Source organism: Hyla sarda, chromosome 7 (genome assembly GCF_029499605.1).
Source record: "Hyla sarda isolate aHylSar1 chromosome 7, aHylSar1.hap1, whole genome shotgun sequence".
Classification (NCBI taxonomy): domain Eukaryota; kingdom Metazoa; phylum Chordata; class Amphibia; order Anura; family Hylidae; genus Hyla; species Hyla sarda.
The window spans coordinates 83,608,073-83,680,161 of NC_079195.1; positions in this window are offsets into that span (position 1 = coordinate 83,608,073).

Sequence of the window (72,089 nt, forward strand, 5' to 3'; positions counted from 1 at the left end):
TATAGATAAATCATGTGCGGAACAAATTTATATGGCATCTCCTGCTCCCTTTCCAACGCGTTTCTCCCTTAGCAAATAACCAGGGTTCATCAGGGAATGAAGGAGAAAAAGTTACATATGTTACCAATGGGTAAATAGAATGAGGTTTAGAAGGGACATAGTATGTCCTGTGGAGGACCTTCAAGGCAGTTTCCACCTTGGCAACCTGTCAGCTCCCCATAGCTACTTATTGGCAACACAGAAGCAATTTAGGCTTCGACATCATGAAGCCCAGGTCCTCCTCCCGTTGAGTCATGAAGGGCAATCTGACATCCGTTGCCGGATGGTCAAAGGTAGAGTACAAGAGGAAGAGGGAGTCCGGGAGGAGAGGGGTATATAAGGCCAAGGCCTCAAAAGGAGGTTTGGAAGATATTCCCAGGGGGAGAGGGCAAAGAGTATAGAAAGGAGTAGATCTGAGCCAGCCTCAGGGACTCAGAGGGTGGCGGAGAAAATTTGATGTGAAATTGCAGGGTGGACATAAGTTCCTTTCCTATAAAAAAGTCATGGGCTATACTCAGCTTAGTGGTATGCAATCAGGTAAAGTCCTCAGGATTCAGGCCAGGAGTAAAATAAGAGTTATGAATGATGAGAAGAGCAGGAGAGAGAGAGGCGACTAAAGTGGATACTTGAATCTAACCAATCACCAGAGCAACAGAGAATAGCGGGTAAGAAGAGCAGCTGGGGGAAGTTTAAACATAACAGGAAAATAAGACCACATCAGGGCTCTAACAGAATAGGGGGCTATAAGATCATCTTCTAGTGCCACCCACCAGAGGGAGCCCTTCTAGGCATTACATTAAAGAAGCTGGGCGATCCTGGCTGCATGAGTAGTTGATCAAATTGGGAACAGAGAGACATCCAAAAGATTTATGGTAATACATTCTGGCATTGAGGATTCTGGATTTGCGATGCCTCCATATAAACTTAAAAATATCGGATTGGAGGGAGCAGAGATCCGATAGAGAGAGTATATGGTATAGGGAGAATATGAAAAAGATATAACAATCGAGGTAGGAGAACCATTTTAACTGCATGGATTCAGCCAAGCCACGAAATGTGGGGAAGGTCCCAGATGGACAAATCTACATGAAGAGATTTGAAAAGAGGGGGATAGTTAAGAGCATACTGAGAGGAAATAGAAGAGGCAACAGAGATTCCTAGATAGGGAATGTGTGAAGAGAATGGGGAGAAATCAAAGTTGAGAGAGATACGTTTTTGGGTGTGCAAAAGAGTATTACAGTAAAAGGATTTGGACCGGTTCACCCGCAAACCTAAAATCACAGAGAAGCGGTCCAGAAGGGCAAAAAGATTAGGCAGAAAAGTTAGGGGGGGAAGTGAGAGTAAGAAGAAGGTCATCAGCAAAGAGACTAGCTTTATAAAAGGAAGAAACAATATGACCTCCCTTATGCTCCGGTGGGCATGGAGGAAAATTGCTAGGGGCTACATGGCTAAGGTAAATAAAGCTGGAGACAGAGGACACCCCTGGCGAGTCCCACTCTCAATGTGGATGGGCAGAGGGAAGTTTAAGATACGCCTGTCGAGTGGAATATAGAGAAGAGAGAGCATGGAGAAATGGACAGGAGCACCCAATGTGGCGTAAAACACCAAAAAGGTAGCACCAGGAAACCAAATAAAATGCCTTCTCTATATCCAACCCCAACGGGGTTAAAGGTGTAGTGGAGATCTCTGCCCATCGCACCACGTTAAGGAGTTTACGAATGTTATCAGGGGCTTGTCTGCCAGGAATAAAACCCACCTCATCATTGTGGCTCAACAGCGGAAAGAGGGAGTTCAAATGCCTAGCAAGAATAGAGGTGAAGATTTTAGCATCAAGATTGATGAGAGAAATAGGCCGATAGTTAACTATAGTTAGATAAATAAGAAGAACTTCTTGCGCCTCCAAGAAGGTGCAAACGGAGTAATGACGGGATTTAATCTGAAATCGTAGGCTAAATGGAAAACCCCATTGGTAAGGAATCTGCTTCTTTTGAAGGGCCAGGGTGGCAGATCCAAGGTAGAGGGTGATAAGTCGGCATACAGGTGCACAGAGGCCGGCATGTGAGGCAGTGGGGAGAGAATAACGTCTCGGGGCGTACAAGTACCATATGAATCCGGTGCATTTGGATCTGGGCAGAATAAGTCTGTGGCAGAAGGGCCCCGAATAACTTGGTGACCACTAAAGTGAGGTCCATAACACTCTCTGGGAGGCCCCGAATCCTAATACCACCTACAGTGGGGATCAAAAGTTTTGGCACCCCAGGTAAAAGTTTGTATTAATGTGCATAAAGAAGCCAAGGAAAGATGGAAAAATCTCCAAAAGGCATCAAATTACAGATTAGACATTCTTATAATATGTCAACAAAAGTTAGATTTTATTTCCATCATTTACACTTTCAAAATAACAGAAAACAAAAAATCGCGTCTGCAAAAGTTTGGGCACCCTGAAGAATTTATAGCATGCGCTGCCCCCTTTGCAAAGCTGAGACCTGCCAGTGTCATGGATTGTTCTCAATCATCATCTGGGAAGACCAGGTGATGTCAATCTCAAAGGTTTTAAATGCCCAGACTCATCTGACCTTGCCCCAACAATCAGCACCATGAGTTCTTCTAAGCAGTTGTCTAGAAATCTGAAACTGAAAATAGTTGACGCGCACAAAGCAGGAGACGGCTATAAGAAGATAGCAATACTTTTTCAGATGTCAATATCCTCTGCTCGGAATGTAATTAAGAAATGGCAGTCATCAGGAAGAGTGGAAGTTAAAGCAAGATCTGGAAGACCAAGAAAAATATCAGACAGAACAGCTCGCAGGATTGTGAGAAAAACAATTCAAAACCCACGTTTGACAGCACAATCCCTCCAGAAAGATCTGGCAGACACTGGAGTTGTGGTACACTATTCCACTATAAGGAGATACTTGTACAAACATGGTCTTCATGGAAGAGTCATCAGAAGAAAACCTCTTCTATGTCCTCACCACAAAAATCAGCATTTGAACTTTACAAATGACCATATAGACAAGCCTGATGCATTTTGGAAATAAGTTCTGTGGACTGATGAGGTTAAAATTGAACTTTTTGGCCGGAATGAGCAAAGGTACGTTTGGAGAAGAAGGGGAACAGAATTTAATGAAAATAACCTCTGTCCAACTATTAACCCCTTCCCGACCTATGACATACCTGTACGCCATGAGTGGGAAGGTGTTCCCGGCCCATGACATAGAGGTACGTCATGAACATTTTTGCCGCTACTCGCGGCATCCCGCAGCGCCCGGTAAGATGGTGGCTATCACTGATAGCCAGCCATCTTACCATGCGACCACGGGGGGTTTCATCCCCCACCCCCACCCCCAGCGATCGCTGCTATCAGCTAGTCAAATCTGACTAGCTGATAGCAGCGTTTCTCTATCAGAACACTTAGCAGCGCGGTGTGTGAGTGTGGATCACGGGGATCGGGACACACACCGCTCTGCTAAGTGTACCTTACCCGTCCCCCGGCGTCACTTACCCGGCCATGCGGTGTCCCGAGCGGTCCCGGCGCGAGCGGCATCCTCCAGGCGGTCCCGGCGGTGGTGCGTCCCGGCGGTGAGTTTCCGGCAGCAGTGCGGCATCTTCATTGGCAGCAGTGAGATCGCCGTAAAGCGATCTCACTGCTGCCTCTGGGAGTTTCAAAATTGCAACTCCCAGCATGCCCAGACAGCCTTTGGCTTTCTGGGCATGCTGGGAGTTGTAGTTTTGCAACATCTGGAGGTCCACAATTTGGAGACCACTGTATAATGGTCTCCAATCTGTGCTCTTCCAGATGTTGCAAAACTACAAATCTCAGCATGCGCAGTCTGTCCAGGCATGCTGGGAGTTGTAGTTCTCTAACATCTGGAAGAGCACAGATTGGAGACCATTATACAGTGGTCTCCAAACTGTGGACCTCCAGATGTTGCAAAATTACATCTCCCAGCATGCCTAGACTGCCCAAGCATGCTGGAAGTTGTAGTTCGGCAACATCTGATCCTTCAGATATTGCCGAACTACAACTTCCAGCATGCCTGGGCAGTCTCGGCATGCTGGGAGTTGTAGCTTTGCAACAACTAGAGGCACACTAGTTGGGAAACATTGTCCGTTTCCTACCTCAGTGCCTCCAGCTGTTGCAATTGTTGCAAAACTATAACTCCCAGCATGCACTGACAGACCATGCATGCTGGGAGTTGTAGTTTTGCAACAGCTGGAGGCACACTGGTTTGGAAACACTTTTGTTTGGTTGTAAATTTGGTTGTAAAACACTTGAAAGTTTATTACTTAACTTAGTGTTTCCAAACCAGTGTGCCTCCAGCTGTTGCAAAACTACAACTCCCAGCATGCACGGACAGCCAAAGGGCATGCTCGGAGTTTGCAACAGCTGGATGTTTGCCCCCTCCTCCCAATTTGAATGTACAGGGTACACTCACATGGGCGGAGGTTTACAGTGAGTGCTGCAAGTTTGAGATGGCGCAAATTTTGCGCTGCAGCTCAAACTTCCAGCGGCAAACTTGCTGTGAACCTCTGCCCATCTGACTGTACCCTAAAACCACTACACTACACTAACACTAACTAAAAAATAAAAAGTTAAAAACACTACATATACACATACCCCTACACAGCTTCCCTCCCCCCAAAAAATGAAAAACGTCTGGTACGCTACTGTTTCCAAAACGGAGCCTCCAGCTGTTGCAAAATAACAACTCACAGTATTGCCGGACAGCCATTGACTGTCCAGGCATGCTGGGAGTTTTGCAACAGCTGGAGGCACCCTGTTTGGGAATCATTGGCATAGAATACCCCTATGTCCATCCCTATACAAATGCCTAATTCAGGCCTCAAATGCGCATGGCGCTCTCTCACTTTGGAGCCCTGTCGTATTTCAGGGCAACAGTTTTGGGACACATATGAGGTATCGCCGTACTCGGGAGAAATTGCCTTACAAATTTTGGGGGGCTTTTTCTTCTTTAACCCCTTATGAAAAGGTGAAGTTGGGGTCTACACCAGCATGTTAGTGTAAAAAAATAAATTTTTTACACTGACATGCTGGTGTTGCCCTATACTTTTCATTTTCACAAGAGGTAAAAGGGAAAAAAGACCCTCTAAATTTGTAATGCAATTTCTCCCGAGTACGGAGATACCCCATATGTGGGCGCAAAGTGCTCTGGGGGCACACAACAAGTCCCAGAAGGGAGAGTGCACCATGTACATTTGAGGTGATTTGCACAGGGGTGGCTGATTGTTACAGCAGTTCTGACAAACGCAAAAAAGTAAATATCCATATGTGACCCCATTTTGGAAACTACACCCCTCACGGAATGTAATAAGGGGTGCAGTGAGAATTTACACCCCACTGGCGTATGACAGATTTTTGGAACAGTGGTCTGTGAAAATGAAAAATAAAATTTTTCATTTCCACAGTCCACTGTTTCAAATATCTGTCAAACGCCAGTGGGGTGTAAATGCTCACTGCACCCCTTATTAAATTCCATGAGGGGTGTAGTTTCCAAAATGGGGTCACATGTGGGGGGTCCACTGTTCTGGCACCATAGGGGCTTCCTAAATGGGACATGCCCCCCAAAAACCCTTTCAGAAAAACTCACTCTCCAAAATCCCATTGTCGCTCCTTCCCTTCTGAGCCCTCTACTGCACTCGCGCAACAATTTACATAGACATATGAGGTATTTCCTTACTCGAGAGAAATTGGGTTACAAATTTTAGGGTGATTTCTCTCCTTTTACCCCTTGTAAAAATTCAAAAATTGGGTCTACAAGAACATGCGAGATTAAAAAATGAAGATTTAGAATTTTCTCCTTCACTTTGCTGCTATTCCTGTGAAACACCTAAAGGGTTAAAACACTTACTGAATGTCATTTTGAATACTTTGGGGGGTGCAGTTCTTATAATGGGGTCATTTATGGGGTATTTCTAATATGAAGACCCTTAGAATCCACTTCCAACCTGAACTGGTCCCTGAAAAAGTACGATTTTGAAAATCTTGAGAAAAATTGGAAAATTGCTGCGGAACTTTGAAGCCCTCTGGTGTCTTCCAAAAGTAAAAACACATCAATTTTATGATGCCAACATAAAGTAGACATATTGTATATGTGAATCAATATGTATTTTATTTGGAATATCCATTTTCCTTTCAAGCAGAGACTTTCAAAGTTAGAAAAATGCTAAATTTTTAAAATTTTCATGAAATTTTTAGATTTTTTTTTTACCAAGAAAGGATGCAAATATCAGTGAAATTTTACAAATAACATAAAGTAGAATATGACACGAAAAAACTATCTCGGAATCAGAATGATAAGTAAAAGCATTCCAGAGTTATTAATGTTTAAAGTGACAGTGGTCAGATTTTCAAAAAATGCCCAGGTCCTGAAGGTGAAAATGGGCTGGGTCATGAAGGGGTTAAGCATGGGGGTGGATCAATCATGCTTTGGGGTTGTATTGCAGCCTGTGGCACAGGGAATATCTCACGAGTAGAAGGAAAAATGGATTCAATAAAATTTCAGCAAATTTTGGATGCTAACTTGATGCCCTCTGTGAAAAAGCTGAAGTTAAAGAGAGGATGGCTTCTACAAATTGATAATGATTCTAAACACACCTTGAAATCCACAGGGGATTACATCAGGAGGTGTAAACTGAAGGTTTTGCCATGGCCTTCACAATCTCCTGACCTCAACATAATCGAAAATCTATGGATAGACCTTAAAAGAGCAGTGCGTGACAGACAGCCCAGAAATCTCAAAGAACTGGAAGACATTTGTAAGGAAGGAATTGGCAAAGATACCTCAAACAAGAAATTAAAGACTCTTGGCTGGCTACAAAAAGCGTTTACAGCGTGATACTTGCCAAAGGGGGCAGTACAAGATATTAGCTCTGCAGGGTGCCCAAACTTTTGCAGATGCCCTTTTTGTTTTCAAATGTGGGTTTTGAATTGTTTTTCTGATATTTTTCTTGGTCTTGCAGATCTTTCTTTAACTTCCACTGTTCCTGATGACTGCCATTTCTTAATTACAATCCGAACAGAGGATATTGACATCTGAAAATGTTTTGCTATCTTCTTATAGCCTTCTCCAGCTTTGTGAGTGAACTATTTTCAGTTTCAGATTTCAAGACAACTGCTTAGAAGAACCCATGGAGCTGATTGTTGGGGCAAGGTCAGATTAGTCTGGGCATTTATAACCTTTGAGATTGACATCACCTGGTCTTCCCAGATGATGATTGAGAACAATCCATGACACTGACTTGTCTCAGCTTTGGAAAGGGGGCAGTGCATGCTATAAATTCTCCAGGGTGCCCAAACTTTTGCAGACGCGATTTTTTGTTTTCTGTTATTTTGAAAGTGTAAATGATGGAAATAAAATCTAACTTTTGTTGACATATTATAAGAATGTGTAATCTGTAATTTGATGCCTTTTGGAGATTTTTCCATCTTTCCTTGGCTTCTTTATGCACATTAATACTAATTTTTACCTGGTATGCCCAAACTTTTGATCCCCATTGTATTCTCCAAGTCCTCTATTTTGAGTTCAAGGGCCTCCAGCTTTTCTGCATGATCAGACAGGGTCTGCTTATCTTGTTCAATATAATCTGCAAGCTCGTCATGCTTCATTTCCAGGTCAGAGACCTGTTGTCCCAGCTCACCCAGAGGCCTTAGCAAGTTCGTCCCGGAACAATTTCTGAATATGTGCCAGGAGAGCGGGTGAGTCCATAGAAGACGCCTCATCAAGGAAAAAACAGTCAGAGCACAATGGATAAACACACACAATATACAATATTACAGGGAGACAAACAAACAGAAAGGATGGTCAGATAAGCCGGGTCAGTAAACCAAGAGGATAGCAAAAGTACAGAAGCAAGTATTAAAGGGTTAACCAAATACAGAGCCAAAAATCCGATACAGATGTAGGAAAATGCTAGGTCCGGAGACAAGCTCTTTTCAAAAGCAAAGACTGATAGACAACTGAGCTCTTAAATTGGCAAGCTGAAAGATGTGGACTCAAAGAGGACACATCATTCGCCAGAGAAAAAACAGACAGGATGGGCCACGGCATTGCCACAGCAACCACAAGCTATGTCAGAACTAGAATGGTTTAACCCTTACAATAGAGTGACATGTTTTTATGGATCATAGATTTAACAAACAAGCAGCCATTAATAGAAGAACGTAGCTCCACTTGAGCTGAACAAGTTAAATCCTTAAAGTGATTCCAAGTATGTTCGGTCGGCACTTGGATCGGTGCGGGTGCCAGGGATAAGAGATCCAGTAAGAGTACAAAAGAATCCCGGCACACCAGTCTTTGATGCAAATAATTTTCCTTTTATTAAGGCATAAGTTTAACGCAGCACGCGTTTCGGCCTATACAGCCTTTTTCAACTGCATGATAATACAAAGAACAGTGGCGGTATTTAAGGGCGCCAAATACTGCAAAAATACGTCATAGCATTAATCAACGAATCACCAGACAAAACGTGGACACCTCCCCCTGTGGCGTCATATTCCCACGTGGAGCAACAAGGCAAAGTAAACAATGCGTTTTTCATGAATAAGAGCATAGTAAAGAGGAGGTGCTTCAAGTTGGGCGTTGTAGCTATAGAGAGAGAGAGCGAGAGAAACAAATCAGTTAATCTGTATAAACAATGTAATCAGTACAAAAGGCTTCACAGTTCATACTCGCGATTAAGGCCGCGAGGTTCCAAAGTATCGAGCTTATGTATCCAATAAGCTTCTTTACGGGCAAGTAGTTTTTTGATATCACCACCTCGTCGTGGTGGAATCACCTCGTCAATAACCTGAAACTGCAGTTGAGAGATATTATGGCTCTGTTTGTGAAAATGGTTAGGGATTGGAAAGAGAAGATTTTTACAACGGATTGTAGATTTATGACGATTGATGCGGTCCCCCACACGCTGGGTAGTTTTCCCAATGTATAGGAGACCGCACGGGCATTTTATGAGATATATGACATTTTTTGATTGGCAAGTAAAAAATGTATTGATCGGGAACGTTTTACCGGAATGTGGGTGAGTAATCTTATTGGACCGCATCACATTGGAACACTGTGCACAGTTCAAGCAAGGGTATGTACCTGTCCTCTGGGTACATAGAAAAGATTGTCTGCTTTTTTTGGTTTTGCTACCCATGTCCGCCCGTACCACCTTATCTTTAATATTTGGGGCTCTCTTGTTACAAATGAGGGGGGGGGGGTCATTAAATTCTTCCACCCCGGGGTAGGATTTCCTCAAAATGTCCCAGTGCTGTCTGACAATCTTGTCAACCTTAAAACTCAGCGGGTGGTAGGTGCGGACAAAGGGAATCTTTTTGGATTGTGTCCTACATGTGGATGCGCTTTTTATCTCTGATGCAGTCCCAAGAGTACTTTCAGGGTAACCCCTTTCCCTGAATTTGTCATCAAGTTCTTGAAGTCTCTTGATCCGCAACGTAGGATCTTGCACGATCCTAGTGATGCGCTGTCTCTGTGATTGGGGGATCGACTTTTTCACGGAGGGTGGGTGGGCACTAGAAAAGTGTAGCAAGCTATTCCTATCGGTCGATTTCCTGAAGAGGTCTGTAGTAAGTCCTCCTTCCTCATTTTTTAATAGCTGTGTGTCCAAGAAGCTTACACTTCTTGTGTCATGGGTCAGTGTAAATGTAAGTTCCGGGCGGATGGTGTTAAGGTGGTCAAAAAATTCCAGTAGTGACGACTGTGGCCCCTCCCATATGCATACAATGTCGTCAATATAACGACGCCATAGTCTGGAATGTCTCAAAAAAAGGGGGTTCTGATATACAAATTGATGTTCAAAAAACGCCATGTATGCATTAGCATACGGGGGGGGCCACATTCGCCCCCATCGCCGAACCTCTCCGTTGCTGGTAAAAAGAATCTTCGTATAAAAAATATAGAAATATAGAGAACTGGAAGTGATTGATGAGAAGTTAGCTATCTACTTACAAAAACAGCACCCCATCACCCCGGTATTTTACATCTTGCCAAAAGTACATAAAGGGTTAACAGACCCCCTGGGCCGTCCAATTGTTGCCTCAACGGAGTCGGTCCTTTCCCCCCTATCTATAACGCTGGAGAAGTCACTTACCCCATTGGTTAAGGAAACCCATGCATTTCTTCTGGACACCTCTGATTTTCTTTGGATTATAGGATCAATCCGGGAGATCACGAGTGAGACTATGCTGGTGACAATAGACGTGGTGAGTCTCTACATGTCTATTGATCACGACAAAGGGATTGAGGCCACTAAATGGCTACTTGATAAAAGTCACTTTACCACTCACCAAAAACAGTTTCTGGAAGATATATTGAACATTGTATTAAGGGAGAACTATTTTTTATACGAAGATTCTTTTTACCAGCAACGGAGAGGTTCGGCGATGGGGGCGAATGTGGCCCCCCCGTATGCTAATGCATACATGGCGTTTTTTGAACATCAATTTGTATATCAGAACTCCCTTTTTTTGAGACACTCCAGACTATGGCGTCGTTATATTGACGACATTGTATGCATATGGGAGGGGCCACAGTCGTCACTACTGGAATTTTTTTACCACCTTAACACCATCCGCCCGGAACTTAAATTTACACTGACCCATGACACAAGAAGTGTAAGCTTCTTGGACACACAGCTATTAAAAAATGAGGAAGGAGGACTTACTACAGACCTCTTCAGGAAATCGACCGATAGGAATAGCTTGCTACACTTTTCTAGTGCCCACCCACCCTCCGTGAAAAAGTCGATCCCCCAATCACAGAGACAGCGCATCACTAGGATCGTGCAAGATCCTACGTTGCGGATCAAGAGACTTCAAGAACTTGATGACAAATTCAGGGAAAGGGGTTACCCTGAAAGTACTCTTGGGACTGCATCAGAGATAAAAAGCGCATCCACATGTAGGACACAATCCAAAAAGATTCCCTTTGTCCGCACCTACCACCCGCTGAGTTTTAAGGTTGACAAGATTGTCAGACAGCACTGGGACATTTTGAGGAAATCCTACCCCGGGGTGGAAGAATTTAATGACCCCCCCCCTCATTTGTAACAAGAGAGCCCCAAATATTAAAGATAAGGTGGTACGGGTGGACGTGGGTAGCAAAACCAAAAAAAGCAGACAATCTTTTCTATGTACCCAGAGGACAGGTACATACCCTTGCTTGAACTGTGCACAGTGTTCCAATGTGATGCGGTCCAATAAGATTACTCACCCACATTCCGGTAAAACGTTCCCGATCAATACATTTTTTACTTGCCAATCAAAAAATGTCATATATCTCATAAAATGCCCGTGCGGTCTCCTATACATTGGGGAAACTACCCAGCGTGTGGGGGACCGCATCAACCGTCATAAATCTACAATCCGTTGTAAAAATCTTCTCTTTCCAATCCCTAACCATTTTCACAAACAGAGCCATAATATCTCTCAACTGCAGTTTCAGGTTATTGACGAGGTGATTCCACCACGACGAGGTGGTGATATCAAAAAACTACTTGCCCGTAAAGAAGCTTATTGGATACATAAGCTCGATACTTTGGAACCTCGCGGCCTTAATTGTGAGTATGAACTGTGAAGCCTTTTGTACTGATTACATTGTTTATACAGATTAACTGATTTGTTTCTCTCGCTCTCTCTCTCTATAGCTACAACGCCCAACTTGAAGCACCTCCTCTTTACTATGCTCTTATTCATGAAAAACGCATTGTTTACTTTGCCTTGTTGCTCCACGTGGGAATATGACGCCACAGGGGGAGGTGTCCACGTTTTGTCTGGTGATTCGTTGATTAATGCTATGACGTATTTTTGCAGTATTTGGCGCCCTTAAATAGCGCCACTGTTCTTTGTATTATCATGCAGTTGAAAAAGGCTGTATAGGCCGGAACGCGTGCTGCGTTAAACTTATGCCTTAAATCCTTAAAGTGTACCTGTCACCAAACTAAACTTTTCATATATTGTTCCTTAGGTAATTATAAGACACTTTGCTTACTTGCTGTTAAAATTCTAAACCTTTATATGTTTTTAATGTGGCTGACTTGGAGCCACATAGTGGCCGTTTTTCAAACAGTTAGTTTGGTCTTCTCCCAGCCTGGCAGGAGACCAAACACAGGAAATGCGTGTGGGGCATGGAGAGGCACAGCTCTTGTAGGCTTCAGTGAAATCACGTCTACAGGGGAATGTCCACTTTCTCCTACCGGGAGAATCACACATTGTGAGCAAGGGGAAAGGTATGATATGATGTTTATAGGAATTGTCCAAAGTACAAGCAAATCCCCATAGCAAATCTATCCTGCTCCAGACAGTTACTAAAATGACAGAGGTGTCAACAGAGAGCACTGTGGTCAGACAAAAAGAAAATTCAAAAAGGAAAGAACTTCCTGTGCAGCATACAGCAGCTGTTAAGTACTGGAAGGATTACGATTTTTAAATAGAAATAATTTACAAATCTGTTTAACTTTCTGGCACCAGTTGATTTAAAAAAAACTTTTTCCAGGGGAGTACCCCTTTAACCCCTTCATGACCCAGCCCATTTTCACCTTCATGACCTGGGCATTTTTTGAAAATCTGACCACTGTCACTTTAAACATTAATAACTTTGGAATGCTTTTACTTATCATTCTGATTCCGAGATAGTTTTTTCGTGACATATTCTACTTTATGTTATTGGTAAAATTTCACTGATATTTGCATCCTTTCTTGGTAAAAAATCTAAAAATGTCATGAAAATTTCGAAAATGTAGCATTTTTCTAACTTTGAAAGTCTCTGCTTGAAAGGAAAATGGATATTCCAAATAAATTACATATTGATTCACATATACAAAATGTCTACTTTGTGTTTGCATAAAAAAATTGACAAGTTTTTACTTTTGGAAGACACCAGAGGGCTTCAAAGTTCCGCAGCAATTTTCCAATTTTTCTCAAGATTTTCAAAATCGTAATTTTTCAGGGCCCAGTTCAGGTTGGAAGTGGATTTTAAGGGTCTTCATATTAGAAATACCCCATAAATGACCCCATTATAAAAACTGAACCCCCCAAAGTATTTAAAATGACATTCAGTAAGTGTTTTAACCCTTTAGGTGTTTCACAGGAATAGCAGCAAAGTGAAGGAGAAAATTCTAAATCTTCATTTTTTACACTCGCATTTTCTTGTAGACCCAATTTTTGAATTTTTACAAGGGGTAAAAGGAGAGAAATCACCCTAAAATTTGTAACCCAATTTCTCTCGAGTAAGAAAATACCTCATATGCGTATGTAAAGTGTTTGGCGGGCGCAGTAGAGGGCTCAGAAGGGAAGGAGCGACAATGGGATTTTGGAGAGTGAGTTTTTCTGAAAGGGTTTTTGGGGGGCATGTCCCATTTAGGAAGCCCCTATGGTGCCAGAACAGTGCAACCCCCCACATGTGACCCCATTTTGAAAACTATACCCCTCATGGAATTTAATAAGGGGTGCAGTGAGCATTTACACCCCACTGGCGTTTGACAGATATTTGAAACAGTGGACTGTGCAAATCAAAAATTTTATTTTTCATTTTCACAGACCACTGTTCCAAAAATCTGTCATACACCAGTGGGGTGTAAATGCTCACTGCACCCCTTATTAAATTCCGTGAGGGGTGTAGTTTCCAAAATGGGGTCACATATGGATATTTATTGTTTTGCGTTTGTCAGAACTGCTGTAACAATCAGCCACCCCTGTGCAAATCGCCTCAAATGTACATGGCGCACTCTCCCTTCTGGGCCTTGTTGTGCGCCCCCAGAGCACTTTGCGCCCACATATGGGGTATCTCCGTAGTCGGGAGAAATTGCGTTACAAATTTAGAGTTTTTTTTTCCCTTTTACCTCTTGTGAAAATGAAAAGTATAGGGCAACACCAGCATGTCAGTGTAAAAAAAATTATTTTTTTACACTAACATGCTGGTGTAGACCCCAACTTCACCTTTTCATAAGGAGTTAAAGAAGAAAAAGCCCCCCAAAATTTGTAAGGCAATTTCTCCCGAGTACGGCGATACCCCATATGTGTCCCAAAACTGTTGCCCTGAAATACGACAGGGCTCCAAAGTGAGAGAGCGCCATGCGCATTTGAGGCCTGAATTAGGGATTTGCATAGGGGTGGACATAGGGGTATTCTATGCCAATGATTCCCAAACAGGGTGCCTCCAGCTGTTGCAAAACTCCCAGCATGCCTGGACAGTCAATGGCTGTCCGGCAATACTGGGAGTTATTATTTTGCAACAGCTGGAGGCTCCGTTTTGGAAACAGTAGCGTACCAGACGTTTTTCATTTTTTGGGGGGAGGGGGGCTGTGTAGGGGTATGTGTATATGTAGTGTTTTTTACTTTTTATTTTAGGTTAGTGTCAGTGTAGTGTAGTGTTTTTAGGGTACAGTCACATGGGCAGAGGTTCACAGCAAGTTTGCCGCTGGAAGTTTGAGCTGCAGCGCAAAATTTGCGCCATCTCAAACTTGCAGCACTCACTGTAAACCTCCGCCCATGTGAGTGTACCCTGTACATTCACATTGGGGGGGGGGGGGGGCAAACATCCAGCTGTTGCAAACTCCGAGCATGCCCTTTGGCTGTCCGTGCATGCTGGGAGTTGTAGTTTTGCAACAGCTGGAGGAACGCTGGTGTTACGCCTAGCGCTCCGGGTCCCCGCTCCTCCCCGGAGCGCTCACGGCGTCTTTCTCCCTGCAGCGCCCCGGTCAGTCCCGCTGACCGGGAGCGCTGCACTGTCATGGCCGTTGGGGATGCGATTCGCACAGCGGGACGCGCCCGCTCGCGAATCGCATCCCAGGTCACTTACCCGTCCCGGTCCCCTGCTGTCATGTGCTGGCGCGCGCGGCTCCGCTCTCTAGGGCGCGCGCGCGCCAGCTCTCTGAGACTTAAAGGGCCAGTGCACCAATGATTGGTGCCTGGCCCAATTAGCTTAATTGGCTTCCATCTGCTCCCTGCCTTTATCTGACCTCCTCCCATGCACTCCCTTGCCGGATCTTGTTGCCTTGTGCCAGTGAAAGCGTTTAGTGTGTCCAAAGCCTGTGTACCTGAACTTCTGCTACCCATCCTGACTACGAACCTTGCCGCCTGCCCCCGACCTTCTGCTACGTCTGACCTTGCCTCTGCCTAGTCCTTCTGTCCCACGCCTTCTCAGCAGTCAGCGAGGTAGAGCCGTTGCTAGTGGATACGACCTGGTTGCTACTGCCGCAGCAAGACCATCCCGCTTTGCGGCGGGCTCTGGTGAAAACCAGTAGCCTCTTAGAACCGGTCCACTAGCACGGTCCACGCCAATCCCTCGCTGACACAGAGGATCCACTACCTGGAAGCCGAATCGTGACAGTAGATCCGGCCATGGATCCCGCTGAGGTGCCGCTGCCAAGTCTCGCTGATCTTCCCACGGTGGTCGCTCAGCAATCGCAGCAGATTGCCCAACAAGGACAGCAGCTGTCGCAGTTGACCGCCATGTTAAAGCAACTTCTGCCTCTGCTACAGCAGCAACCATCTCCTCCGCCAGCTCCTGCACCTCCTCGGCAGCGAGTGGCCGCTCCTAACCTCCGCTTGTCCCTGCCGGACAAATTTGATGGGGACTCTAAACTCTGCCGTGGATTTTTGTCTCAGTGTTCCCTGCATATGGAGATGTTGTCGGACTTGTTTCCTTCAGAACGGTCTAAGGTGGCGTTCGTAGTAAGCCTTCTTTCAGGAAAGGCCTTGTCTTGGGCCACACCGCTCTGGGACCGCAATGATCCTGCCACAGCCACAGTCCAGGACTTCTTCGCTGAACTCCGGAGTGTCTTCGAGGAGCCAGCCCGAGCTTCTTCTGCCGAGACTGCCCTGTTGAACCTGGTCCAGGGTAATTCTTCCGTTGGCGAGTACGCCATACAATTCCGTACTTTTGCTTCTGAACTATCCTGGAATAATGAGGCTCTCTGCGCGACCTTTAAAAAAGGCCTATCCAGTCGCATCAAGGATGTGCTGGCCGCACGAGAGATTCCTGCCAACCTCCAAGAACTCATCCATTTGGCTACCCGCATTGACATGCGTTTTTCTGAGCGACACCAAGAGCTCCGCCAGGAAAAAGACTTAGATCTCTGGGCACCTCTCCCACAGCATCCTTTGCAGTCTTCGCCTGGGCCTCCCGCCGAGGAGGCCATGCAAGTGGATCGGTCTCGCCTGACCCAGGAAGAGAGGAATCGCCGTAGAGAAGAAAATCTCTGTCTTTACTGTGCCAGTACCGAGCATTTCTTGGTGGATTGCCCTATCCGTCCTCCACGCCTGGGAAACGCACGCACGCACCCAGCTCACGTGGGTGTGGCGTCTCTTGGTTCCAAGTCTGCTCCTCCACGTCTCACGGTACCCGTGCGGATTTCTTCTTCAGCCAACTCCTCCCTCTCAGCCGTGGCCTGCTTGGACTCCGGTGCCTCTGGAAATTTTATTTTGGAGTCGTTTGTTAATAAATTCAGCATCCCGGTGACCCGTCTCGTCAAGCCGCTCTACATTTCCGCGGTCAACGGAGCCAGATTGGACTGCACCGTGCGTTACCGCACAGAGCCCCTCCTCATGTCTATTGGACCCCACCTTGAGAGGATTGAGTTCTTCATTCTCCCCAACTGTACCTCTGAGGTCCTCCTCGGTCTGCCTTGGCTCCGGCTTCATTCCCCCACCATTGATTGGACCACCGGGGAGATCAGGAACTGGGACTCTGCCTGCCACAGGAAGTGCCTCTCCCCCCCTCCCAGTCCCGTCAGGCAAGCCTCTGTGCCTCCCCATGGCCCCCGTCCTGGTGTCACACTGCCCCGTGCCAGGCCTCGCCCTCTGCCCTCCCTCCCCATCCCCACTCCTGCTGTACTGCCTGCCGTTGAGGAAACCCTCCATTCTTTCCCGGTGTCCTCATCCCAGGGGAGGCAGTTACCGGACAAAGAGAAGGGGAGACCTAAGGGGGGGGGTACTGTTACGCCTAGCGCTCCGGGTCCCCGCTCCTCCCCGGAGCGCTCACGGTGTCTTTCTCCCTGCAGCGCCCCGGTCAGTCCCGCTGACCGGGAGCGCTGCACTGTCATGGCCGTTGGGGATGCGATTCGCACAGCGGGACGCGCCCGCTCGCGAATCGCATCCCAGGTCACTTACCCGTCCCGGTCCCCTGCTGTCATGTGCTGGCGCGCGCGGCTCCGCTCTCTAGGGCGCGCGCGCGCCAGCTCTCTGAGACTTAAAGGGCCAGTGCACCAATGATTGGTGCCTGGCCCAATTAGCTTAATTGGCTTCCATCTGCTCCCTGCCTTTATCTGACCTCCTCCCATGCACTCCCTTGCCGGATCTTGTTGCCTTGTGCCAGTGAAAGCGTTTAGTGTGTCCAAAGCCTGTGTACCTGAACTTCTGCTACCCATCCTGACTACGAACCTTGCCGCCTGCCCCCGACCTTCTGCTACGTCTGACCTTGCCTCTGCCTAGTCCTTCTGTCCCACGCCTTCTCAGCAGTCAGCGAGGTAGAGCCGTTGCTAGTGGATACGACCTGGTTGCTACTGCCGCAGCAAGACCATCCCGCTTTGCGGCGGGCTCTGGTGAAAACCAGTAGCCTCTTAGAACCGGTCCACTAGCACGGTCCACGCCAATCCCTCGCTGACACAGAGGATCCACTACCTGGAAGCCGAATCGTGACAGCTGGTTTGGAAACACTAAGTTAAGTAATAAACTTTCAAGTGTTTTGCAACCAAACTTAGTGTTTCCAAACCAGTGTGCCTCCAGCTGTTGCAAAACTACAACTCCCAGCATGCATGGTCTGTCAGTGCATGCTGGGAGTTATAGTTTTGCAACAATTGCAACAGCTGGAGGCACTGAGGTACGAAACGGACAATGTTTCCCAACTAGTGTGCCTCCAGTTGTTGCAAAACTACAACTCCCAGCATGCCCAGACTGCCCAGGCATGCTGGAAGTTGTAGTTCGGCAATACCTGAAGGATCATATGTTGCCGAACTACAACTTCAAGCATGCTTGGGCAGTTTGGGCATGCTGGGAGTTGTAGTTTTGCAACATCTGGAGGTCCACAGTTTGGAGACCACTGTATAATGGTCTCCAATCTGTGCTCTTCCAGATGTTAGATAACTACAACTCCCAGCATGCCTGGACAGACTGAGCATGCTGAGATTTGTAATTTTGCAACATCTGGAAGAGCACAGATTGGAGACCATTATACAATGGTCTCCAAACTGAAGACCTCCAGATGTTGCAAAACTACAACTCCCAGCATGCCCAGAAAGCCAAAGGCTGTCTGGGCATGCTGGGAGTTGCAGTTTTGAAACTCTCAGAGGCAGCAGTGAGATCGCTTTACGGCGATCTCACTGCTGCCAATGAAGATGCCGCACTGCTGCTGCAAACTCACCTCCGGGACGCAGCGCAGCCAGGACCGCATGGAGGACGCCGGGACCGCTCGGGACACCGCTCGGACGGGTAAGTGACGCCGGGGGACGGGTCAGGGACACTTAGCAGAGCGGTGTGTGTCCCGATCCCTGTGATCGGGACTCACACACCGCGCTGCTAAGTATTTTCATAGCGAAACGCTGCTATCAGCTGGTCAGATTTGACCAGCTGATAGCAGCGATCGCTGGGGGTGGGGTGGGGGATGAAACCCCCCGTGGTCGCACGGTAAGATGGCTGGCTATCAGTGATAGCCACCATCTTTCCGGGCGCTGCGGGGTGCCGCGAGTAGCGGCAGTAATGTTCATGACGTACCTGTATGTCATGGGTCGGGAACACCTTGCCACCCATGATGTACAGGTATGTCATAGGTCGGGAAGGGGTTAATACCAGAGCCACGGACATATTGAGGTTGTTTCTGGGGCTGTTTTCTGACAGCCACTGTAAACATTTCAAAAAATAATTTTACCTCTATTTTCAATTCTTTTCTACCTCTATTCCGAGGTATAATTGTTGTCTATAATTGCCTGCTTCGAAAACAGTTGCTTGCAGTGAACAAATGTTAACTAAGTCCTTAGATGCTCCATTTTATTCCACAGTAAATATGTTTCACAATGTTCAGCTAAGTTTAAGTTCATCTTTGACTGAACAATTGCTCAAGTTATCCTATATAACAGCATTATTAACACATCATTTTTAATTACACATTTCTTGGCAGGGTGCTCTGTCCTTAACACCATTCATTATATTACTGCTTAGGTAACAAAATCTTTTGTAAAGTCCATAGAGACGAGAGTCTGTAAGAGTCTGAGAAATAATTAAATGTGTGCAGTCAATATACATTGAAGATAATTATATGTAATGCTTTGTTCTTAGTGTATAAGCATTTTGCTTAATGAAAACTGCAATATATGTAAAGTTTGGACCTAGAATATAATATTATAGTAATGTTCAATGGCTGTGTACTCTAATTTATGGCTGATGAGATTTGGTTTGTTTTTTTGTTTTTCTATCAAATTACACATTAGATACAGCTGTTCCTAAAATGGGACAAGGAATTGGCCCAATGGTCATTTATCCACAAGCTCTAAGCATTCCCTGCCGCCTTGTTTTCTAAATATGGCCATAAACTTTCATCAAAAGTTAGCCAAACCCACTGATTTTGGTGCGACCAGTCAATGTCTAGAGTATATGGGGGCCCCCTGACTCCCCTTTCCCCCGACAGATAATGTTGGTGGAAAGAAAGGCATGTTGGATTTTAACTGCCTGGTCTTTTTTTAGGCAAATAAGTTGCTGCCAGAGCTGTCTGGAAGTGATCCTCCCCTCACCTTTAAAATACATAAATGTTAAAAATGTGCTGAATGTTCATGTGTATGGGGAGAGTGAAAGGGATAGCTGTCAACCAAATTAACATTTGGTCATCAGCTATTGAAGGTGTATGGTCACCTTAATATTGCAGCTTCTCTGGAGAGGTGAGTCTTCTACAAGCTCCTGTGGCGAAAGGTAAATTGGACCAACCACAACTCACTTGACCAATTTCTTCATAATAGCCACATTTTCTACCTCTATGGTATGTGCACCCTTGCTTATTAGTGATGAGCGGCATTGGCCATATTCGAATTTACTATATTTCGCGAATATATAGACGAATATTTGTCCTATATTCACGAATTTTGCGTATTCGTTATATTCGCATATTCGCGTATTCGTGGAAGAAAACAGTGAGGGGGTGGGCAACTTTACTATTGGTTGCTAGGGATGTTGTTGATAACCTCTGACAAGTGTATTTGCATCATTCTATTTGGCCCACAAGTGAAAAGAAGGAATATGCGAATATTCACAAATGTGAATATACTCATATGCGAATATTCACATATGCGAATATGTGCTTCTGCGGAAAAACAAATATTCGCAATTTTAAATTTATAGCGAATATATTCGCAAATTTGCGATAATCGCAATAAAAATTTGAAATGAGAATATTCGCACCCAACACTATTGCTTATATGGTTATTTAATCTCAATAAGAGTGCGAGTACATGTGTCAATACTTAGCTTTACACATTTTGCATTGATTATTTTATTTGAAAATAGCTATATTTATCATTAGCCTTCAAATATAAATATACAGTATATTGCCATGTAGTGCAGGCTGGAACATAGGGCAATAATAATTACACACTTTCTTTGGTAGATCATAACATACAGCAAAGGCAATGCCCCCCCCACAATGTGCACTATATAGTTTACACTGCTCTTCAACAACATAGTAACAAAGCTTAGCATTCCAACCAGCAAACTAACAGATCAAGGATGAGGAAAAAAGAGAGAGGGTGGGGATTGATATGCAAAGACAGACATACTTGGATCCTGTGTTATATTCAAGAGCTGCATTTACAGTTTTGCTCTACGTCGTGGACAATAGTTGACAAACCTGTTGTCATTCACATCCCAAGCAGCTTAGGTAAGCTCCTCTAACGGATTAGATCAGTTTATTGTTAGTACTAGATATTAGTGAGTTGATGTCACATAAATGAAGTTTCTTCCAAATTATTTTGAATGAATCTCTCAAAATGGAGGCTACTACTATTGGCACTACAGAGCTACATATCTACCGTTTGGCCATCATGTTCCATACTGTACTGCAGCTGCAGCCACCACTACCAACTCAACACAGCCACAGATCTTCTATCTTGTCCATCATGTACATTGATTGCAGGATAAGACTTACCAGGAAAGATTGAAGGTCCTTAACCCCTTAAGGACCAATACAAATAAACCTGTACACCCCTGAAAGGCCAGGCCTGTTTTTTCACATTGGGGATGTCTGTCTTTATTAGAGAATAACTCTGGTAACGTTTTGCCAATCACGATAATTCTGACATTGTTTTTTTGTCACAAGTTGTCCTTCATGTACATGGTAAAAGTAAGCCGATATCATTTGTATTTTTTTTTTACAATGCAAAAAATCATGAAATTTTTTTTTTAAATTAGATTTTTTGCAATTTTAACACTAATAGGTTGCATATATTTATACTTCCTGACCAAATAGTTTATGAAACTTATACTTTCAGATGTCTACTTTATTTTGACAGCATTTTATTTGTTTTTAATTAACATTTTAAATTAATTAGAAGCCTAACAATTGAACTTGAAATGTTGAAAATGTTGAAAATTTGAAAAGTACATCTTTTTTTTTATGTGCTATGCAAGGTTTGAAGAAATTTGAAGGTGGTAGAACATAGGCACCCCCCTCCCCAAATGACCCCATTTTAAAAAATAGACCCCTCAAGGTATTCGCTAGGGGGTACAGTGAGTATTTTAACACCATAGATTTTTGGCAGGAATTATTACAAAGTCAGTGTTAAAAATTCGAAATTTGCAATTTTGCACAAATGCATCATTTGTGGGGCATATTTTTTGTACATCACTTCTGATATTGCAAGAAATGCAGCTTATATTTTATTAAGCTGCTTGGCCTGTGTTTGGAAATATCCCCGCTTAGGCCATATTTGGTTCCTTGGCCGCGTGATAGGACCCCAAAAGAGAGGAGCCCCCTTTGGCTTTCAGGGCATCATTATATGAATAGTCCCCATTCATACTGCATTTTTGCAGTATAGGTGTCTGTTGTCATGTCAAAAAAGGGATGCCAATGTATATTGTACCGTCTCATTCAGAAATGAATCGAGCGGCTACAGTATACGTCAGCATCACTCTTTTTGATGTGATGCTGACAGATACCTCTAACACTGCTGAAACGCAGTATGAATGGGACGCAGTGTAGGGTCACATAGAGCGCATCCGCAGCATATTTCACACCGCAGATGCCCCCCAGCAGTCACAAGGGCAAGATCATGAGTGTGTCCGCTCATGACTTCCGGCGGGAAATCCGACGCTATTAGTGGACACACAACGCTACCCAGCCGCAGCAGGGAGCTCATTATTGTGACTGTTGGCGGGCATCCGCAGCACCTAATATGCTGCGGATGTGCGCCGTGTGATCCTACACATACATTTTTATTTTTCATTATATTTATTTAATATATGTATTTTTATTTTATTTTTTTACACTTTTTTTTATACTTATTGTTGTTACACTTTTATTTATTTTATATTTTTTTCACTTTTTTGAATGCTTTGGAATACTTAGTATTCCAAAGCATTGCAGATATATGCTGCCTGCTAGTTCTACACTAGCAGGCAGCATATGAGGACTTTCCTCTGGCATATCCTCACAGGCAATAAATGGGGCAGACCTGGGGGTCCTAGTAAAGACCCCCGGCTGCCCAGGTAAGAAGCAGCACCCCGCAATAGTTGTGGGGTGCTACAGGAGAGAGACAGAGGGAGCCCCCTCCCTCTGTAAAAAAAAAATTACAGCTCGCGGTCGCTTCCGACCGCGGCTGTAAGGGTTAAACTGCCGGGACCGAAGTTTTCTTCTGTCCCAGCAGTAACGCAGGTCCCCACCCACCGGGGATTACACACAGCACCCCGGATCGCGCTGCGGGGTGCTGCAGGGGTGACAGAGGGAGCTCCCTCCCTCTTTAATAACACTTACAGCCCGCGGTCACTTCTGACCGCGGTTGTAAGGGTTAAACTGCCGGGACCGAAGTTTACTTCGTTCCCGGCAGTGCTGCAGGGTCCCGGCTGTGTATTAAAGCCGAGTCCCCGCCGCGATCTCGTGGGTGCACTTTGAAGCACCCACGAGAAGCATGGACGAGTATAGACGTCCAGGTACCGGAACGGCCGCCAACCTGGACGTCTATACTCGTCCGTGGTCGTTATCGGGTTAACATGTATAGCGTGGAAGATAGACGAGACAGAGGGGATATGATAGAAACTTTTATTTACATAAAGAGAATCAACACGGTAAATGAGGAGAGGATATTAAAAAGAAGAAAAACTACCACAAGAGGACATGGTTTTATATCACAGGGGCAAAGGTTTATACAGTGATATCATTAAGTATTACTTTACTGGGAGACTAGTGGATGCATGGAATAGCCTTCCTGCAGAAGTGGTCTCTGCAAATACAGTGAAGGCGTTTAAGCATGCATGGGATAGGCATAAGGCTATCCATCATATAGGATAAAGACTATTCATATTATTCAGGATATTGGGCAGACTAGATGGGCCAAATGGTATTATCTACAGACACATTCTTTGTTTCTATATTGTACCGCTGTTGCAGCTGCTGCCTCTACTACTAGCTCAACATATACACAGATCTTCTTTCTTGTCCATCATGTCCCATACTGTACTGTTGCTGCTGGGAACCCTACACTGCAAATGATAAATGTAAATAAGTACAAAACCTAGGAGATCTTAGATTTTAGGCCTCTTTCACATTGCTTTGGGTTCTGCTAAATGGAGCTCCATCAGCTAGTTAAGTGCAGAGTTTAGTGCATGCATCAAAACTACAGGAGTTAAGTGCATGCACTTTTTGTTTCTCTCTGATAAACTACCAGATCCCTGATAAACCCCATTCAAGTCAATGGGATTCTTTGAGACCCGGGGGTGACCTGGTGGGGTCAGTTGTGGTCCAACCCATTTTGGGCCCCAAGCATAAGATGAAATGTTAAGCACACCAGTACTGCCCCTAGTGTAACATAAATCCACCCCAATTAAATGGCTATACCGAAATCACATTATTATGCATAACTACCTGGAGTGCAACATCTGAGGGACCACCTGTGCTGCCTCACAGGTGGATTTATCTCTGTGCAATTTTTCTTTGGGTTCATGTTTTTTATGGGTTGTTGGGGTTATTGGTCTTTTCTTGTTTGAATGCATGTCAATAAAATATTAATAGTTTACATTTATGGACTTAATTGTTATTTGTAGGTAACACTTGTAGGTTGTTGTATTTAGGTATTGTGGTACCTATTGTGACTTTGTTTCTTGAGGAAGAGTGTAGGTTATTGATAGGGCTATAATACTGCCCATTGCCCTACAGGTATTTGTAATCAACGTTACACAATCATTTTCTGTTTATCCTACCCGCAAGAGCCTTAGATGAAAGAATGTGCAGCTATAATATTTTATCCCATTTGCTTTTCCTTCCTGTTGTCCAGTTTCCAACTTCCCTTCTGCTTTTTTTTTCTTACAAATCTGTATGAACGCCAGATATATCAATGCAAAAGTTTTAATTGTGCTGTTGATTTGATTGTTTTTAACTCTTTTATTTCCCAATTGTTTTCACTTATGTCCTAATTTCCTTTATTATTTCCCAATTGTTTTCACTTATGTCTTAATTTGCCTTATTTCCCAATTGTTTTCCTTTATTACCACTGCTGTTGACGTCACTGTTATTCCCATCGTTCCAGCATAAATTGTCAGACTTGTACCATATGAGTGTACACATAAAAAATAAATCACTTAGAAATGTAACGTCTTTGCTAGGCAAAAGAATGTTCTTTTATGTACGATAAGCTCCATCATTTCTTCTTAAATTCCACACTTTGAAATCACTTAAGTTGTTTAAAATCGCCAATTTTCAGCTCCTTTGGGAAAGTTACACATTTTTCACATCATGAGTACATTATTATTGAATAGCACCCAATTCAGACAATGCCTTAAGGTAAATGATGTAGAAGAAAAAATGATGATTAAAAAAGGAAATGCTCTATTTTTCACTGTTTAATAAGCGACACATAAAAGTATCAGATCCCTGGAGTTTTCGTTTTTCAAATTTTTAAATGAGCTGCAAAGATTCGAGAGCTTGAAACAGCATGTTATATTGGTCTTTTATGTTCACCAAAAAAATAATGTTCCTATGCTGTCCTCGTACTGATATCTTTTAAACGTTCTAATACGTATTTCATATTTTAATTTTCTTAAGACAATTATGATACATTCACAGAATATGCCATAATTGCCTAATAAGGGTGGACTCTTATCCATTGGTAGAACAAAAAGCACTGCAGTGTAGAAGTCAAAAATATCTGGTGAATGAAGTTCACCCCTCCAGGAGCCCCCCACAGGGGTCAACAATTTTTTTTTTGCAAGACAGTGGTTATACTTTAAATGTTTCTTAAAGGGGTTATCGACCATAAGGTGATTTTAGCACTTACCTTACAGACAGTAATGGACATGCTTAGAAAAGATCTGTGCTTTTCTTGGGGCTATGTGAGTCCACCATAACCCTGTGGCTATCTTTTTGTGAAATGGCTATTTCCTGTCGAAAATCCCTTTGTGAAACTACAAATCCCATAATACCTTGTTTGTAAGTGTGAGGTAATTTTTCTCCCTCCCACACTTCAGCCACCCCAACTATTGAAGCACAGGTGAGCTGCCTTGTATGCTTTGCTGTGAACAATAAGACCAGTGTTTTCTAACCAGGGTGACTCCAGCTGTGGCAAAACTAAAATTCACTGCAGAATGATATTCTTCCCAACCAGCGTTCGCTCAACCCATTAAAGCAGACAGGTTCCCTGACATCACCTGACATGATGTAATGTCTCGAGCCGTACTGCAACCTGGGAAAACCTGAGATGACTGTAATTTTGAATGCTATTAAAATAAACATTGTGGCAAAGATCACATAAGAATTGCGAGACAACCATCACACACAGGTACAGACAATATATTATGAGCTACACTAACTTTACAGCCCGTTACATAGTCAAATAAAAAAAAATCATCCTGGAATACCCCTTTAAGTTTAAAAACATCTTAAAACTAGTCACATATGATTAGACTTGACTCTTCAATCTAAAGGATCATATTTAAGGTGATAATATGTTAAAGAATAAATAGAAAATAGTAATACAATGTTTACTGTTGAAGGGTCCAAGGACAAAGAGATGTGACATGAACACTAATCTTTTTGAACTATTTAGCAGACATAGATGTTTAATACTTAGTTGAACATGGAATGGGCTACTGTACAGTATATTAATTGCTTCACAATAGAAGTGCCATATACCTTTGAGGTATTAGATGAGAAGGATGTTTCATTAAGAACTATTTATAAACATACTGTATATATATATATATATATATATATATATATATATATATATGTGTGTACATTTTTTTTATTTTATTTTACTTTGTGTGTAGAGGTGGGGCATGAGGAAGAGTTTGGTTGACATTGGGGCAGGGCAGAGGTGTGGGCAAAGGCACAGTCTCGCAGGGGCCTTTGCTTTATTTTGTCCGGGGGCCCTGAGTGTCAGTCCAGTGTAGAGATTGTGACTACCAGTACTCCACTGAGTTTGCAAAGGCCCTTTTTGTTACAGATAGTCCTCCTACTATTCTACTAAATTGAGCACAGACTATTAGTATTGAGGAACAAGTTGGAGATATGCAGATGAGTCATAGTCTTTAAATATGATTTTCCATAATGTGAAACCCAATCTGATAGAATTATAGCATTTTTCTCTCTTGACTTGAAATACTGTAAGATGATCATTCTCAAATACTGCCGTGTATTGCAACTGTTAACAACACACTCTCTATCCATCATGCTGCCTTAAGTGAACTGTAATTTGTTTTCATCAATAGGAATTACCCTAATGTACTGAGCAAGAACAGAAAACTATCCAAGTACAGACTGTAAATACTCTTATGTTTTCCTTCTAATATCCAGTTGTATCTGACAAATTACCCTTACTTTTCAGATCCATAAAGATTTCTAAGCATACAATATTTCCTCCCCGAACATTAATATTTCTCTCATCTGTGCTGGTATGCGGAAAGAGTGCTACAGTGCACTGTAGAGCATGATACAAATCAGATTTCTTCCTCTTACAAAACTACAAGAACAGGTTTAAACAATTAAAATTCCTGCAGTGGCAACTGATGTGTAGAAATTGTTTCCATGTTCTGCTTAAAACATATCCAATCCTGATATTTAAATATTTCTGCTCTTCTATTTCACAGAAGAATTGAGTTATTGTTATTATTTGATGTTATTTGTGTTTATAATTAAATATGCAGGAATAATTAGCCAACTGCAAATTCCTGACTCGTTGCACATATCTATGAATATATTTTCTAATAATAACCTCTTTGAGAAAACAGCAGCCTGAATCAAATGGCCTATTGACTAAGATTTTTGACACAGAAATAAGTTCACCTAAAAATATATCTTTAGTGAAATTCTAGAAGTTTGATAAACCAAATTCTCATGACATTACCTGAGGCTGCTGACTGGATCAGCCATGATCCTTGGTGGCTACAGTGGTTGGTGTGAACTGTTTCACTTGTTTAGCTTAAAATTGTCGCAAAAAAGTTGCATGTGTAACTTCTCTATTTTTTGTGTGACTTTTTGTGCAGTGCCCTAAGCAAGAAGAAAAGAAAGTGATTTTTGACTTGCAGTGGTCAGAGGTTTATGAAGAGCGAAAGTCGCAAAAAAGTCGCATCGCAAGAAAAAACCTACTAAAATTTTCTCCAACTCAGACATGGAGCAGAAAAAGCCACTACCAAAGCAAAAAAAAAAAAAATTGCTTACGTGAAAGAAATTTATCAACTGGCTGAAACCAGTGGATAAATAAGTAGCACATAAGCAAAAATAATTGTACGAAAATAATTACTAGAAAAAAGGAATACATAAGGAAACATTGATAGATGTCCCCCCATAGTTCATAAGGTTGAAAAAAGACCAGAGTCCATCAAGTTGAACCTATATCCCTAATAAGTCCCTGCTGAGTTGATCCAGAGGAAGGCCAAAAAAAAAAAAAGGTAAAAATTCCTTCCCCACTCCAAATATGGCAGTCAGAATAAATCCCTTGATCAATGTTCTGTCCATATAAATCTAGTGTCTATAACCTGTAATGTTCACCATGACCACCTCCTTCGGAAGAGAGTTCCATAGTCTCACTGCTCTTACAGTAAAGAACCCCCGTCTATGCTGGTGTAGAAACCTTCTTTCCTCTAAATGGATAGGACGCCCCCTGGGTATAAATAGGTCATGAGAGAGATCTCTGTACGGTCCCCTGATATATTTATACATAGTTATTAGCTCTCCCCTAAGCCTTCATTTTTCTAAACTAAATAACCCTAATTCTGATAATCTTTTTGAGTACTATAGTCCTCCCATTCCCCGTATTACTCTGGTTGCCCGTCTATGAACCGTCTTCAGCTCCACTATATCTTTATTGTACACTGGTGCCCAGTACTGTACCCAGTATTCTATTTGTGGTCTGATTAGTGATTTGTACAGTGGTAGAATTATTTCCTTGTTGTGGGCATCTATGCCCCTATTGATGCACCCCATGATTATATTTGCCTTGGCAGCAGTTGCCTGACACTGGTTGCTACAGGTAAATTTACATACAGGACAGATGCCTTCTTTGCTGGATAATTTCTTTTTGGTTTTGCAGGACATCTGTATTCTATAGATAAATGATGGTGGTCCTTAATCAATTCATTCAGTCACAAAATGAAATGTACTCAAAGTTTAATGGGAAGTTCTGCAATTTTCTAACATGTTTTGCTAGTCATTTCCTGTTAGCAATAATTGAACGGGATCCTTCAGTATGAACTTTTAGGGAAAAATATTCTGGGGCAATGACATTTGGCAGAGAGGTTTGCTATGGGGATTTGCTTCTACTCTGGACAGTTCCTGACACGGACAGAGGTGGCAGCAGAGAGCACTGTGGTCAGACTGGAAATAACTAAATTTCCCCTGTAGTATACTACAGCTGATAAGTACTAAAAAGAACTAAGATGTTTTAATAGAACTAATTTACAAATCTGTTTAACTTTCTGGCACCAGTTGATTTGAAGTTATTTGTTTTTCACTGTAGTACCCCTTTAAATGCATTACCTTCTGTTAGACCTCTAGGTTCAACTATTATGTCAGATAATGGACGCACTGTAGGAACCTATGATACACTGGCAGGCTAGTTTATTCCTGTTTAATGACTGTATAGATTTTGAAAGCTGTGAGGAATTGATATACTGTATAGATGACTATGGCTTAAATATAAATATTTACTTCCACTGATTATTTCGGATTGGACGAAAAGGGATTCCTACTGCAGTCATAGAAACATAGATTGATAAAAAAAAAAGACGACTTGGTCCACCTAATTTGCCCTTATATTATTGCATTTTATATTGATTTTAATATATCTATATCTATCTATCTATCTATCTATCTATCTATATATATATATATATATATATATATATATATATATATATATATAAATATTGTAAGGATTCCTCCTTGGGGATATCTCCGGGATCGTCCTGGACACTGCCACGGGACACGTTTCCACTCAATAAACCTGCAGACAACGGTTATTCATGCAAGCCTGGCACCTTGCCAGCTTTATTTAGACAGGTTGCAGGGGAAAAACAAACATAGCGCAGGAACAAAATAAAATCCTAGACCGTCTGGTCACTGACTACACATATCAGCGTGCCCTGACTACTAGCTGGTGAGCTATCCTCAGCCAGTTAAACATGTGACTCCTGCAACCTGTTACTCACAGTTCACACCACTTCTTGGACCACTCACAGATTCCAGCTGTGTGCTTCCTCAACAGGGTCCGAGTGTCTCCCCCTACAGCAACATGCTGTTTCCCAGGAAGAGCACAGATCAGACCTAGTCTCCATCTTATATACACCTCAGTTCCCTGCTGCATCATTACTTAAGAAGCAGGTGAGATTCTTCAGGTTGAGCAAGGAAATACACCCTTTCCTTGCCACCTTGTCACATATCCCCCCCCCCCCCCCCTTTGCTCAGACCACCGGGAAGGAGCACATGTATTTGAAAGGCAGAAACCATCTGCCTTTCCTTTCTCTTGGACAACTTTTGTCCCACAGTCTCTGAAGTCCTTGACTTTTTTCTTCAGGACTTTTACAAGCCACCAATTGCAAGTCTCTCGGTCACACCTCTCCAGTACCAGGTTCTTCACCCTGGTGTGGGCAGGGTTCTTGAAATTAAGGACCGAGAGGACCGATGCTTCTAACCTTTGTCGTCTTCTGGCTTGCCGGACCTCTGCCTCTGCTTCAGATAATCTTTCGGCCTTAGTGGCTTCACCAACCACTGTCTTGTTCTCTGTAGCTTCTGAGGACCTCCGACACAGGTCCATCTCAGTTTCAACTTTAGAGGACTTCCCACCTGGTTTCACCACAGTTTTGACTTCAGTTGATTTTTCACATGGTTTCACCTCATCCCTTCCAGCTTTCTCTTCAGGGGCACCAGCTTCCTCAGGTTTGGCTTCAGAGTCTTTGGCCCCTTCAGATTCTTGTGTAGAATCAGCTTCTACTACTGTTTGGCTCTTCTCTCCAGCTTCTTCAGGCTTACTCTTCTCTTCACCTGTAGCTTCAGTTGTGCCATTTTCTTTACTCACAGCTTTTGAGGTTGACTCTGGTTTAGCTTCTGCTTCAGAGGATTTCTCTGCCTCAGCATTACCTTCAGAATTTTTGGTCTGCTCAGGTTCAGAGGATTTCCCGCCTGACTTCTCCTTAGTCTCCACTTCAGAGGATTTCCCACCAGGTTTCAGCTCAGTCCTAGCTTCAGGGGACTTCTTACAGGGCTTCACCTCAATCTTAGCATTAGAGGACTTTTTACCGGGCTTCAGAGAAAGCATCCCTGTATCCCGTAACTTCTGCCCCAGAAGCCTTTCTTGAGCCAATTCCACCATAGCTTGGTCTCTGCTCTCTTTTAGAACTTCCCGGTCCTCTTCCTTTTTCTCACATTTTCGCTGCTTACACTGGAGCTTAGCGGACTTCATCTTCTCACTGTCAAGTAACTCTGTCAAGTCCCTGACAGTATCTTCCGAAGACAGCAATTGTTTCCTCAACTGTTCATTGTCCGCCAGCACAGCAAAACCAAGGCAGCTCCGTGGGACCTTCTGCGCATTTCGTTCTGCGCTTCCAGGCTCTCTTTTAAGATCTTCATGTCATCTTCCAGCTTTATATATTTCAGCTACTTACTCTTGAGCTTTGCGGAGATCATCTTCTCACTGTCCAGCAACTGTTTCTTTGTCTTCTCTAACTCATTGGTAATTTTTCAACTCTCACCAATCTGTTCAGATAGATCTGAGATCTCCTGTGTCAAGTTCTTGTTTTCAAGTTTCAGGGTCTCAACTTGTTCCAGGGCCTCCTCATACTGCTCACGGAGCAAGTCATTGTCATGATGAGCAGATTGAAGAGCATGTGCAAGGCCATTCTTCACCTTGACTTCCTCCTCAAGTTGTCTCTTAGCTTCAGAGACACTCTCCAGATTGCTAGCAAGAGCATCAACTTCCATCTTCATTTCATTCTTTTCTTTTTCCATGGCTACTAGCCTAGCCTTGTGATCACTCCGCAGAGCCTGATATGCACCATGTAGAAGACTCACTTCTTCTTCCTGGAATGACATCCGCTTGGCCAGACTCTCCACTTCACTCAGCTTGCTGGTCACAAGACCCTGGGAGCAGGACAGTTCATCCTGCAGAGCCACGAACTCACTTCTGTTGTGCTCCATGACTTTTTCCAGCTGAAGCCTCGCTTCTTGCTCTTTTTTAAAGTCAGCAAGCGATTTGTCCCTCTTCTCTGTCAAGCGATGTACCTCTTTTTTCTTTCTCCGTCAACTTCACAGAAACCATCTGCAGGGATTCTTCTAGATTCTGGATCTGCTCCAGTTTTTTTCCAAGGCCAGCTCGTCTTTTCCGAGACCTTTTACTGACAGCGGTCTCATCACTCTCGCTGTTAGACCTTGAGACATCCTCTGGTCCAGACGCCACATCTCCTTCACTTAGGACTCTGTCTGTGACCGTAAGCGCAGCCCCCAGCTCCACCGGTACTCTTTTCCGGAGTTTTTGTTTTTCCACAGCCATCTCCGTAGCTTCTTTTCCAGTCACCTCTTTATCTTGACTCGCGGACTGTTCTTCAGCTCCCCTAGTGGTCTGGCACACTCCCACCTGAGATATACCTAGGGTCTGCTGGCACTCCCCATCCTCAGCCTTTGCTGAGTTACTGTCCCCTGCTATGGGGTGCAAATCAAGTGTTGTGAGCCTATCAGGTGTTCCTGTTCTTGTCACCTGACTATCTTCCCACAACTGCTGAATAAATGGAAAATCCTTCCCCAGCACTACTTCATACTCTAAGGTAGGCTCTATTGCAACCTTGTGACTTATGGTACCATAGGGAGTAGAAACACACACATTAACTGTTTTATAACCCCAAATACCGGCCTGTATAGACATTACAGCAGGGTCTGGCTTTCTGCCTCTGGTCTTTACCAGACTTATTACACATTTTGGATCTAACAAAACCATCATCTTTTTTCCTTCTATTTCCAGCTCACACAGGTTTTCTTTTGTCCTGCGAGAGATGGCAACAGTACTCTTTACATCAGAACACATAAACATAAGTGTTTCAAGAAAAACATTATCAGCCTGCATGGGTTCATAATATACAGCACCATTCACACAGTCCAGTAGAGACCCCCCAGTCCTCACTACTTCCAGAACCTTTGTGTGCGAATTCTCAGGTGCACTCTCTGCATCCCACAGCTGCCAGAAATACGAAAAGTCTCTGCCTAGTACAATTTCAACTGTAAGTTCCGCACAACCTCCATCATATGGCTTACTGTCCCAAAACATGTATCAAAGATAATTTGAACAGTCTTACCGGGCTCCGGGTGGGACTTCACAAAGATAATTATTTCTGGCATAATCCGAGATACAGTCTGGCAACAATCCAAGTCCACCCACAGTGGGATTCTGCCCACCAACAACTCACGGGACCTTGGCTTCATTCTGGCGACCACCGGTTGTGGCCCACATCGGTTTCCCCCAGCAACGGCCTGCCGATGTCCTTTTTCCAGAAAAAAAAAACTCTATCCGTTGCCCCTAGCAACGCTCCTCCACAGACACCATCCTGGGCTTGAACTCCTCTGCTGGGCTGCTCCGACTTGCAATCTTGCAGGGGGTTGCTCCTAGCAATGGCTTCTCTCCAACTCGCCCGTTGGTTGCCTTTGACAACGGGTTGCCCTTGTCAACAACGTGCCCGCAACCTCCACCAAAATGTAAGGATTCCTCCTTGAGGATAGCTCTGGGATCGTCCTGGACACTGCCATGGGACACGTTTCCACTCAATAAACCCGCAGACAACAGTTATTCATGCAAGCCTGGCACCTTGCCAGCTTTATTTAGACAGGTTGCAGGGGGAAAACAAATATAACGCAGGAACAAAACAAAATCCTAGATCGTCTGGTCACTGACTACACATATCAGCATGCCCTGACTACTAGCTGGTGAGTTACCCTCAGCCAGTTAAACATGTGACTCCTGCAACCTATTACTCACAGTTCACACCACTTCTTGGACCACTCACAGATTCCAGCTGTGTGCTTCCTCAACAGGGTCCGAGTGTCTCCCCTACAGCAACATGCTGTTTCCCACGGAGAGCACAGATCAGACTGAGTCTCCATCATATATACACCTCCCTTCCCTGCTGCCTCATTACTTAAGAAGCAGGTGAGATTCTTCAGGGTGAGCAAGGAAATACACCCTTTCCTTGCCACCTTGTCACAATATATATATAAAATCTGTTCCATAAATCTACTACTGTTTCATTATAGTGATATTTACAAGCAGTCAGCAGTCATAAGAATAGTGTTCTCCTATTATGTTCTTTCTTGTGTTTGAGTCTTCAGACTCTGTGGAGGTTTTATGATTCCTGAGATTCGACCCATTCATCTTGTAACTATTTCTTATTTTTTTCCTACAACTCTTCCAAGCATAGCTGTGTACTGTAATTAATTGTGTCTTCTCAGAATATTCAAAAATAAGTAATTTGTCATTCAAGTGGAACGTTTATTTTCATTTGGGAAAGCATGCTCTTGTTTTCCCCTCATCCCAAAGTATTCTCTAATGTTTTTTTCCACATCAAAGCTGAAAGGCAGCAGTACCACTTTGACAATGAGCATCTATCTTTTTTTAGACAAAGCATTAAATTATGAAGATATTTTCTTTTAGTATTGCCCAACCATAGGACATTAGGCCTTGTATTTCTACTACTTGTATGTTGTTATCATGTAAACTTAGGCTGAGTTCACATATGTGCAGCGTCCGGCATAGTTTCCCTCCGGCATGCACCTGAGGGAAGCCGATGCTAGAACTGATCCCAGATCACAGTTCACAATCATCCAGCATCTTAATTTTGACGCTGGATGGTTGGACACACCGGATGCCACAGGACAGGGGAACACAGCTTACAATGGACGCAGGATGCCATACAACTGATGAGAACTGAAGCACATTGTCATCAGTTATGGCATCAGTTGTTTGGAGATCTAGGCTGAGTTCACCTATGCCGGATGCTGGACAGCCTTAGTTGCCTTCATTTTTAAAGTTAAAAAGAGAAACAAATGTGGAGTATCACCAGTAATCTGGTGTAAGAGATAAGGGAGTAGGCAGTCGCTTACCAACTCAGGTTGTGTACCTGTATACACAACAATGGACTGCACTGGTAAAAAAAAACACAGGTATCCTGTCTGCAGCCTTCCTGGTGTAGAGTAGAAATTGGAGCAAGACTTCAAGGAAGATTAGGAATTCATCTGAGCTGACAGGGATAGACACAAACTCAGGTGCATCAGGTGCAAGGACTTCAAACGGAACACTTTATTATCCAAGATGCAACATGTTTTGCTGCGCATGCGCAGCTTCCTCAGACATGTCAAGTAAGGGCAAACCCTCATAGCTATATACCAGAGAATTACCCTTTGCTTTGCATTCACTTCCAGGCAGTGGAAGAGAGAGGTGGTGTCTGGTGGTGTCTAATAAAAGAAAGTACACTAAGAGATTGTCTGAGCTACTGATTGTGTGTCTGTGTACAAGAGTGTGAAGTATACAAGTACGTGTAAGTATAAAAGTGAGAGGGACTTAAAATTAAGGCAGTCTAATTGAAATATTTGATTTTTTTTTTTTTTACAGATAGATTTTGCAATACTCAAATCTAGTATGGCCTCTATATTGGAAAAGGCAGTCCAGTGTGCATCTTGCACAATGTATGCAATCATTGAACAGCAGTTTGAAGGTGCATATTGTTGTGTGAGATGTGTGCGAGTTGTTCATTTGGAAGCTCAGATCCTGAATCTAGAGGAGCAACTGACAACACTGAGATGCATTGACAACTTGGAGAGGAGTCTCCTGCTCACTGAGCAAGTACTCTCTGGGGTAGAGAGGGGGAGGATAGTGGGACGGAGGTGCGGGACAGTCAGGCACCTAGCTGGGTTACAGTTAGAAAAGGGGGTAGAGGGAAAAGTGTCAGGGAGGCTAGTCCTGATCTGGCACACCCTAACAAGTTTGCCCAGTTGGCAAATCAGGGGGATGCCATTTGAGAGCTTGCAGTACTGAAGCAGGACTCTGCCTCTGACCGCCAGGGGGGTGTCTGCTGCAGTAAGGAGATAGGGAGGAGTGCAGGGCAGACAGGTACTGGTAGTGGGGACTCAATTATTAGGGGGACAGACAGGGCGATCTGACACAAAGACCGGGATTGCCGAAAAGTGTGTTGTCTTCCTGGCGCTCGAGTTTGGAACATCGGGTTGGGTTGGCAGGTTGATGGGTGGGGCTGGAGAGGACCCAGCAGCCATGGTACATATTGGCACTAATGACAAAGTAAGAGGTAGGTGGAATGTCCTTAAAAATGACTTCAGGGACTTAGGCCATAAGCTTAAGACAAGAACCTCCAAGGTAATATTCTCTGAAATATTACCTGTACCACGAGCCACACCAGAGAGGCAGCGGGAGATAGGGAGGTGAACAAGTGTCTCAGAAGCTTGTGTAGGAAGGAGGGGTTTGGGTTCATGGAGAACTGGGCCTACTTCGCTGTCAGATAAATATAATGTTAATAAACCCGTACGAAAATATAAAAGTATCTAGCCATGGGTATCATTTTAATCATATTGACCCACAGAATAAAGAACACATGTCATTTTTACCATAAAGTGTACAGTGTGAAAACATTTTATTTATTACATTTATTTTCTACTGAAATTAATTTTTTTCCCAAAATTATGGAAATATCCCATGTGTGGACGTCAAGTGCACTGCGGGCGCACTACAATGCTCAGAAGAGAAGGAGTCACATTTGGCTTTTGGAAAGCTAATTTTGCTGAAATGTTTTTTGGGGGGCATGTCGCATTTGGAAAGACCCTATTGTGCCAGAACAGAAAAAAAAGCCCCACATGGCACACATTTTGGGAAACAACACCCCTCAAGTCATGTAACAAGGGGTACAGTGAGCCTTTACACCCCCCAGGTGTTTGACAAATTTCCGCTAAAGTCGGATGTGAAATTGAAAAATGTGATTTTTATCACTAAACTGCTGGTGTTACCCCACATTTTTCATTTTCACAAGGGGTAATAGGAGTAAAAGCCTCCCAAAATTTTAACCCCATTTCTCCTGAGTATGGAAATACCCCATATGTGGATGTAAAGTGCTCTGCGGGCAAACTACAATGCTCAGAAGAGAAGGAGCGCCATTGGGCATTTGGACAGAGAATGCGTTTACAAAGCCCCCATGGTGCCACAACATGGTGGACCCCCCCCCCCCCTCCACATGTGATTCCCGATTTTGGAAACTACACCCCTCAGGGAATGTAATAAGGAGTTCAGTGAGCATTTACACCCCACTGGCTTTTGGAAGATCTTGGGAACAGTGGGCACTGCAAATTTTTACGGACGACTGTTCAAAAACCTGTCAGACATCTGTGAATGCTCACTGCCCCCTTAATATATTCCGTGAGGGGTGTAGTTTCCAAAATGGGGTCACATGTGGGGGGTCCATTGTTCTGGCACCATGGGGGCTTTGTAAAGCCCAATGGCGCTCCTTCTCTTCTGAGCATTGTAGTTCGTCCGCAGAGCACTTTACATCCAGATATGGGGTATTTATATACTCAGAAGAAATGGGGTTACAAATTTTGGGGGGCATTTTTTCCTATTACCTCTTGTGAAAATGAAAAATTTGGTATAACATGTGCATTTTTGTGAAAAAATGTAAATTTTTCATTTTCACATCCAACTTTAACAAAAATTCTTCAAACACCTGTTGGGTGTTCAGGCTCACTTTATCCCTTGTTATGATCCATGAGGGGTGTAGTTTCCAAAATGCGGTCAAATATGGGTGTTTTTTTTTTGCATTTATGTCAGAACCATTGTAACGATCAGCCACCCCTGTGCAAATCACCTCAAATGTACATGGTGCGCTCTCACTCCTGAGCCATGTTGTGCGCCGCAGAGCATATTATGTCCACATAGGGGCTATATCCGTACTCAGGAGAAATTGCGTTACAAATGTTGGGGGTCTTTTTTTCCTTTTACCTCTTGTGAAAATGAAAAGTATTGGGCAACACCAGCATTTTAGTGTAAAATGTAAAAAATATTTTTTACAATAACATGTTGGAGTAGACCCTAACTTTACCTTTTCATAAGGGGTAAAAGGAGAAATGCCCCCCAAAATTTGTTAGGCAATTCCTCCCGAGTACAGAAATACCCCATATGTGGCTCTAAACTGTTGCCTTGAAATACGACAGGGTTCTGAAGTGAGAGAGCGCTATGCGCATTTGAAGCCTAGCATAAGGACGGACCCAGATGCAAGAATTACACTTGCCTCCGATACCAAAATTACCATATGGCAGTGTTTCCCAAACAGGGTGCCAGCTGTTGCAAAACTACAACTCCCAGCATGCCATTTGGCTGTCTGTGCATGTTTGGGGTTGTAGTTATGCAAAAGCTGGAGACACACTGGTTGCAAAACACATAGTTTGTTACATAACTCACTATTTGCAACCAGTGTGCCTCCAGCTGTTGTAAGACTACAACTCTCGGCATGCAGTGACAGCTGAAGGGCATGCTGGGACTTGTAGCTATGCAACTGCTGGAGGCATACTACTAACACTCCCAGCATGCCCTTTGGCTGTCCGTGCATGCTGGGGGTTGTAGTTATGCAACAGCTGGAGGCAAACTGGTTGCAAAACACTGAGTTTGTTACTTAACTCCGAGTTTACCAACCAGTGTGCCTCCAATTGTTGCAAAACTACAACTCCCAGCATGCCCAGACAGCCGGAGGACATGCTGGGAGTTGTAGTTATGCAACAACTGGAGTAGAACAGTTTGGAGACCAGTGTGTGGTGGTCTCCAAACTGTAGCCCTCCAGATGTTGCAAAACTTCAACAACAAACATGCCCAGACTGTCCAGGCATGCTGGGAGTTATAGATCTGCAACATCTGAAGGGCCAGATGTTACAGAACTAAAACTCCCAGCATGCCTGGACTGTCTGGGTATGCTGGGAGTTGTAGTTTTGTAACATCTGGAAGGGCTACAGTTTGGACACCACTGCACAGTAGTCTTCAAACTGTGGCCCTCCAGATGTTGCAAAACTACAACTCCCAAAGGCTGTCTTGGCATGCTGGAAGTTGTAGTTTGGCAACTCCTAGAAGGCAACAGTAAAGATCATTTACCACTGATCTTCACTGCTGCCTCCACCGCCTCCTTACTGTGCCTGCCGTTGCCTGCTGCCAGTCCTGCCGCGATCGCTGGTCCCTCGCCGCTTCGGCACCCGCTGCAATCTTCCCCCTGCTCTGCCTGGACATCCAGGGCCGGGCAGAGCGGTGATTTCAACTTTAACCTTCCCACCCCACCCCCAACTGCCATTGGTCGGTCAGTCCTAACCCGACCAATGGCAGGGGATAGGAGGAGGTGACACTTTGGCAACTTCACTCTCTTTTCCGGGTTATTGGGTCATAAGAGACCCGATCAGCCCGAAATCACTGCAAATCGCCGATCTGATGCCTGCTGAAATCATTCAGCCGGGTTTGCACGGGATGCCTGCTGAAATTCCCACGGGCATACAGGTAGGCCCTTGGTCCTTAACTCCTTAACCCCTTAAGGATGCAGGACGTAAATGTACGTCCTGGTGAGGTGGTACTTAACGCACCAGGACGTACATTTACGTCCTAAGCATAACCGCGGGCATCGGAGCGATGCCCGTGTCATGCGCGGCTGATCCCGGCTGCTGATCGCAGCCAGGGACCCGCCGGCAATGGCCAACGCCCACGATCTCGCGGGCGTCCGCCATTAACCCCTCAGGTGCCGGGATCAATACAGATCCCGGCATCTGCGGCAGTTCGTGATTTAAATGAACGATCGGATCGCCCGCAGCGCTGCTGCGGGGATCCGATCATTCATAACGCCGCACGGAGGTCCCCTCTCCTTCCTCCGTGCGGCTCCCGGCGTCTCCTGCTCTGGTCTGTGATCGAGCAGACCAGAGCAGGAGATGACCGATAATACTGATCTTTTCTATGTCCTATACATAGAACAGATCAGTATTAGCAATCATGGTATTGCTATGAATAGTCCCCTATGGGGACTATTCAAGTGTAAAAAAAAAATGTAAAAAAATGTAAAAGTAAAAGTAAAAAAAAAGTGAAAAATCCCCTCCCCCAATAAAAAAGTAAAACGTCCGTTTTTTCCTATTTTACCCCCAAAAAGCGTAAAAAAACATTTTTTATAAACATATTTGGTATCGCCGCGTGCGTAAATGTCCGAACTATTAAAATAAAATGTTAATGATCCCGTACGGTGAACGGCGTGAACGAAAAAAAATAAAAAAAGTCCAAAATTCCTACTTTTTTAATACATTTTATTAAAAAAAAAATTATAAAAAATTTATTAAAAGTTTTTTATATGCAAATGTGGTATCAAAAAAAGTACAGATCATGGCGCAAAAAATGAGCCCCCATACCGCCATTTATACGGAAAAATAAAAAAGTTAGAGGTCATCAAAATAAAGGGATTATAAACGTACTAATTTGGTTAAAAAGTTTGTGATTTTTTTTAAGCGCAACAATAATATAAAAGTATATAATAATGGGTATCATTTTAATCGTATTGACCCTCAGAATAAAGAACACATGTCATTTTTACCATAAATTGTACGGCGTGAAAACAAAACCTTCCAAAATTAGCAAAATTGTGTTTTTCGTTTTAATTTCCCCACAAAAATAGTGTTTTTTGGTTGCGCCATACATTTTATGATATAATGAGTGATGTCATTACAAAGGACAACTGGTCTCGCAAAAAACAAGCCCTCATACTAGTCTGTGGATGAAAATATTAAAGAGTTATGATTTTTAGAAGGCGAGGAGGAAAAAATGAAAACGTAAAAATTTAATTGTCTGAGTCCTTAAGGCCAAAATGGGCTGAGTCATTAAGGGGTTAAGGACTTAGGACGTATGAGTACATCCTAAGTCCGGTCCCTGTTTATAACGCTGGGTCCCGGCGAGACCCCGCGTCATAGTGAGATAGTCCCAGCGGCTATTCACAGCCGGGACCCGCGGCTAATAGCGCGCGGCTGCGATCGTTCGGCCACGCGCTATTAACCCTTCCGATGCTGCGCTCAAAGCTGAGCGCCGCATCGAAATTGAAAGTAAATGCTTCCCGGCTGCTCAGTCGCGCTGATCGGGGTAATCGCGATAAAATCGCTATGCCCTGATGAGCTACCCAGAGAGAAGAAGGTCCCTACCTTCTTCGGTCGGCGTCCCGGCTCTGATTGCTCCATGCCTGAGTTACAGGCGGGAGCAATCAACCGCCGATTACACAGCTTGTTGCCATGCAACGGCAAGGCAACAATCTGTGTATGCAATCAGCCATTGCAAGCTCATAGGTCCCTATAGGAGCTATGAGCTCGCAAAAAAAAAGTGTAAAAAAAAAAAGTTAACCCTTTCAGGTATTCCCTTCTGAATTAAAAGTTTAAATCACCCGGAATTTCCTAGTAACAAAATAAAACAGTGTAAATAAAAATAAAAATAAACATATGTGGTATCACCGCGTGCAGAAATGTCCAAATTATAAAAATATACCGCTTTTAAAACAGCACGTTCAATGGCGTACGTGCAAAAAAATTCCAAAATAGCGCATTTTTGATCACTTTTTATACCACAAAAAAGTGAATAAAAAGTGATCAAAAAGTCTGATCAGAGAAAAAATGGTACCGCTAAAAACTTCAGATCACGGCACAAAAAATGAGGGCTCAGAAAATGACAATTTTAAACGTATAAATTTTCCTGCATGCATTTATGATTTTTTTCTAAAGTAATACAAAATCAAACCTATACAAGTAGGGTATCATTTTAGCCACATGGACCTACAGAATAAAGGTAAGGTGTAATTTTTACCGAAAAATGTACTGCGTAGAAACGGAAGCCCCCAAAATTTACAAAATGGCATTTTTTCTTCAAGTTTGTCGCACAATGAATTTTTTTTCCATTTCGCCGTGGATTGTTCGGTAAAATGACTAATATCACTGTAAAGTAGAATTGCTGGCGCAAAAAAATAAGCCATAATACAGATTTTTAGGTGCAAAAATTAAAGGGTTATGATTTTTTAAAGGCAATGAGGAAAAAACGAAAATGCAGAAATGTTAAATCGCTCAGTCGTTAAGGGGTTAAGTACCAGGGAGCAAGGGTGTACCTGTATGTCCTTAGTCTCCAACAGGTTAAAGAATCTTAACATGTATAGCTTGGAAGAAAGACAAGACAGAGGGGATATAAAATTTTAAATACATGAAGGGAATCAATACAGTAAAAGAGGAGAATATATTTAATCCCTTAAGGACCAATGCAAATAAACCTGTACGCCCCTGAAAGACCAGGCCTGTTTTTTCAAATGGGGATGTCTGTCTTTATTAGAGAATAACTCTGGTAACGTTTTGCCAATCACGATAATTCTGACATTGTTTTTTTGTCACAAGTTGTCCTTCATGTACATAGTAAAAGTAAGCCGATATCATTTGTAGTTTTTTTTTTACAATGCAAAAAATCATGAAATTTTTACAAAAAATTATGATTTTTTGCTATTTTAACACTAATTGGTTGCATATATTTATACTTACTGACCAAATAGTTCATGAAACTTATGATTTCAGATGTCTACTTTATTTTGACGTCATTTTTTTGTTTTTAATTAACATTTTAAATTAGTTAAAACCCTAACAATTTAACTTGAAATTTTGAAAATTTTGAAAATTTGAAAAGTAAATTTTTTTTATGTGCTATGCAAGGTTTGCAGAAATTAAAAGGTAGTAGAACATAGGAACACCCCCCAAATGACCCCATTTTAAAAACTAGACCCCTCAAGGTATTCGCTAGGGGGTACAGTGAGTATTTTAACACCATAGTTTTTTGGCAGGAATTATTACAAAGTCAGTGTTAAAAATTCGAAAATTGCAATTTTTCACAAATGCATCATTTGGGGGGCATATTTTTTGTACATCACTTCTGATATTGAAAGAAATGCACCCTATATTTTATTTAGCTGCTTGTCCCATGTTCGGAAATACCCCCGCTTTGGCCATATATGGTTCCTTGGCCGCGTGGTAGGACTCAGAAGGAGAGGAGCGCCATTTGGCTTTCAGGGCAGAACAGTACCCCCACCCCCACTAGTGACCCCATTTATATACCGCACCCCTATAAGTTATTGGCTGGTGGGCTGGCAGTATAACGCGTCTGTCTGTGACAGTTAAGGCTCCTGATGGATATATCCGCCATGTTGTGGGAATAAGCACCCGCTCATGGCGAATATATCCATCACTGCTGCGGCTGGGTAGCTCAGTGTGTCCGCTCATGACTGCTGGCGGAAAATCCGCCGCTATGAGTGGACGCACAAAGCTACCCAGCCGCAGCAGCGAGCTCATTACCGTGACTGCTGCATAATGTGTAGGATCACGTGGCGGACATCCGCAGCATATTACATGCTGCGGATGTCCGCCAATGCGATCCTACACATTATGCTTTTTTTTTTTATTAGATTAATTTAATAATTGTATATTTAATATATATATTTTTTTACACTTTTATTACATTTTTATTTATTTTTACACTTTTATTTTATTTATATATTTATTTTTACACTTTTTAATACTTTGGAATACTTAGTATTCCAAAGCATTGTAGTTATATGCTGCCTGCCAGTTTTCACTAGCAGGCAGCATATTTCACTGGCAGGCAATACCCAGGGCAGACCTGGGGGTCTTTGTAGGACCCCCGGCAGCCCAGGTATGCAGCAGCACCCCGCGATCGCGATGCGGGGTGCTGCAGGAGAGACAGAGGGAGCCCCCTCCCTCTGTCAGAACTCCTTACAGCGCGTGGTCACTTCTGACCGCGGCTGTAGGGGTTAAACTGTCGGGAGTGAAGTGAACTTCACTCCCGGCAGTGCGGCCACACACAGCACCCCGCGATCGCGCTGCGGGGTGCTGCAGAGGAGACAGAGGGAGCCCCCTCCCTCTGTCAAAACTCCTTACAGCCGCGGTCACTTCTGACCGCGGCTGTAAGGGTTAAACTGCCGGGAGTGAAGTGAACTTCACTCCCGGCAGTGCGGCAGGTCCCGGCCAGCCGCGGGCACACACAGCACCCCGCGATCGCGATGCGGGGTGCTGCAGGAGTGACAGAGGGAGCTCCCTCCCTCTGTCATAACACTTACAGCCCGCGGTCATTTCCGACCGCGGCTGTAAGGGTTAAAACTGCCGGGACCGAAGTTTACTTCGGTCCTGGCAGTGCAGCAGGGTCCCGGCTGTGTGATACAGCCGAGTCCCTGCCGCGATCTCGTGGGTGCACTGGGCAGCACCCACGAGAATAATGGACGAGTATAGACGTCCAGGTGCGGGAACGCCCGCCAACCTGGACGTCTATACTCGTCCTTGGTCGTTATCGGGTTAAAAGAAGAAAAAATCCCACAAGAGGACGTAGGGTTTTCGCATTTTTTGCACTTTCGTTTTTTTCCTCCTCACCATTTAAAAATCATAACCCTTTCAATTTTGCACCTACAGACTCATATGAGGGCTTTTTTTTTTCTTCCAATTCTACTTTGCAATGAAATCAGTCTTTTTACCCAAAAATCTACAGCGAAACCCAAAAAAAATAATTGTGCGACAAAATTGGGGGAAAAACCCCACCATTTTGTAAATTTTGGGGGCTTCCATTTCTACGTAGTGCATTTTTCAGTAAAAATGACACATTCTCTTTATGCTGTAGGTCCATACGTTTAAAATGATAGCCTACTTATATAGGTTTGATTTTGTCTTACTTCTGGAAAAAATCATAACTACATGCATGAAAATTAATAAGCTTTAAAATGTCCTCTTCTGAGCACTATAACTTATTCATTTTTCCACATACGGGGATGTGTGAGGGCTAATTTTTTTGTACCGTGATCTAAAGTTTTTATCTGTACCATTTTTGTTTTGATCTGACTTTTTGATTGCTTTTTATACATTTTTTTATTGTATAAAAACTGACCAAAAATACGCTATTTTAGGATTTGGAATTTTTAGGATACCACATATGTTTATAGTTATTTTTATTTACACAGTTTATTTTTAAATGGCTAAAGGGGGATGATTCAAACTTTTATTAGGGAAGGGGTTAAATCATCTTTATTAACTTTTTTTTTGCAATGTTATAGCCCCCATAGGGGACAATAACATGCATTACACTGATTGCCAGCACTGATCAATGCTATGCCATGGATCTCAGGCTTGGAGCAATCAATCACCGATCGGACCCTCCTCGTGTATCCTGATCCGGCGGTGGTCCCGATCAGCCCGACTGAACTGCCAGGATGTAATTTTTACATTTTAGATGCGGCAATCAAGTTTGATCACCGCATCTAAAGGGTTAATACCAGACATCACCGCGATCAGTGATGTCCGGTATCAGCCATGGGTCCCGGCTACCGTTAGCCACCGGGACCGACCCGATCTATTTTATCACGAGAGCGGGCGTAGGGCGTAAGGTACGCCCTGCGTCCCCTAGAGGTTAAACTAGAAGGGCAAAGATTTAACAGCAATATGAGAAAGTATTACTTTACTTAGAGAGTAGTGGATGCATGAAATAGCCTTCCTGCAGAAGTGGTAGCTACAATCACAGTGAAGGAGTTTAAGCATGCATGGGATAGACATAAGTCTATCCTTCATATAAGATTGGGCCAGGGACTATTCATAGGATTCAGATTATTGGGCAGACTAGATGGGCCAAATTGTTCTTATCTGCTGACACATTCTATGTATACACTGAGGAATTGGAGAGGAATTTACTTGAGTAATTTCCCTCGCTTATTCCTCTCCAATTCATGCAGCAGTGATAAACCCCATAGAGTGTAATCAAATTTCTGCTCCTCAGTTCACACTGAGGAATTTCCGCTGGCGGAATTCTGTCACTGAATTCCGTTCCGCATGACATGTTCTTTCTTCATGCAGAATCCATGTCCTAACCCCATAGAGCTCATTGTGAAAAAAAATTTCTGTCCACCGCACTTTTGCGCAGATTTTGCGTGAATTTTGTGTGCGGAATTTGCGCAAAATAAAAAAAATTTAATGGGGGTTGTACTCCAACAAATATACCCATTTTACGCCCACTCTCCACCCACTTTTTCTTTGGCAACCATTTTGAGATTATTATTTCCGAGTCTCCGACTGTGTGTTATCTCTCTCTCTCTCTGATAAAAATCATAATTTTCTTAAAAATTGGGTGGATCCACAGAAGCAAGTACATCAGAGCAAAGGAGTGCAAGGAGCGGAGATGTTCTGAGGATTGAAGCGCAAGAACCGCAGATTAGGTTACATCCTGCACAATTGTGCCTACTGACGAGAATTGTTGTGAACATCATCCGTCGATGCAGAGGCCGTATGGTAGGTATATATGTTGTATATTTTGTGCTATTATGTACAATTTTTTTTCTTTAAACTTTTACAATTTGTTTACATTTTTTTTTCTAAATGGAAGAACAACATCGTAGATACTGGGTTCATCCTATCAACCAGTTACGTGAATCTCATGGCCACATTGGACATCTGTACCAGGAGCTTCGCAGGTACATTTATTTAACACCCATATGTTTCAGTCCACTAATCTCCATAAACCATGTAAATTTCCCCAACCTGTGTCTCCAGATGTGACCTAACTTCAACCAACAGCATGTCATATAGCTGTGTTTGCTCCTATTAACCCCTTAACGACGCAGGACATAAATGTACATTTGTAGTTTATGCACCATAACGTACATCTATGTCCTGTACATGACCGCAAATATTCGGCACTAAAACATCTTATTCCCTATCAGAATGATAGGGGATAAGATGTTAGATTGTGGGAGTCCCTCTGCTGGGTACCCTCCGCAATTGATGGCGTGGTAATCCGGCCACGGAGCAAAATCTGCTCCGTGCTGGATGTTTAGTGACTACAGCCGCCGCACCCCCTCCATTCATGTGTATGTGATTAGGTGCAATGGTTACATACTGACGTCTCGGACAATGAATCTCCAAGCTTCCGTGTTACGGAGACCACTGGCAGTGTCACTGAGATCGTGGGGGTCCCCAGCAGCAGGACCCCCACAATTTAACATCTTATCCCCTATTTGTTTTTAATAGGGGATAAGATGTTGTAGCCCCGCATTACCCCATTAAACAATTTGATATTTTTGTAAAGCAGTACAATAAAGAAAACATGTCATTTTTACCATAAATTGTACAGCATTTAAAATAAATATATTTTTGTGTATAAAAATAGTTATTCTAATCATTTGGTGCTTTTCTTGTGAAAGAACCAATAGTGCACTGATATTTTTTTCTTTTTTTTTCCCCTCTTTTTAACAGGTATCTAGAGAAGTTCTACAACTTCTTGAGGATGCCAAGGGAGACGTTTGACAAGCTGCAAGAGATGCTGAATCCACATCTCCAACTACAGGACACCAGACTCCACCAAGCCATCAATTCTACTGAACATCTGTTGATCACATTGTGGTAAGTTTCATTATTTTTTTGGTTGAATCATTTATCTTGCAAAAGTGAAGCACAGATGGTGCATTGGGAGTCATTTGTAATGGCGATCGTAATAAAATGATCATCCAGTTATGGGCATTTCCCCTTTTGTAATGTTGCTAAAGTGGTTAAAAGAAATGTCACCAGTGTCACCTGCACTAACCTGTCGGTACCGGTAGGTAGTGCAGGTGCCAATGGTGACAATGGTACCTTGTCCCGTTCCGTGTCGCGGATCTCCTGTAATGTTCTCCGGTATTTTTGCTCCGGGCACCCGGGTTGGGGGATGGGCGGAGCTTAATAACATCACCGCTGCTGTTCTCAGGACTCGGGATTCAACTGGGAGCAGCAGCGGGGATGTCGCTAAGCTCTGCCCTTGCCCCAAGCTGCTGAGGCTTTCTGCCAGGTCCCGGGTCCTGGGAACAGCAGCGGTGATGTCATTAAGCTCCACCTATGCCCCAAGCCAATGCCCGGAGCAAAGATACCCTGGCCGGACGGGGACAAGGTAAGTACCATTGTCATCAGTGTCACCTGCACAACTGGTCGGTACCGACAATTAAGTATAGTTGACACTGGTGACTGATTTCCTCTAAACACGGTATGCTTGCCTTGTCAAATGATCTGCAAAGTGTTAGCTATGTCTTTACAAGCTTATTAATTTTTTATATTTTTTTTCTCTTTCAGATTTCTCGCAACTGGGGAGAGTTTTGCATCGTTGTACCTCCAATTCCGAGTCGGAAAATTTACCATCTCTGGAATTGTGAGGTCAACATGCCACGTGATCTGGCAACACTTGCAGCCCATTTCTATGCCCAGTCCAACCCAGGAGACGTGGCTACAGGCAGCAGCAGGCTTTCAGTCTGTAGCCCAATTCCCAAACTGCATAGGCACCGTCGACGGGTAGCATGTACGAGTGCAGCAACCACCGTGATCAGGATCACAGTACTTCAATTACAAGAAGTACTTTTCTGTTGCCCTGAGGACGGTGGCTGATGTCAATTACAAGTACATTGCCATCGACGTCGGCACCTATGGTAGTACTGGGGACTTGCAGGTGCTGTTGACATCAGAATTTCGCCAGCAAGTGTTGGGAGATCAGGTGACTCTGCCCCCACCAAGACCTTTTCCGGGTACCCCACATCCAGTCCCCTTCGTCATGGTATGGCTTTTCCTCTGATGAATAACCTGCTGCGTCCATACCCACAGAGGCGACTGAATGGCCAAAAGACAGTTTTCAACGCAAGGCTGAGCCGGGCATGATGCTTCGTGGAGTGCACCTTTGGGATCATGAGTAGTAAGTGGAGGATCTTAACCTGTGCAATGCAGTTGGATGAGACCACAGTTGATGCACTCATCAAAGCTGCGTGTGACCTCCATAACTTTGTTCGGGACATTGAAAGCTTGTACTTAGAAGTGGAGCAACCTGCAGCTTTGAATGACTCCCCCATCAACTTTGGCTCAGGGCAGCCATCCAACAGTGCTGTACTTGTGAGAGAAACCTTCACTGACTATTTCATGTCTCCCGAAGGTGCCGTGTCCTGGCAAGTTTAACCAGCCTTGGTGCTTAACATATGTCCAGTGAAACTGATGGCTACAGATGGAAAGAAGCTTGTCAAGAATCTCCATTGGTGTTCTTATGTCCTTCCAGCATCCTGGTTTTTGCCCCTCACTACCCTGTGCACTATGTGCTTGGATCACATTGTTATGTTGGACTTTGCATTTGTCCACCATGTGGACTAACTTGTTGAGTTGGGCTGCCCTTGAGCAACCTGTGCCCTACCAATTTGTATCCTACTTTTTTTCCTTTCCAGTTGTCAATCTGGAATAAGCCTTTACCTATGTTAAATAAATATTTTGGCTTTGTTGCATACCACTACCACCCTGTGGTCTTCCATTACTCTACCCAATGGAGTGCATCGTTTTTCCAAGTTAAGTAAAATATTTTTTATCCACCATCTTGTGTGTGTGTGTTTTTTCTCTTAAAGTTGTGTTTAAAGCTGGGTGATATTTAACTAAAACATTCTATACCTTTTTGTATAGTGCTATTGTTTCCGATTTATAAATATCTAGGACACATGGCGTACAGGTACACCATGCAATTTGCCTGTCCACGCCGCTCACTAAGCAGAGACCAGAACGGGATACCTGCTGAAAATCTTCAACAGGCATCCTATGAGAAGGACTTGGGGGTCCTATGAGAAGGACTTGTGGGTCTGTGATTGTGGAAAATCGACAGTCAATTCAGACCGATGATTAGAGGGAAATCAGGGTCAATCATTTAGCCGTGGGCCCTGAAAAAAAAAGGACACAATCAACAGGATTGAGTCTTTGATCTGGGTCCGCCCCTTTAAAAAAAAGCTTATTTTAGCCCTCAAATGTGCATGTATTTATCTCACTCAGGAGTCATGTATTTTTTAAAGACAATAGTTAGCATATTTAGCATATTTACATATTTTGGAGAAAATGTTGAAAAAGAGTAGAATTTGTTTTCATTTTTTTTAAACCTTCTGAAAATTAAGTGTATGGGACTATACTACATGTTATGTAAAATGCAAAGATAATATAATCAGAACACAAGATGATCATCGTAAACCAAAAAATTATTTATTACAAAATTAAATATCTGTATTATACAATTTACAGAAAAATTGTATAACCCATCAGAATAAACAAAAAATATTTACACTTTTGAAAAACTATCTAGCTTTGGTAGTAGGATGTGGCACCATAAACATTGTGATGCTCCATGTGAGCAGGACCAGGGGTGTTGGTTTGTGGCAAATTTCTGGGAAAATGATATTGGGGATATGGAGTAGGTGCAGGGGTAAAGGTATTTGTGGTGAAGTAGAAAAATGATGGCTCTTTGTTTGTGTCGCCTTATCGGTTCCCCTTGGTGAGGCTGGCCGCCCTCCTGAGCAAATCCTGAGATTTTTTATTAAATTTCCACCGGGGGAAGTGGGTGCCCAGCATCGAAGATCGTGCTTGCAGCTAGACAATAGGCCATGACATTTTGCCTAATTGGTGTTGACATGGCTCGGACTCTTGAGGCCAATGTGTATCCAAAGTGATCACATTCGTTGTTGCCCTCGACCCTCCAGATGAAGGATAATGCTTCACCTTCCACTTCCTATTGTTTATCCATCATCCGGATGGTTCCACGGCCATGACGTTTGCTACCTTGTTGTGACAGGGGGGTTTCTGCTGGCTGTTCTAGCGGAATTGTAGTTGCTTCCACTGATTTCCCTGAGACAACAGCTTCCGAATCAGTTTCCATCACTATCTCGGAAGAATCTTGAGAAGATGATGTACTTGGCTGTGGCTCTGACAGGGTAGCTGGTGGCTGCTCGGTTTCTTCTTGGGATGTACTAGCTGTTTAGTTTCCAGTTGTTCTATATAAAGACATTATTTAAAATAAAAAAATTATAAAAAACAAGTTTCATAATTTTTTTTTCACACGTATTCAATATAATATAATATAATATAATATATTTGTGGTCGAAGCTCAATACGTGACTGGCAAGACTTACGTATACCAGTAGATAATACTTCTTCGGTGGTTCCTGTAATGAAACTAATAACACATATGCATAATACTGTATCGTAAAGCTGTTGAACTGTGCCCAAAAACCGCGACCGAGGGTTAGCCTTAAGAGGGCATACTCCATTAAATTGATACGAGAATAAGGGAGGGAGTGTGGGTTTCGCCAAAAGCAACATACGCACCTGAGTGACGGGGGGCGTGTGTTAAATATGCAATGCCCCTCCCACCAATATGCACGCACCTGTGTGACAGGGGCGTGCGATGAACATTCAATGCCCCTCCCACCAATATGCACGCACCTGTGTGACGGGGGCGTGCGATGAACATTCAACGCCCCTCCCACAAATAAGGCCAGATAGGCTTATCACTTGTGGTCGGGGCTCAATACGTGACCGGCAAGACTTACCTATATCAGTAGATATTACTTCTTCGGTGGTTCCTGTAATGAAACTAAAAACACATATGTATAACACTGTATAGTAAAGTGGTTGAACTGTGCCCAAAAAACATGACCGAGAATTAGCTTTAAGAGGGCAAAAACACAAAACCGTGCAGGAATAATATAGTTTAGAGAAATTACAATACCAAGTTCCTGAAGACATCAGCCATTTTATTGTGGGGATTTGGGACATAAGTAGCATAGCAGCCTTACTTCCTAACTTCTGTATAAAGTGCAGAGGAGCCTTGTGTCGTGACACTGCTGATGCTGCCCCAATGCGAAAGGGTGACCTGAGAATTCCCAATGATTACCTCCCAAAGTGGTGCTAAGTGACCTTATGTGAGAAACGAACTGAAACGTGATTGGAGCAAACTTCCCCTCATGTTCACGTCACAAACTTCCTACGGACCTGCAAGGAAGGTTGCCCTACCAACAGCGGTTAAACTGTGTCCCTGCTGCGACCTAGGGTAGGCCTTTAGAGGGCAAAACACCTGGCCAGTAGGTTAAGTAGTAGAATGCTTAACCTCGTAAACAACCCCACCCCCTAGCTTCACTACCTCTGAACCCCTGAAACAGACCCTATAACACTGGAATCAACCAATTAATTATGTCCGAAGGCTCTACCTAGTGATGGATAGTTGAAACCACTATACCTACACTGCAGAATAGACCAAGCCTGACTCTAGACCATGCTAGCGTACAGTCTAAACACACCGATGTGTGTCATGGAAACCGAGGGAACTGCTAGCTGCCTATCAAGCCTAAACTACACTATCCGATTCCTATTTTACAAGGCCAAGACCCAAAACTGTTGGCTCATAGACCCACAGTAACCTGACCCCCATGACCGACCTTGACCATGATAAGTATATTTACCTAACCAGGACTAAGCTTGAGAACTTACCTGAAGACTATCCGCACTGTCCGACAGCCATACCATAAACTACAAAGCAACTGTATTTGGAAGCATTTGCCTGTTGCGAGTAATTGAGCCTTGCATCGCCCTCTCGTGCCTGTAGACAGGCCAGGACTAACTAAGAACCCAACCTCCAACCTCCGAAATTTGGCATGAAAACTGAACTCCGGGGTGATGTGCTGCCGCGATTGACAGAAAACTTCATATCCATTGTGCCTGGGACCGTGACAATGCCTTGTGTAACCCTCGAACCCATAGTTCTATTCAAGAACCACCATGCCTGAACCTTTACTAGGTCTATTCGTAAGCATCGTGCCTATAGACGAGACATGTCTATACATAATCATTGTACCTGTGTGATAGTTCTTTGCGTACTCTCGAGCCTCTACACGTGACAAGTCCAGCATAACCATTGTTTCTTTTTTCCCCCCCTTTATTTGTCATGGAACTAGAACTACGAAAGTGTGTTGGTGACAATAATTACCCAGTGTATCCCACTTCTGGAGTGATAGGTATGCAGGGACTACAACCCTAATGCACCATGCCGTTGTTACTCTGACAGCGTGTAATCAACAGCAACTCCGTAGTGCATCCTCCTCCGGCCGTGTTAGATACAAAGAGTATACACTCACCTGTATGTCGTGCTGTTGTTGCCCTGAAGACGTGACAGTGACAAAAACTGCACAGTGTAATCCTCTGCCCACGTGGCAGGTGTAGTGTGTGTACCATCTATGTCTACTGTTTACGAGTCATGACATTGTTTCTCTGAAAACGTATCGGTAACAATAACTATGCAGTGTATCCCCTGCAGACGTGGCAGGTAGAATGGGAATACCACCGCTTATGCGTCATGATTAGAGATGAGCGAATCGAAGCAGACGAAACAGAATTCGTTAGGAATTTCAGGAAATATTCGATTTGCAATGAATGCGAATATTGCCGCCATTCTATCCCACAAATCGCTTCATTAAACTCCATTTTGCAGCGTTCCAGGCTCCAGGACACCTAAAATGGCAGATCCACATGTCAGTACATGGGGCAGGGGATGCTGGGAAGGCAGGAAGGGAGGTAGGCGGGATGACCCTGAATCACATGCATGATGCAGCCTATCAGTATTCATGGTGTCACAGCCCTATATAATTGGCAAACATTTTGCGGCTACTAATTTCATGCCATACACTGCAGAGTGATAGGACGGTGTTACACAGACAAGCTGAATTTATCATAGCGCAGCGTTCCACTTCCAACTGCTAGTCACATCAGCGTTGCATACAGAGAGCAGTGCTTTGCTTGTTCTCACTGAAAAGGATTTTTACGCCAGCCATTAACCTCCCAGTGACTTTATTCAGCATTTTATCAGAGAGGGACAGATAGCTTTTCATTGCCTCATACATTTCAACAAGCTACTTCAACTTCATCAACCTTAGCAGAGGAGGCATGAATGATTTTTCAGCGCAATTCTGTGTATTTTTTCCACAAGAAATCTGCTGCTGATACTAGTCTGTAGACGGTATAATAACCAGCAGTTCACTCCATTCTTAATATTCTTTGACAGAGTGTAATTTTGGGTTTAACATACATTTTTTATTTTTTGTGGTGCAGCACTGTTGTGTACTGCTGCTGTTGAGCAAAAATACGTTTTTTTCAGCGGACTGTAGTGCAATTTTCTGTCCTTATACATGCATAACACATACCTACATCCAGGGCTCAAGTCATGCAGGAACGCATTGGAACGGGGTTCTTGCACTTTTTCCAGAGCAGGAACACTGTTCCTATTTGCAGGAGTCCTGCAGGACCAGCCCTTGAGTGGAAATCATGGGTGAATTCCCACACTTTTTTCCCCAGGACTTGACTCCTGCCAACATCAAAGCAGGGTACTATTTTGTAGCTATAAATCTGTAACAAGTCTAGATTCTGGGAAAGTCCAGGCAAAAGTAATCACCGGCTGGTGTTTTACAAAAATATGTTTTCCTAGTGTACTGTAGCGAATGTTGCCCTCATACGTGCATACCACATACCTACATTTAAGTAGTGCACTTTTTTGTACCTGTTAATCTGTAACAAGCCTACATACAGTGAAAGGCCAGGGAAAAGTAATCACTGGCTGTTTTATGAAAATACATTTTCCAAGTGTACTGTAGCGCATTTTTTTTGCCCTCCTACATGCATACCACATACCTACATCTATGTAGTGTACCATTTTGTACCTGTTAATATGTCAAGGGCCTACATACTGTGAAAGGACAGCCAAAAGTAATCACCTGCTGCTGTTCTAGACAAATACTGTTTTAAGCATAGTGAAGCGTATTGTACTCCCCGCATATACACACTAAGTATGTCAGGCAGAGAAATGCCAGGATGTGCAGAGGCCCAAATCCTTCAGGCAGAGGTCGCAGCAGACTAGGGGCGAGTGGCAGCAGGAGTCGCAGTGAGAGGCCTGAGCTCCCGTCATCAGCTAGCGGTCGTGTCTCGACCAGCAGCGCATCTGCCGTCGTCGATTGGTTAACATGGTCATCCACTTCATCACAAATGACATCTGACACCCCCAGTCAACAGTCGGTGGGTTCAAAAACCTCAGTTGGCATGGCCCGGGAGCAGTCCCTGTCCTCCCATTGCCTCTATCCCATGCTGTTCCCTCTCCTACAGAAGTTTCTTATGTTGTGGGTTCAGCTCCACTATTCACTGAGGATGATCTAATAGAGTACAGTCAGAAGCTACTGCCCAGCCAAGAAGTGGAGGAGACCTCCGCCGCTTCCTCCGCTAGGCAAGTAGTAATGAGGAGAGTGACGTGAGAGGCGATGTTGCCAGGGTTCAGGGTCCTGAAGCAGACACTGTTGAGGAACCTGAGGAGGACATCAGTGACGTGCAGACACAATTCGATGATGATGAAGCCAATCACAATTGGGAGCCGGGTGCAGAAGGGGCTTCATCATCATCATCATCATCATCATCATCATCATCATCATCATCATGAGAAGAGAGCAGCAGCTGAGCCAGCAAGGTGGTAGCATGGTTGGCAGTCAGCGTGGTGGCAGAAGTGGAAATTGTGGACCCAAAACGTGCCCGGGGTAGACCACCTGCTTCGCGGCAGCCTACCTTCCTGGGAGGTAGTGGAAAAGGGGTTCCTGGAGACGGCGGCGGTAGCAGTCAATTAGTGCGGACTGTTGGGGGGGGGGGGAAATCAGCTACTCGGTGGCGTGGCAGTTTTTCATCAAGCATCCAGAGGAGGTTCACGTAGCCACATGCAAGATATGTCGTCAGAAGGTGAAGCGTGGCCAGGGTCCCAGTGTTGGCATCACAGCCCTGCGTCAACATATGCTTTGCCACCATAAAGCGGCCTGGGAGAACCGTGGCTCCGATGTAGTGGTCCAGCCTGCTGCATCACCCAGTGGCACGCGGCTCCCTCTTTCAGTCAGCCAAGGCTCCACCACCTCAGCCAAAGGGAGCTGTGTGTCATACCCTCTTTCTGTGGCTCCAGATGCTCCTGCTTCTCCCACTTTTAGTCAGCCATTCCGCCAACAATCCATCTGCGAAGCCATGTCCAAGAGACAACAGTATGCGCCCACTCATCCATCGGCGCAGAAGCTGAATGTGCTCCTGTCTAAGTTGCTGGTGCTGCAGTCCCTCCCTTTTCAAGTGGTGGACTCTGCACCTTTCAGAGAACTGATGGCTTGTGCCAAGCCGAGGTGGAGTGTGCCAAGCCGTCATTTGTTTGCGAAGAAGGCGGTACCAGCCCTGAACAATTTTGTACAAGAGAAGATGGGCCAGTCCTTGAGCCTGTCGGTGTGTACCAAAGTGCATGGCAGCGCTAACGTCTGGAGCTGTAACTACCGTCAGGGACAATACATGTCTTTTACGGCTCACTGGGTGAATGTGGTTCCTGCACAGCCACAACCCCAATTTGGACAGGTCACGCCGCTTCCTCCTCCATGCTCTCAGCCCGTTGGTCCTCATCCTCCATGGTGTCCTCAGCCTACACTGCCAAGACAAGTCTCAGTGGCCCTTCAGCATACCATGTGTGCAGGGCACGGCGGTGTCACGCTGTTCTTCACATGGTGTGCCCTAGCGAAAAGAGCCACACAGGGGAGAAACCGCTGAAAGTCATTCGTAAAGAAATCAGAGCATGGCTTACTCCATGAAAACTGGAAATGGGAACCATGGTGAACAACAGTGGGAAGAACATCTTGGCCGTGCTGCCACAAGGAAGGGTGAGCCATGCGCCCTGCATGGCACATGTGTTAAATCTGGTTGTCAAGCAGTTCCTGAAGTGTTCCCCCTATTTGCAAGACATCCTAAAAATGGGAAGGAAACTTTGCATGCACTTCAGCCACTCGTACACCGCAAAGCACGCCCTCCTTCAGCTGCAGCGTCAGAATGGTATCCCCCAACATAGTCTGATCTGTGACGTTACCGCACGTTGGAATTCCACCCTCCATATGTTGGACCGACTGTAAGGACAGAGAAAAGCCATCACCTATTTCTTGATGATCCAAGCGGATAGGGGTACTCCCCCGTGTAACTTCAATGTGAACCAGTGGCAGCTCACACGTGACACCTGCCATTTGCTCAGGCCTTTTGAGGAAGCCACATTATATGTAAGTGTCCAGGATTACAGGATGAACAATGTAATTCCACTGCTTCATTTCCTACAACAAGTGTTGGAAACGATGGCTGGTCAGGGCAATGGAGATGTTGCGCCTACATCTCACGGCCACATGAGCCCTATGGGGGCTGAACTGGAGGAGGATAAGGAGGAGGAGTGGCACAGTGGGGCACAGTTTAGCCTTCATGAGATGGGTGGTGTTTCTAGTCATCTGACAGGAGAGGAGGAGCATGATCAACTAGAGGAGCTAGAGAGTTTTGAGGAATGTGAGACAGAGGACCAAGATACACCATGGCAGTATGCAGTGGAGATGGAGACAAGGAGTCCCCCCGAGTCACTTGCACAAATGGCACAATGCATGCTCAGATGCTTCTGTACTGACCGCTGAATTGTCAACATTCGGCAGCTGGATGACTTCTGGGTCTCCACCTTATTGGACCCTCACTACCAACACAAAATGGGGGCTTTTTTTGCACCCACTGAGAGGGAGGACAAACTGTCCTACTACAGAGAGATCCTATGTAGTCAGTTGGCCGATGCCTATGGGGGCCATCGTCCATCCACTCGCAGGTCTGAATCGGGGGGCCCTCTGCGATCACCTTCCACTGCCATGGCTGCTGGGGAAAGTAGGGGTGGCAGGAGCAGTACCAACTCCATCAGCAGCAGCCTAAGTCTACAGTCGCTGATGAGTACCTTTCTTCACCCGCATAGTGAAGCAACTCATCAGCAGCAGGTAGACATGGAGCAGAAACTTAACCAGCAGGTGGTGGCATTCCTTGACATGGTCATGCCAACAAACCTTGAAGAACCGCTGGACTTCTGGGTAGCCAAACTTGATTTATGGCCGCAACAAGCAGAGTTTTCCCTGGAAAATCTGTCCTGCCCAGCCAGTAGTGTGCCATCAGAGCCGGTGTTCAGTGCGACGGGGCCCATAGTCACCCCAAGGAGAACTCGTCTGACCATGAAAAATCCATCAGGCATGGATCAGCCAGGATTTCCACCCACCAATGCCAGATGCATCAGAGTAGATTGACCATGGTGCTACACCAACACTTACAAATATGAATAATGCCAAACAGATTTAAGGCACTGCTCCCCAGTTACAAACATTCCAGCCACCTTCATCACCTGGTACTAGTATTGCCACCCACAACACCACTCTGTCACCGGGTCACTTTCAGGACTCCTGATGCTGCTGCTGCCACCTCCTGGCTGTTTCATTCAGCCACTATATGGTCTCCTTATGCTTCGGCCACCTCCAGGCTGTACCATTCAGACACTATATGGGCTCCATATGCTTTCCCCACCTCCAGGCTGTGTCATTCAGTCAATATATTGTTTTCTGATGCTGCTGGGACTGTCTTGGATATTAACTACAATTTTTTTATGGTAGCATTAGCAAACATACATGCTCAATAGAGATTTCAACATTGATCTTTTAATGTTAAAGGTTGCGAAGCCCTCTTATGTATGCTTCTTGCCGCCTGATCCAAGCTGTGTGTTTCAGGAACTACTTGGCTTACTGATGCTGCTGGGCCTGTTACAAATTTTTCTTGATGTTAGCACTAGCTAATAGTGTTGGGCACGAATATTCGCATTTCAAATTTTTATTTCGCTATATATATTCAAAATTGTGAATATTCTCTTTTTTTTCCGCATATGCGCATTTGCGCATATTCGCATATGTGAATATTCGCATGTGCACATATTCTCATGTGCGCATATTTGCATATGTGAATATTCCCATAGTCCTTCTTTTCACTTGTGGGCCAATTAGAATGATGCAAATACACTTGTCAGAAGTTATCAACAACATCCCTAGCAACCAATAGTAAAGTTGCCCACCCCCTCACTGTTTTCTTCCTCGAATACTCGAATATGCAAATATAATGAATACGTGAAATTTGCTAATATAGTATGAATATTCATCAATATATTTGCAAAATATTGCAAATTCGAATATGGGCAATGCCGCTCATCACTACTAGCTAACATACATCTTCTATACAGATTTCAATATTCACCTTTTCATGTTAGGGGTTATTAGGCCCCTTGTGTACTTCTACTGCTGCCTGATTCAGGCTGTGTGTTTCAGCAACTATATGGTTTAATGATGCTGCTGGGCCTGTGCCTAAGCACTAGCTAACATACATCTTCTATACAGATTTCAACATTAACATTTTAATGTTAGGGGTTGTGAAGCCCTCTTGTAAACTTGCTGATGCCTGCTCCAGGCTGTGTGTTTCAGGAACTACTGTGCTCAGTGATGCTGCTGAGCTTGGGCCTTAAATTCTTTGATGATAGCACGAGGTAACATACCTCTTCAATAGAGATTTCAACATTGATCTTTCAATCTTAGGGGTTATGAAACCCTCTTGTGTACTGCTAATGCCTGCTCCTGACTGTGTTTCAGGAACTACTTGGCTTACTGATGCTGCTGGACTTGGGCCTTCAATTTTTGGATGTTAGCACTAGCTTACATACATGCATCATTGAAATTTCAATGATTATCTTTCAATCTTAGGGGTTATGAAACCCTCTTGTTTACTCCTGCTGCTGACTGCTCCTGTCTTTGTCATTCAGCAACTACATGGTTTAGTGATGTTGCTGGGTTTGGGCCTTAAATTTTTCGACGGTAGCACTAGCTAACATGCATCTTCAATAGAGATATCAACATTCACCTTTTAATGTTAAGGGTTGTGTACTCATGCTGCTGCCTTCTCTTGTATGTGTCATATAGCAACTACATGGTTTAGTGATTTTGCTGAGCCTAGGACATTACCTATATATGTTTATGGTAGCACTAGGTACCATACATCTTCAATTGCAATTTCAAAATTCATCTTTTATTAGAGATTGTGAGGCCCTATTGTCTCCTCGTCTGTGTTCTTCAGCTACCATATGGTCTCCTCATGCTGCCAACACCTCCACACTGTGTCATTCAGCCACTATATGGTCTCCTCATGCTGCCAACACCTCCACGCTGTGTCATTCAGCCACTATATGGTCTCCTCATGCTGCCAACACCTCCACGCTGTGTCATTCAGCCACTACATGGTCTCCTCATGCTGCCAACACCTCCATGCTATGTCATTCAGCCACTATATGGTTTCTCATGCTTCAGCCTCATCCAAGCTGTGTCATCCAGCCACTATATGGTCTCCTCATGCTGTCAACACCTCCACACTGTGTCATTCAGCCACTATATGGTCTCCTCACGCTGCCAATACCTCCTCGCTGTGTCATTGAGCAACTATATGGTCTCCTCAGGCTTCAGCCTCATCCAAGCTGTGTCATTCAGCCACTATATGGTCTCCTCATGCTGCCAACACCGCCACGCTGTGTCAAGCAGCCACTATATGGTCTCCTCATGCTTCAGCATCATCCAAGCTGTGTCATTCAGCCACTATATGGTCTCCTCATGCTGCAAACACCTCCATGCTGTATCATTCAGCCACTATATGGTCTCCTCATGCTGCTAACACCTCCATGCTGTGTCATTCAGCCACTATATGATCTCCTCATGCTGCCAACACCTCCACGCTGTGTCTTTCAACCACTATATGGTCTCCTCATGCGTCTCCTCATTGTTACGTTATGCGCTCCAGCCACACATGCTGGCCATGAGCGCATGGTCCCCTTACCTTCTGCTGCCGGCGGGGCTGGGACTCGCATTGCGGGGCGCGCCCACATGCGAGCCCCAGTCCATCACTCTCCAGGTGTTTCTCCTGCCTCTCTGCTCCGGCACGCGTGTCTCCGTCCCCTAGGGTGCGCGCTTTAAGATTTAAAGGGCCAGTACGCTCATTAGTGTAATGCAACTGTGGCTCATTTATAATTTCCTCCACCCTCCTCAGTTCCCTGCCAGATCTTTGTTGCCTTGTGCCTTTGAGAAAGCGTTCCACAGTATTGCCTTGCCGTGTATCAGATCTCTTGCTCTTGTGACTTGACCTTGCTCCTCTGCTGCCTGCCTACTGAACTCCTGCTTTGCTTTGACTATGCTACTGTGCCACCTGCCCTGACTTTCTGCTATCCAGACTACGAGCTGCCTTATCCTTCCTGTGCCTCGGATCTCTTCAGCCACCTGTGTGGTTGAGCCGTGCCAGGGGTAGCGACCTGGGTGTCGCCTGTCGCAGCAAGTCCATCCCGCTTTGCTGTGGGCTCTGTTGATAACTAGCAGCACCTTAGACTCCGCTCCCTGGTATGGTCCAAGTCATCTGACACACAGGTACAGCAGATCCACATCCACCGGAGTTCTTCAGAAACGTGGGTGTTACACTCATGCTGCCAACACCTCCACGCTGTGTCTTTCAGCCACTGTATGGTCTCCTTATGCTGCCAAAACCTCCATGTTGTGTCATTCAGCCACTGTATGGTCTCCTCATGCTTCCAAAACCTCCACGCTGTGTCATTCAGCCTTTTTATGGTCTCCTCATGCTTCAGCCTAATCCAAGCTGTGTCATTCAGCCATTATATGGTCTCCTCATGCTGCCAACACCTCCACGCTGTGTCATTTAGCCACTATATGGTCTCCTCATGCTGCCAAAACCTCCACGCTGCATCATTCAGCCACTATATGGTCTCCTCATACTGATGCCACCTCGAGGCTCTGTTATTGTGTGGCAGTGATTCTAAAAGCAATGCCAGTAATCTGCATGTTACTCTGAATAACAGTTTTATTTCACTACCCCAGCACACTCCATATGCGTGTTAGAACAAAGCAAAGTGTTCTACACCCCTATTGAGGCTCTCTGTAGGCCAGAAATAGCTGTTATTAATATATATTCACAGCAAATAAATTCCGATCGAAAAAAAAAAATCAAAAAATTGGGCGAATCCGCCAAATCAATTTTTTTTACATTTCGCTCATCTCTAGTCGTGATGTTATTGTTCTGAGATATGACCATGACAACAACTGCTCCGTTAATTACCCCTGCAGGTGATTCACGTATGATCGATATACAACCGCCTATGTGCCTTGGTGTTGTCATTCTAAAAATGTTTCAGTAACAGCAACTGTGCAACGTATCCCTCTGCAAACATGGTAGGTATGGTGGGAATACCACCACCTATGTGTCGTCATGTTATTGAACTGAAGACGTGACCAAAACAATAACTGCTCAGCGAATTCCCCTGCAGCTGTGTCACATGTGATCGTTACACAACCGCCTATGTGTGAGGATGTTTTCGCTCTGAAAATGTGTCAGTAACAACCACTATGCAATGGGTACCCCTGCAGACGTGACAGGTATAATGGGTATACCACCGCCTATGTGTCGTGCAGTTGACGCTCTGTAGACGTGTCAGTAACAACAACTGCACAATGCATCCTCCTGCAGAGGTGTCAAGTATGAAGGATCACCATGTGTCATGATGTTGTTGCCCTAAATATGCGTCAGTACCAATGACTATGCAATGTATCCCCCTGCAGATGTGGCAGGTACGAAGGATACCCCACCTATGTGTCGAAATATTTTTGCTCTGAAAACGTGTCAGTAAACAACTGCGGCGCGCTGCATCCCCCTGCAGATGTGGCAGGTACGAAGGGAATACAACTGCCTATGAGACGTGATGATGTTGTTCTGAAAAACGTAACAAACAACTATGTGATGTATCCCCCTGCAGATGTGGCATGTATACTTAGTATACAACCTCCTATGTGTTGTGATGTTGTCACTCTGAAACATGTCAGTAGCAACGACTATGCAATGTATCCCTGTGCAGTCGTGGCAGATATGAAGGGTATACGCCACCTATGTGTCATGACGCTGTTGCTCTGCAATGTGAGAGAAAAGAACCATTGTGTCGACCGATTCCCTGCAGAAGTGGCAGGTATGCTGGGAAAACAACCATCATACTATGAGCGTATAAACTGTATAATGCCTTGGGTGTCTGAAGCCAAACACAAGCGCATGTGCAGCATAACAACCACGAGTACACGCATCGCATGAAACCTATGAGTGTATGAAGAACAGGAGCATATGAACAGTGTAAATACCCTGATCGCAAGACCGTAAGACCACCATTAATGTGAACAGCACGAATGCCACGAGAACTTGACCAGTAACTGTTAAGAATGTGTGAACAGTATAGATGCTATGAGCATATGAACAATATTGTATGACGAATGAATGTCGTGAAGATATGATCTGTATAATTGCCACGAGCCTAAGGGCATTATAAATGCCACGAGGGTATGGACAGTGAAACGCCATGAATGTATGACAGTAAAAATTACTATAAGGCTATGAGACGTGTATCATGAGCACAATAATCGTGTACACACTAAAATTGCCTGAACGATATAACTGCCATATGCGTATGAATAGATCAACGGCCCAATCATGTAATAACAAGTACTATGAGCTTGTGGACAATATGAATGTCGTGGGCTAATGAACAGTATAACTGCCATAAACATGTAGCTACCAGGAGCATATGAAAAGTATAAATGCAGTGAGCTTAAAATGGTATGACCACAACAAGCATACCAGAAACGCGGCCCCAAGCGAATTAATAGTATAAATGCCATTAGCATGTGAAAGTGTACATACCCTAAACCTGTGAACAGTATAGATATTGAGAGCGTATGGACAATATGGTTGCTATGGAGTATGGCCGTATTCTTGCCCTGAGCGTGTGCCCAATATGAACAAGCGTGTGAACAGTACAAATGCCCAGAGCGCATGACAGTATGACTCAATAAGTCTGAGAACAGTATGACTGTCCAGAGTGTATGCACAAAGAAGCCCTATTGTATCCAAACGTATCCTCCAATCCTACAAACGTATGCCCTGTATTACTATAATGTATCTACCAAGGTAAAAAAAAACACTGTAAATACTACATGAAATTAAATTAACGCATTGAAAATGCTATCATGAAAACACGCCTTATGACTTCTATAATAGTTATGCACATGTAGATAAACCCTATGAATAACAAAATGTACTGTAATTAACAAAGCAATACTGTATTTGCCGCTTGTAATATTGTAACCGTGTCGACCGTATGTAATGCTATGAACATATGAAACTGAATACATACCTAGAACCGTACCCTCTACATATAACGCTGTGCGCCTGTACTGTACACAACACTATGCCTGCATACCCGCTGCACAAGTCATTACAAGTACAGTAACCCCCCGACCTACGATGGCCCCGACATATGATAAAATCGACATACGATGGCCTCTCAGAGGCCATCGCATGTCGATGTCAGCATCGACATACGATGCTTTTATATGTCGGGGCCATCGCATTAACTGCTATCCGACAGCGCAAAATGCTTAAGCTGCTGTCGGATAGCAGTTTAAGCATCCCTGGCAGGTTCGCTTACCTATTCCCGCTGCTCCGGGTCCACTTTGCGATCCTCCGGTGTCTTGCGCATCTTCAGGGTCCGGGCCTCGCTTTCCGGCGTCGTTATTACGTCATTACGCACGCCGCGCTGGCGCAGCAGCGTAATAACGTCACCAGAAAGCGAGGCCCGGACCCTGCAGAAGATGCGGAAGAAGCCAGAGGATCGCGAAGAAGACACCGGAGCAGCGGGACAGCATCGGGAGCCCCTGGGACAGCATCGGGAGCGGTGAGGACCTGGTCCGGAGCGACGGGGACAGGTGAGTACAGCTTCCTATACTTTACATTGCACGGATCCCTCAACATACGATGGATTCGACAAACGATGGGTCGTTTGGAATGAATTACCATCGTATGTTGAGGGACCACTGTATATGTACCGTACAGAAGCCTTGCCAGAACACTTTGCACATAAAGGGGAAAAGAATGTATTGTAAAACCTCATAACCATACGCACTCTATATGATATTCCGAGTGTATGAACCGTTTAAGATAATGTTTTTTTATTAAACACCGCCAGAAGCACCCTTATACAATTAAAACATTTAATTCTCCTGTATAAAAAAAATATAAAAATGTATTATACATAACATGGTACAGTGATAATGATTCTACCTAGCTAACTATAAGCCATGCAAAACCCCTAGTTTCTCTTTTTTTTTTTTTCCACAACCGACTAACAGTACACTTGTGCACACATCGCCACCTAGAGCTGGCGTCTGTGTACTGCAGTTAGCCGCTCCGGCACACTGAAACTACACCGGGAGCCCGACAGAGACCGCCCTCCGTTACACGAGGGTGAGTAGCAAGCTATCGGTAAGCGTACCGCAGTGACGTACAACCCACCAAATACAGCCAGATAGGCTTATCACATATATATTTATTTATTTTTCAATTTAAATGTCATAAATACATACAGCAAACTAGCATACCATCTTTGAACAGTGTTATCGGCGCTCTGCTGCTCCATCATGGATCTCATACATGGAGCATCAGATCACTGATCTGATGAAAATGGTGATGTTTGGCATTAGACATGGGTCCTTGTAGCTGATATCTACTGTGATCACCCAGCTATGACGCGGGGTCAGCTTTTGAGCCAACGTCATAGTCGGGGAGTGGGACCAGTGTGTACAGATCTTACACAACATGAAGAGGATAATGAAAATGCATAAAAAGATAATAAGGATACTTACAAGGTTTTTGTGTTGGAAGCAAGAAGCTCAATTCTTGTTCTTACAGAATTTTGGGCTTTTTTGATGGTGAGGACCCACTGGCTTCATAATTTTTATGTGCTTTCATAAAATAATCACGGGTTGATTTCCTCTGGTCTTCAGTTCTTTCACTGCGTTAGATAATAAAAAATAAATAAAAAAAATTGTTAAAAAAACCACATTTGAAATAAATACTATTTACGGCATGCCCTGACAGTGAAAATTGGTAGGTTCACGCATCAGTGTTTGCCTCATGCTGTTGCATGACCTTTTGTGCATGCTGATAGATGATGCTATGCAACAGCAGGAGGTACAGCCTTACCTCTTGCTGTTGTTCTACTATGTCCCCTGCCACTGGGCCAGAGGCCACAATCCCTCCGCTGCCATTGTGATTTCAGCAGGCATCTGATTCCGCTTCTCCGCCTGGTATGATGCGGGAACCGTAAAACCACAGGGCCTAACTGTGTGTCCTGAGTCCTTAACGCAGTAGTCCAGCTTTGAAAAAACTATCTTGGATAGGGGATAAATTTGAGATTGTGGGGGGTCTGACCGCCTAGGCCCTCCGTGATCTCCGGTACGTGGCCCAGGCTCTCTGGCTAGAGAGCGTGTGTCGACCACCGAATGAAGCAGCGGCCAACACCCACCTTCAATACCGTGCTAGGGCTGAGCAAGAGATTGCTGAAGGCAGCGATTCGGCTCTCCCATAGCGCTTTATTGAGGGGGCGTGTCGGCCACCGCTTCGTTCAGTGGTCGACACGTGCTCTCTAGCCAGAGAGCCAGGGCCATGAAAGGAAGATCAAAGGGCGTCTCAACATTCGACCCCAAACAATCTCAAAATTATCTTCTATCCTTAAGATAGGGGTTAATTTTTTAAAGGTGGATTAATACTTTCACCCCTTAAGGACGGACCCATTTTTTACCTTAAAGAGGTACTCCAGTGGAAAACTTTTTTTTTCTTCAACTGGTGCCAGAAAGTTAAACAGATTTGTAAATTACTTCTATTAAAAAAATCTAAATACTTCCAGTACTTATTAGCTGCTGAATACTACTTTTTCTTTTTGGAACACAGAGCTCTCTGCTGACATCACAAGCACAATGCTCTCTGCTGACATCTCTGCCCCACTTTAAGAACTGTCCAGAGTAGGAGAAAATCCCCATAGCAAACATATGCTGCTCTGGACAGTTCCTAAAATGGACAGAGATATCAGCAGAGAGCACTGTGCTTGTGATGTCAGCAAAGAGCTCTGTGTTCCAAAAAGAAAAAGTAGTATTCAGCAGCTAATAAGTACTGGAAGGATTAAGATTTTTTTAATAGAAGTAATTTATAAATCTGTTTTACTTTCTGCTACCAGTTGATTTAAAAAAGAAAAAAAAAAAGTTTACCGGAGTACCCCTTTAACCCCTTAAGGACTCAGGGTTTTTCCGTTTTTGCACTTTCGTTTTTTCCTCCTTACCTTTTAAAAATCATGACACTTTCAATTTTCCACCTAAAAATCCATATTATGGCTTATTTTTTGCGTCGCCAATTAAAATTTGCAGTGACATTAGTCATTTTAACCAAAAATGCACGGTGAAGCGGAAAAAAAAATCATTGTGCGACAAAATCGAAAAAAAAACACAATTTTGTAACTTTTGGGGGCTTCCGTTTCTACGCAGTGCATATTTCGGTAAAAATTACACCTTATCATTATTCTGTAGGTCCATACGGTTAAAATGATATCCTACTTATATAGGTTTGATTTTGTCGCACTTCTGGAAAAAATCATAACTACATGCAGGAAAATTTATACGTTTAAAAATGTCATCTTCTGACCCCTATAACTTTTTTATTTTTCCACATACAGGGAGGTATGAGGACTAATTTTTTGCGCCATGATCTGAAGTTTTTATCGGTATGATTTTTGTTTTGATCGGACTTTTTGATCACTTTTTATTCATTTTTTTAATGGTATAAAAAGTGACCAAAATACGCTTTTTTGGAATTTGGAATTTTTTTGCGCGTACGCCATTGACCGTGCGGTTTAATTAATGATATATTTTTATAGTTCGGACATTTCCGCACGCGGCAATACCACATATGTTTATTTATTTATTTTTTTACACTGTTTTATTTTTTTTATGGGAAAAGGGGGGTGATTCAAACTTTTATTAGGGAAGGGGTTAAATGACCTTTATTAACACTTTTTTTTAACTTTTTTTTTGCAGTGTTATAGGTTCCATAGGGACCTATGACACTGCACACACTGATCTCCTATGCCGATTTCACCGCAGCGGTCCCGAACAGCCCGACTGAGCAGCCGGGTCACTTTCAGTTTCACTTTAGAAGCGGCGGTCAGCTTTGACCGCTGCTTCTAAAGGGTTAATACCGCACATCGTCGCGATCGGCGATGTGTGGTATTAGCCGCGGGTCCCGGCCGTTGATGAGCGCCGGGACCGACGCGATATGATGCAGGATCGCGGCGCGATCCCGCTTCATATCGCGGGAGCCGGCGCAGGACGTAAATATACGTCCTGCGTCGTTAAGGGGTTAAGGATTACAGGTTTTTCAGTTTTTGCACTTTTGTTTTTTCCTCCTCACCTTTTAAAATCATAACCCTTTAAATTTTTCACCTAAAAATCCATACGATGGCTTATTTTTTGGATTTGCTGGAGATGGTACTTACTAAAAATTATTTTAGGTTTGGAGAGGATTTCTTTTTACAGATACAGGGGACTTCGATGGGGTCCCCTGTCACACCTAGTGTAGCTAATATTTTCATGTCCAGGTTCGAGGAGCGCCTCAACCCATCATTGCCCTTGAGCTCCCATGTGGAGACATGGATTTGTTATGTGGATGACGTGTTCCTCACCTTGATCGGCACATATGAAGAATTACAAGAATTTATTAGACAGTTAAATGAATGTCATTCTTTGATTGAGTTTACAGTTGAGGCACATCTCCAGCAAATCCATTATCTAGACGTGAAAGTGGTCAAAAATGGGACACGTTTGAATACCACCCTGTTTAAAAAAGAAGCAGATAGAAATAATTTATTACTACCTCAAAGCCAGCATGCTTCCCAGACATTTAAAGGGATACCACGGGGACAGTTTGTTAGGGCACGTCGCATCTGTTATAGAGGTAACCTCTCGCGAGAATTGATGACTATGTAATTGGTGATGGGTGCACGGTAGGGATGCTTGAGAAAGGAGGTGTGGCCTCCGAAACGTCGGAAGTGTCCGGTGCTCATTGCGGCTTCTCCTTCGTGAGAGGAAGGTGAACCTTATGGATTCTGGAAAGCTCGGAAAGGGTGAAGCATAAGCCGGAGACCATATGGACAGTCGCGCAGTTCAGTGAGCACTGTGGGTGAATATTGCTGTAATTTTGCTAAAAGTAACCTCTTGGTTAATATCACTAAAAATCAAATAATTTTAAATCGCATATCGTGTGCAGTGTCATTTGTTTCTATGTGTGAATATGGATTGAGCCTCCGTTTGAAAAGTCACATGATATACCCCAAGTGCATGTCTATGGTACCGCTATTTATGTTATGGCTTATTTTTTGTGCCACCAATTCTACTTTGCAGTGACATCAGTCATTTACCCAAAAATGTACGGCGAAACGGAAAAAAAAAATCATTGTGCGACCTTTATTCTGTAGGTCCATACGGTTAAAATGATACCCTACTTATATAGGTTTGATTTTGCTGTACTTCTGTAAAAAAAATCATAACTACATGCAGAAAAATGTATACGTTAAAAATTGTCATCTTCTGACCCCTATAACTTTTTTATTTTACCGCGAATGGGGCGGTATGAGGGCTAATTTTTTGCGCCTGAAGTTTTTAGCGGCACCATTTTTGTATTGATTGGATGTTTTGATCGCTTTTTATTCATTTTTTCATGATATAAAAAGTTACCAAAAATACATTATTTTGGAATTTGGAATTTTTTTGCGCGTACGCCATTGACTGTGCAGTTTAATTAATGATATATTTTTACAGTTCGGACATTTATGCATGTGGCGATACCACATATGTTTATATTTATTTTTATTTACATGGTGTTTTTTTTTTATGGGAAAAGAGGGTTGATTTGGACTTTTATTAGGGAAAGGGTTAAATGATATTTATTAACTATTTTCTTTTTTACACTTTTTTTTGCAATGTTATAGCTCCCATAGGGGGCTTTAACACTGCACACACTGATCTTATACACTGTTCACTGCAAAGCCATAGCTTTGCATTGATCAGTGTTGTCGGTAGTCGATTGCTCAAGCCTGCATCTCAGGCTTGGAGTAATCAATCGCCGAAGGGACACGCTGGAGGAAGGTAAGAGGACCTCCGCTCGTGTCCCAGCTGATCGGGACACCGCATTTTCACTGCGGTGTTACCGATCAGACCCACTGAGCAGCAGGGAAGCTTTCACTTTCATTTTTAGACGCGGCATTCAACGTTGAACGCCGCGTCTAAAGGGTTATAAGCGCGCGGCACCGCGATCGCTGCCACGCACTATTAGCCCCAGGTCCCGGCATGTAACTGAAGCCGGGACCTGGGGCTAATAGTGCGTGGCAGCGATCGCGACCCGATAGGACACGGGTTCACCGCGTGACCCCGCGTTATATCGCGGTAGCCGGCCAAGGACGTAAATATACGTCCTTGGTCGTTAAGGGGTTAATGACCAGGTTTTAAAAACTTAATAAATGTTTTTACATGTGTCTCTTTAAAATGGAAATAACTTTTTTTCTGAAGGGAGTGATTATGAGATTGTTTTTTCGTGACATATTGTACCGTATATACTCGAGTATAAGCCGAGTTTTTCAGCACGATTTTTCGGCTTATACTTGAGTGAACTCTCTGCCTGTCAATCCCTTCTCAGTGGTCTTCAACCTGCGGACCTCCAGATGTTGCAAAACTACAACTCCCAGCATGCCAATGGCTGTCCGGGCATGCTGGGAGTTGTAGATTTGAAACCTCTGGAGGTCCGCAAGTTGAAGACCACTGCGGCCTTCGTCATCATCCAGACACCCCCTTTAGTTTTCTACCCACCTCCCCTCGGTGGGAAGGAATGGTGAGCTGGTCCAGGCCATCTACTGTATGCTGCAGGAACCGTCCGGTGGGGAGGGTTAGTCGTTCCGGGCTGTGCATTTTCACCCGGGTGGCCCTCTTTTCCACGCTCCAGGCCTGCCCGGGACTAGTGACATTGCCTTGACGACGACGCACAGGGACGCGCATGAACGTCCCTGTGCGTCATCGTCAAGGCAACGTCATTAGTCCGGGGCAGGCCTGGGGCGGGGAGAAGAGGGCCCCCCCCTGGGTGAAAATGGACAGCCCACTACAACTAACCCTCCCCACCGGACGGTCCCTGCAGCATAGATGGCCCGGACCAGCTCACCCTTCATTCCCATCGAGGGGAGGTGAGTAGAAAACTAAAGGGGGCGTCTGGATGATGACAAAGGCCGATGGCTGTCCGGGCATGCTGGGAGTTGTAGTTTTGCTACATCTGAAGGTCCGCAGGTTGAAGACCACTGATGAAGGGATTGACAGGCTGTGATGATGAAGGGGGGGGGGGATGATGACGGGGGTCTGGATGATGACAGGGGGGGATGATGTATTTCCTACCCTAGGCTTATAGTCGAGTCAATAACTTTTCCTGGGTTTTTTGGGGTGAAATTAGGGGCCTTGGCTTATATTCGGGTCAGCTTATACGATACTTTAAAGTGGTGCATATTTGTTGACACATGCAGCTTTTTTTGTAAAAAAAATTAAATATATTGTGAAAAAAAGGAAAATTTCTGTTTTTTATTTTATATTTTAGGGTGTACACTGTGTGGTAAAAGTGATGTTATATTTATTCTGTGGGTCAGTACGATTACTGACCCATTTTAGATGTTCTTTTTCATTTTTGGAGCTAAATTATTTTTCTGACATTCAATTTCCAACAGCCCTAACTTTTTTATTTTTCGTCTGACACCATTAAGCAAGGGCTTATTTTTTGCGGGATGAGCTGTACTTTTCATTGGTATCATTTGTGTGGTATGTGCTACCTTTTGATATTTTTTATTCCTCTATTTGTACCTAAATTGGCAAATTTTGTGGTTATTTTTTGTTTTTTTTGTTTACGGCGTTCACCGGGCGGGATACCGTATATACTCGAGTATAAGCCGAGACCCCTAATTTCAACCCAAAATCCCAGGAAAAGTTATTGACTCGAGTATAAGCCTAGGGTGGGAAATACCTCATCCCCCCCTGTCATCATCCAGACCCGTCATTAACATCCTCATCATCATCCCCTTGTCATCATCCCACACATCCCCCCTTCATCATCCCCTTATCATCCCACACATCCCCCCTTCATCATCCCCTTATCATCCCACACATCCCCCCTTCATCATCCCCTTGTCATCATCCCACACATCCCCCCTTCATCATCCCCTTATCATCCCGCACATCCCCCCTTCATCATCCCCTTATCATCCCGCACATCCCCCCTTCATCATCCCCTTATCATCCCGCACATCCCCCCTTCATCATCCCCTTATCATCCCGCACATCCCCCCTTCATCATCCCCTTATCATCCCACACATCCCCCCTTCATCATCCCCTTGTAATCATCCCACACCCCCCCCTTCATCATCCCCACCCCCCTTCATCATCCCCACACCCACCCTTCATCATCCTCTTCTCATCATTCGCCCTCAGTGGTCTTCAACCTGCGGACCTCCAGAGGTTTCAAAACTACAACTCCCAGCAAGCCCGGGCAGCCATCGGCTGTCCGGGCTTGCTGGGAGTTGTAGTTTTGAAACCTCCGGAGGTCCGCAGGTTGAAGAC